The sequence below is a fragment of the Bos taurus genome, chromosome 15, assembly GCF_002263795.3.
Source record: "Bos taurus isolate L1 Dominette 01449 registration number 42190680 breed Hereford chromosome 15, ARS-UCD2.0, whole genome shotgun sequence".
Taxonomy (NCBI): domain Eukaryota; kingdom Metazoa; phylum Chordata; class Mammalia; order Artiodactyla; family Bovidae; genus Bos; species Bos taurus.
Genome location: NC_037342.1, coordinates 78,633,565 through 78,705,653, shown reverse-complemented (window position 1 = coordinate 78,705,653; position 72,089 = coordinate 78,633,565). Strand labels below are relative to the sequence as shown.

Sequence of the window (72,089 nt, the reverse complement as noted above, 5' to 3'; positions counted from 1 at the left end):
AACACACTACATGCTTGAGGGTACGAAAACACTGTCTTATTTTATAGGAAAAGAACCATTTTGGGGGTCAGTGTTGGTGCCAAAGAGAGATTTTCTACAATGGCCAACTCATTGATCTCCTGGGTACAAGATCACTTCTATATCATAACACGCATAGAGTCCATTGTGTCCCATTGAGTGAAAGTCCCTCGGCTGTGTCCAACTCTTTGTGACCCCATGGATGGTAGCCCACCTGGCTCCTCTCTCCATGGAATTCTCCAGGCAAGAATACTGGAGTGGGTAGCCTTTCCTTTCTGCAGGTTATCTTCCCAACCCAGGGATCAAACCCAGGTTTCTCACATTGCAGTTTCTTTATCATCTGGGTCACATGCATAGAAAACCTTCCCAAACTGGTTCCTTGGTTTTGACCACTTAAATCTTATTTTAAATGGGCATTTCTCTCTGAATATGCCTTTTAGCTCGCTATGTATTATTCTTCGCTTTCCAACATGCTTCCTAGTGTTAGTCACTCAGTCATGTCTGACTCTGCAATCCCATGAACTGTATCCCACCAGACTCTTCTGTCAGTGGAATTCTCCAAGCAAGAATACTGAAGTGGGTAGCTATTTCCTACTCCAGGGGGTCTTTCCAACCCAGGGATCTAACTGGTGTCTCCTGCACTGCAACAGTCTCTTTACCATCTGAGTCACTGGGGAAGCCCCTGGGATATCCTTATCCTTCCTCAAAAATCCAGGTCAGTACTGGCAAGTGAAGAGATCTGTTTTCCTCTGATATTAGAGGGAAAAGTTCAATGATGCTTTGTAAAAATAAGCTTACATGAAAAATATTATGAATATTAGAATGAAATTCCTTTACAAATGAGGACAAAATGTTTTACAAAGACTAACAGTTAACAAAGGAATTCAGAGCTTTTAATGAGTAGGTAAATTATAGGGCAGATTGTTTAGAAGTCAAGTACCACTATGAACATAGGGGTGCATATATCTTTTCCAACTATAATTTTGTTTGCATATATGCCCAGAAGTAAATTGCTTGATCATATGACAACTCTATTTTCAGTTTATAAAGGAACCTGCATACTCTTTGCTATAGTAGCTATATCAATTTGCATTCCCACCTATAATATAGAAGGGTTCCCTTTTCTTCACACCTCCAGCATTTACTATTTGTAGACTTTTTAATGGGCTTCCCTTGTTGCTCAGTTGGTAAAGAATCTGCCTGCAGTATGGGAGACCTGGGTTTGATCCCTGGGTTGGGAAGATCTCCTGGAGAAGTGAACAGCTACCCACTCCAGTATTCTGGCCTAGAGAATTCCGTAGATTATATAGTCCATGTGGCCACAAAGAGTCGGACACGAATGAGTGACTTTCACTTACTTACTTAGACTTTTATGTGGCCATTCTGACTTATACGAGGTGCCACTTAATTGTAGTCTTGATTTGCATTTCTCTAATAATTAAGAAAGTTGAGACTTTTTCATGTGCCTGTTAGCCATCTGTATGTCTTCCTTGTAGAAATGTCTATTTAGGCCATCTGTCCATTTTTGGATTGGGCTGTTTGTTGATGGTATTGTTATTGAGCCATATGAGCTGTTTGTATATTTTGGAAGTTAAGTGCTTGTTGGTTGCATTGTTTGTAAAAATTTTGACCCAGTTGGAAGATTGTCTTTTCATCTTGTTTATACTTTCCTTTCCTGTGGAAAAGCTTTTAAGTTTCATTAGGTCCCATTGGTTTATTTTTGCTTTTATTTCTATTGCTTTGAAAGAATGACAAAAGAAAATGTTCCTATAATTTATTTATTTCTGTAAATATTCTCTCCTTTCATATGGACACCCAATGTAATTTATTTCACCTGTGACTTGTATATTTGATATCAAAAATCTGTAGTTAATCCCCATGTAAGTTAAGAATCACAGACAATTTCAAAAAAATAAATGCATATGTGCTCTGAGGCATATAGTAATTCCCATTGGCTATCTATTTTACATATTGTAATATAAGTTTCCTTGTACACCTGTGGCTGATTCATGTTGACATTTTGCAGAAACCAAATGTAAAGCAATTATCCTTCAATTTAAAAAAATCAATAATTTTTTTTTTAAAATGAAAAAAGAAAAGAAAAAACAAATGCAATTTGTTTATATTTTCATATTATTGCCCTACTTGCTCAGGTAGAGTTTCTTCAATCAATGGATGTAGTTAGTGTCCCCTTCTCATTTATTTCACTCAAAAAATGAGCTGGATTAACACAATAATGGGATAAATTCCTTGCACTAAGGTTGAAAAGCAGAGACATTACTTTGCCAACAAAGGTCTGTCTAGTCAAGGCTATAGTTTTTCCAGTGGCCATGTATGGATGTGAGAATTGGACTGTGAAGAGGGCTGAATGCCAAAGAATAGATGCTTTTGAACTGTGGTGTTGGAGAAGACTCTTGAGAGTCCCTTGGACTGCAAGGAGAGCCAACCAGTCTGTTCTGAAGGAGATCAGCCCTGGGTGTTCTTTGGAGGGAATGATGCTAAAGATGAAGCTCCAGTACTTTGCCCACCTCATGAGAAAAGTTGACTCATTGGAAAAGACTCTGATGCTGGGAGGGATTGGGGGCAGGAGGAGAAGGGGACGACAGGATGAGATGGCTGGATGGCATCACTGACTTGATGGACGTGAGTCTGAGTGAACTCCAGGAGTTGGTGATGGACAGGGAGGCCTGGCGTGCTGTGATTCATGGGGTCGCAAAGAGTAGGACACGGCTGAGTGACTGAACTGAACTCAACTGAAGATAAAGTATAATAACTTTATTGGGGATGTGCACCATTTTGGAATAAGCTAAAACTACAGAGAAAAAGTATATTAAATAACCAATCAAAATTAATAATTTTTAAACTTTGACAAGAAACATTAAAGTAACAAAGAGATCTGTAACTACATCATGAGTCAAATTCCACATAGTGTTTTATTGTATCTACCTGCATGTGATCATATGTAATTACTTCTGATAATGGAGTTTCCACTTTAGAGGTTTGATTCTATAATTAAATCCTATTATCAGTCCCCATGGTTACCCTGCCCTCTTTAAGAAAAAACAGTATAAAAAGGCAGCAGTGAGCATGTATTCAAAAGTTGTCTCAAATTTTTACAAAGATATAATTCAAATTTTCTATGCTTATCATTTTATTTGAAGTGACAAATTTCCTATTTTTGTGCCTCAGCTGAGTTAATAGTTATTATAATACAAAAGGAAACAATAGACTAGAAAAGTTAGTACTAAGACAGATGCTATTAAGTGTGTGGTGCTGTCTCTGTCATTTACTACTGTGGACAGGTATATGGCATTAATTCGTTAGTGAGTTATGTAAAGAGAACAGTCGTCTGATTTAAAGTACTACAGATATTAAAAGACACTTACTCCTTGGAAGGAAAGTTATGACCAACCTAGACAGCATATCAAAAAACAGAGATGTTACTTTACCAACAAAGGTCCGTCTAGTCAAGGCTATGATTTTTCCTGTGGTCATGTATGGATGTGAGAGTTGGACTATAAAGAAAGCTGAGCACAAAAGAATTGATGCTTTTGAACTGTGGTGCTGGAGAAGACTCTTGAGAGTTCCTTGGACTTCAAGGAGATCCAACCATTCCATCCTAAGGGAAATCAGTCCTGGGTGTTCATTGGAAGGACTGATGTTGAAGCTGAAGCTTCAATACTTTGGCCACCTGATGAGAAAAGCTGACTCATTTGAAAAGACCCTGATGCCAGGAAAGATTGAAAGTGGGAGGAGAAGGGGATGACAGAGGATGAGATGGGTGGATGGCATCACCAACTCAATGACACAGGTTTGGGTAGACTCCAGTAGTTGGTGCTGGATAGGGAAGCCTGGCGTGCTGCAGTTCATGGGGTTGCAAAGAGTCAGACACAACTGAGTGACTGAACTGAACTGAGCTACAGAAATATTCTTATGAACATGAAAAATGTTAAAATAGCGGTTATTTAAAATGAGTTATTTTTGCTATTTGGAGAACACAGAAGTGATTTCAGAGTGGTGGTGCATGAATTTGGGGCTAAAGAATATAGAGAGCTATTTTTATGAAAAACAAAATAAATCCATTTGAGTTGATTCAAATACCTGTGACCATTTCAGCAAAGATAGTTCTGTACTTAGAATGTGGGCTAAGAGAGAAAGAATAGAACATAGATGTTGCATTTGTAAAAAGCAGAAGTGAAACATGGATTTAGATCAGTTATTTGAGAGTCATACAACCGAGATACAACACAGTAAATTGCTTAATCAATGTCAATGCTTATTCACTTGTACATCAATTTTCCTCTTGCTTTGGTTACTTTATTTAGTATGCTCTGTTGTCCTTAGTTTTTACTCATATTTTTTCTTATTTTGTTAATATTTATTAATAATTTATTAATATTATTTATTACTATTTCTATTATGTCCAGCAAACTTTTTAAAAGGAAATATTTATACCTAATGTAAGTTTAAGTAGAAATTAAAAGATGTTACTGTTGGAAGGAAAACTATGGTAAACCTAGACAGTATATTAGAAAGCAAAGACATCACTTTGCTGACAAAGGTCTATATAGTCAAAGCTATGGTTTCTCCAGTAATCATGCATGGATGTGAGAGCTGGACCATAAAGAAGGCTAACCGCTATAGAATTGATGCTTTTGAACTGTGGTGCTGGAGGAGACTTTTTTTTTTTTTAACTTTACAATATTGTATCAGTTTTGCCATACATCAACATACATCCGCCACAGGTGTACACGTGTTCCCCATCCTGAAGTCCCCTCCTACCTCCCTCCCCATGCCATCCCTCTGGGTCATCCCAGTGCACCATCCCCAAGCTTCCTGTATCCTGCGTTGAACCTGGACTGGCGATTCATTTCTTAAATGATATTATACATGTTTTAATGCCATTCTCCCAAATCATCCCCACTCCCTCTCCCAGAGTCCAAAAGACTGTTCTATACATCTGTGTCTCTTGAGAGTCCCTTAGACTGCAAGGAGATCAAACCAGTCATTTATAAGTAGATCAAACCAGTCAATTCCAAAGGAAATCAACCCTGAATATTCACTGAGAGGGTTGATGCTGAAGCTGCAATACTTTGGCCACCTGATGCAAAAAGCCAATTCGCTGGAAAAACAAAAAAAACCCTGATGCTGGGAAAGATAAAAGGCAAAAGGAGGAGGGTGGTGGAGGATGAGATGGTTAGACAGTATCACTGACTCAATGGACATGTATTTAAGCAAACTCCTGGAGATTGTGAAGGACAGGGAAGCCTGGCGTGCTGCAGTGCACATGGGGTCACAGAGAATCGGACACAACTTAGCAACTGAAAGCACACACACTAACTTATTTATAATAAATGGCCAGAAAAAAATATATTTCACTGACTGATTTCGTCTTTTCAGGATTGGCAGACACACTGGAGCAGCAGGTTATCTGCTTTTTGCTCTTTTCTGTGATTTACACACTTACAGTTGGGAATGTTAGGATGATCCTCTTAATCAGGACTGATTCCCGACTTTATACACCATGTACTTTTTCCTGGCTAACCTGTCCTTTGTGGGTGTCTGTTATTCATCCATCATCACTGCAAAGATGCTGGTAGATTTATGATCAGAGAATCCATCTCCTTTTGCTGGCTGCTTTCTGCAGATGTACTTCTTTTTAACCTTGGCCAAAAATGAATGTATCCTTTTGGGGTTAATGGCCCATGACCTCTATGTGGCCATATGCAGCCCTCTCCTTTACTCCTTGATCATGTCCAGGATGGTCTGCCTGAAAATGGCAGCAGGGGCTTTCACTGTAGGACTGCTGAACTCCAAGTTTCAAACAAGTTGAAGAAGCAGCTTCACATTCTGCAGTTCTAATGTTATCCATCACTTCTGTGACTTCCCTTCAATTATTAAGCTCTCATGTTCAGACACATATCTGTATGAAATCATCTTGTCTGTAGTGCCTGGTGTGAATACAGTCAGAAGTCTGTTGGTGAGCCTCACTTCCAACTCCTACATTCTCTTCTCCACCTTTTGTATGCATTCAGGGAGGAAAAGTGCAAAGAATTCTTCACATGTGCCTCTCACCTGACTGACATTATTCTGATTTATTCCACCTCCATCTACACTTATCTGAGACCTACTTCCAGCTACTCCCTGACTCAGGAGTAACTGGCTTCTGTGTTTTACACAGTGGTGATCCCCATGTTGAATCCTCTGATCTACAGCCTCAGAAATAAGGATATAAAAAAGGGTTTATGAAATATAATTACTAGGAAAAGGGTTCCTTTATTTTGTGAGTGGTTCAGGCCTAAATAGACTATGTCTTGAAATTTGAAATACTGGTCAAACTTATTTTCATTAGATCACTGTCTATGTAATCATGTTCTTTTAATACTCAATTCAGTTCAGTGGCTCAGTCGTGTCTGACTCTTTGCGACCCCATGGACTGCAGCATGCCAGGCTTCCCTGTTCATCACCAACTCCCAGAGTTAACTCAAACTCATGTCCATTGAGTCAGTAATGCCATCAAATCATCTCATCCTCTGTCGTCCCCTTTGCCTCCCACCTTCAATCTTTCCCACCATCAGGGTCTTTTCAAAGGAGTCAGTTCTTCACATCAGGTGGCCAAAGGATTGGAGTTTCAGCTTCAGCATTATTCCTTCCAATGGATATTCAGGACTTATTTCCTTTAGGATGGACTGGTTGGATCTCCTTGCAGTCCAAGGGACTTTCAAAACTTTTCTCCAACACCACAGTTCAAAAGCATCAATTCTTCAGCACCTAGCTTTCTTTATAGTTCAACTCTCACATCCATATATGACTACTGGAAAAACCATAGCTTTGACTAGAAGGTCCTTTGTCGGAAAAGTAATCTCTCTACTTTTTAATAGACTGTCCAGATTGTTCATAACTTTTCTTCCAAGGAGCAAACTTTTTTTTTTTTTAATTTTATGGCTGCAGTCAGCATCTGCAGTGATTTTGGAGATCCCCAAAATAGTTGGTTACTGTTTCTCCATTTATTTGCCATGAAGTGATGGGACCAGATACCATGATCTTAGTTTTCTGAATGTTGAGTTTTAAGCCAACTTTTTCACTCTCCTCTTTCACTTTCATCAAGAGGCTCTTTAGTTCTTCACTTTCTGCCATAAGGGTGGTGTCATCTGCATATCTGAGGTTATTGATATTTCTCCTGGTAATCTTGATTCCAGCTTATGCTTCTTCCATTCCTGCATTTCTCATGATGTACTCTGCATATAAGTTAATATTATACAGCATTTATTTGATGAATATAATTTATCCTATTAGGTAAGAGCATAGAGTTTTCTTCTAATCATTGCATATTTCACTAGCTCCTTAAAATAGGGCTTATTTATAAAGAAATTTAGATTAGGGAAATAAAGGACTAAGTATATAGAGACAAAAGTAACAAGGTCACATGAAACAAACCATTTAATGACTTTTCCTTTTTTTTGATGTGTTTGTTTTCACCATTTATGATTTGCAAGTGATATATATCACCAGTGGCAAAATATTTTAAATTCATTATATAGTTCCATTTTATTTTGCTGAATCATTTCCTGGTGATATGCTTAAATAAAATTCAAGAATGTTATTTTAAATGTCATAGTAAACTCTTCAACTTTTTTTCCTTTATTTCCACAAATGCATACATATTCATTAAGTATAAATATGAATTGTGTGGCAGTGTTCTATATAGAAAACAGCTGTTTGGTTAAAAAGTACAATTAGGCCAGTTTTTTTTTCTATTCCTTTCTTTTCTTCTTAAACATTTCCTATTCTTCTATGAGTCTCTCCTCCAGAATGATACATATACACAAAGCCACATGAACACACACTCAGTTATGTTTAATCAGGGCATAGTCCCAAAACAGGTATATCAGTGTTTAATGGGTGAAAATGACATATTCTGTATAATAGACTCATGGATTTCCTGCTTATGGTAATCTTCTGTCAACTACCAACAAAATCCTTTAAAGTTAATCTGACTATTAAAAGTAAGCCTTAATGTGAAAGTGGAATGGGAGTGACTTAATAGAACTCAGGAGGAAATTGAGAGGGGGTCCCACTCCAGTGTTCTTGCCTGGAAAATCCCATGGATGGAGGAGCCTGGTAGGCTGCAGTCCATGGGGTCACTAAGAGTCAGACACGACTGAGTGACTTCACTTTCACTTTTCACTTTCATGCATTGGAGAAGGAAATGGCAACCCACTCCAGTGTCCTTGCCTGGAGAATCCCAGGGATGGGGAGCCTGGTAGGCTGCCATCTATGGGGTCGCACAGAGTTGGACACGACTGAAGCGACTTAGCAGCAGCAGCAGCAGCTCTTGTTAAGATATTAACTTTATTGTATAGTTTTTGGAGAGAAATTCCCCGTGGCCCTTGCCTTGCACTTGCTGCTGAAGTGGCACCTGATAAAAGCTGTGGTGTTCAAGTGAACTGGGATGAGGTACAGCTGACCTCATGACCTGTCATTAAGTTGTCATCCAGCTCAGACATCTAGGTCCCTTTGTGGCCCACATAATTCCCGTTGGTCAGAAGAATATTCATGAACTTAGTAGTCAGCATCTCTTCAATTTATTTCACTCAAACAGCGGTGGATTTCAGGTTAAACTTACCCAGAAATGTGGTGAGTTACATATACACACATTTACACTCACACACACACTCAGACTTATGCATACATGGGGGGGGATTATAGTTTTGTAGTGGGTTATATACCCTTTTTGGAATAAGCTAAAATTATTAAAATATAGGCAAGTAAATAGCCATTTAAAAATTTTTTATCTTTGAAAAGCAACTTTCAAGTAACACAGAGATACATAATCAAGTTATGATGCAAATCCACAGTGTGTGATTCCATCTACCTGTGTGTGATCACATTTTAATTACTTTTGAGAATGGAGTTTCTGCCATTAGAGGATTGACTCACAATTAAAAGCTATAGTCTAGTCCCCATGGTTACCCAACCCTCTTTCAGGAAAAAAAAAAAATCCAGCTTGTTATATATTCAAGATGTGTCTCAAGTTTTTCACAGAAAGAATCCGTACTATCTCTGGTTTCATTTCACTTCAAACATGAAAATTGTCTCTTTATAATTTTTATGCCTCAACTGAGTTATTAGAGAAGATTCTGATAAGAAAGAAAACAATAGACCAGATGAATTAGTACTGGGAAGGATGTTATTGGGTACATGCTTCTGTCTCTATTGTTCCCTGCTGAGGACAGGTATAGTGACTGCTATTATAGGCCACTGATTTGATAATATGTTTTGTTAATGAGAACAGTTGTGTGGCTAACTTTTAAAATACTACATAATAATCTCAAGAATATAATAGGTGTCAAAGTAGTGGTTATTTTAAACAGACTATGTTTGCTGCTTGGAGAACACAAAAGTGATGTCTGGGTGGCAAGTCATAAATTTTGAAAATGAAGAATATAGAGAATCATCTTTGTGAGAATAAAAATGTATTTGAGTTAAACAAATACCTCCTCAGAAAATGAGAAAGACTTCAGCAAGATTAGTTCTGAAATGTATATTTTGGATATGGGCAATAAGAGAAAGAATGGAACAGGAATGTTGCATTTGCACAAAACTGAAGTGAAATAAGTTGACTTAGACCAAGGATTTGTGGACATTTAATATGGAGAACTGCTTAATAAACTCCAACGTATATTCATTTTTTCACTAATTTCTACATTATTTCAGTTGCTCTATTTACTATACTCTATTATCCAAAGCTTCCCCCTCATATGTCACTAACCTCATTAACATTCCTATTACTTCATGTAAGCATAGAGCAGTGAAATGTTTCCATCTAATGCAAGTTGACACATAATATATCTGTAATAAATGGCCAGAAAAAATTATACTTCATTGACAGAGTTCATTCTGTTGGGATTAGCAGACACACTGGAGCTACGGGTTATCCTCTTTTGCCTTTTTTCTATGATTTATATGCTTACAGTTGTGGGGAATGTTGGGATGATCCTCTTAATCAGAATGGATTCCCGACTTCACACACCCATGTATTTCTTCCTGGCTAACCTGTCCTTTGTGGATGTTTGTTATTCATCCACCATCACCCCAAAGATGCTGGTAGATCTATTATCAGAGAAGAAAACCATCTCCTTTGCTGGCTGCTTTCTGCAGATGTACTTCTTTATAGCCTTTGCTACAATTGAATGCATCCTTTTTGGGTTAATGGCCCATGACCGCTATGTGGCCATATGCAACCCTCTCCTTTACTCCTTGATCATGTCCAGGACGGTCTGCCTAAAAATGGCAGCAGGGGCTTTTACAGCAGGACTGTTGAACTCTGTGGTTCACACAGGTTATGTGAGCAGCTTGTCATTCTGCAGTTCCAACGTCATCCATCACTTCTTCTGTGACAGTCCTCCAATTTTTAAGCTCTCATGTTCTGACACACACCTGTACGAAAGCATCTTGTCCACATTCGCTGGTGTGAATATGGTTGGGGCTCTGCTGGTGATTCTCACCTCCTACTGCTACATTCTCTTCTCCATCTTCCATATGCATTCAAGGGAGGGGAGGCGCAAAGCATTCTCCACATGTGTGTCTCATCTGACAGCCATCATCCTGTTCTATTCCACTTCCATCTACACTTACCTGAGACCTACTTCCAGCTACTCTTTGAATCAGGACAAAGTGGCTTCTGTGTTCTACACAGTGGTGATCCCCATGTTGAATCCTCTGATCTACAGCCTCAGGAATAAGGAAGTAAAGAGGGCTTTATGGAATGCGATTACTAGGAAAATGGTCCCTTTATTTCTAGGATTGTTGCCTTAATTTTCTTGACTAAACAGAGCATGTTTTGAAGTTTTAAAGTGTGGATCAAGCTTACTATTTTTCATTAGAATATTTTTTAATTAATCGTGTTTTATTATTACTCAAGTACTTGTATCCAATTAGGTATAAACTAACTGATATAAAATGTGTATCAGACTGTTATAAAATTACAAAATTTTCACCTCATTATTTTATATTTCCATTGTATTATCAAAATTTGTGCTTATTCATAAAGTAATCTTAGTTAGGGAAATGAAGTTATTACATATTTAAAGACAAATATAACAGTATCACATGAAACTAGCCAAGTAAAGAACTTAGAATGTTCAGTTTATTTTTTCCAATGCCTCCTTTTTCACCATTTATATTTTGTAATAAATTGTTATATAGCACATATGCCATATTTTTAGTTTTGAAGAGATTCTCATTTTATTTCATGGAATAATTTCCTGGGGATATGCTTAAATCAAAATTCAGGAATATCATTTTAATAGTAGCAGTAAAAACATTGACTTTTATTTCTGCTATTCCTACAAACATATTCATTAAAAAAGAAATTATGAATTTGTATAAAAGAATGTAACTTAGAAAACTGTTCTCTGATTAGAGTGCACCACTTACAGTAGTTTTTCTTCTCTTGCCTTCTTTCCTTCTCAAAAATTTCCTATTCTTTTCTCACTTTCTGTCTTCCACATAATTTATACAATCAAAGCCACCTCACACACATTCAGCTACTCCAGAATTTAATTAGCTCTACCTGATAGATGTTGATATTGAATGGATGTAACATACATATTATGGAAATCTATCAATTAACAATAAGTAATCAAAATTAATCATAATATTAAAGCTAAACATTAATATTAAAGTGGAATGGGAATTGGCTTATTAGAACTCTGGATAAAGTTAGTGGGGTTCAGGGTTTGCTAAAAAGATCGACTCAGATATAATTTTTGAAGGGAAATTCTCCATGGCCTTCCTTTGCTCTTTCTGCAAAAGTTGAGCCTGATAGAAGCTGTGATGCTCAAGTCATCTGGGATGTGGCAGAACAGATCATGGTCTGTTGCAAAAGGTCATTGAGGTCAAGTGTCCACGGCCCTCTGTGGTCTGAAGAATATTCATACAATCATTTGTCTGTTCACCCTGGGCTGTACTCTCGGTCCATATTTTTTCTCTTCCTGGAAGCCCTGCAACAGGCTGATCTCAGCGAAGATTCACTCCTTCACTAAGTGACTCACCTGCATTCCACTGCACCAGCCAGCTGCTCTTTGGTTGGTCTCTTTCTACTTTCTCTATCATAGGTACTTCTGGGATCAAGATACTTCACTAACAAATACTAATATTCTACTCCTTCCACTAAATGCTTTACTTTCTAGTAAAACTTAGGAATAGAAACATTGTGTTCAGGATGAAATACAGTTATTCTGCTATTTGGGTGTTTTGACATATTGCATTCAGAACCATATTCACTGTTCTCTCATTCAGCCTTCTGCATTTAATTAATCTCATTTAATTAAGCTTGCAAGTATTTAAAACTTTGGGAGATTTTTTTAAATTATTGAATGTGTGCTCCTTATATACATTAGACTAATTTTTAACCTGTGTTTTTTGTAAAATGTGTTTTTAAAATTATTGTATGTTCTTTCTTTTTTATATTTTATTTTATTCTTTAACTTTACAATATTGTATTGGTTTTGTCATATATCAACATGAATCCACCACAGGTATACACGTGTTCCCCATCCTGAACCCTCTTCCCTCCTCCCTCTCTGTACCATCCCTCTGGGTTAGGCTTCCCTCATAGCTCAGTTGGTAAAGAATCTGCCTGCAATGCAGGAGTTCTGGGTTCAGTCCCTCGGTCTGGCAGATACCCTGGAGAAGGAAACAGCAACCCACTACAGTATTCTTGCCTGGAGAGCCCCAGCGACAGAGGAGCCTGGGGGGCTACAGTCCATGGGGTCACAAGAGTCAGACACGACTTAGAGACTAAACCAGCACCACTGCCTTTAAGCCTGTTTGTGCCTGTTTGCTATACACTACACTACTTCCTGTTTATCTAATTTTCCAAGTATTTTATCTCATTTGAATGTTTAATGTTACCACCTTTTCCAAATATATAGTTACCAATCCATGTTTTGCCTTATTCAAATCTTTATGAATAATTTATTCACTGAAAGTAGTGAAGTTTGAAACCTATGCTTTTGGCTTTGTTTTGCTCCATATTAATTAGTGTTTAGGACAGATAAATCAAGCTTATAATACCTGGGAATGTCACAGTTTGGAAAAGTTGGGAAAAAAGTAAGTAAACAAGTTGAAAGGAATGATATAATCCATATTCAATAATCATATGGATCCCAATAAATAACCAAAAAGGGGGATGTTACTAAGAAACAGAGCCCTGAATTTAGGCAAAGAATATGCAGAAAGTGTTTGATATTAATATATAATGATGATTTTTTAATTTAGTTTGTTAAACAGAAATTTCCCAACAAAATTTTTATGTGTCTACTGAAAACTGAAAATTATACATTTTGTAAGCAATAATTAGGTAAAGGTTAGTACTGATATTAAGTGAAGAAATAATCTTATTTCACTTCATACTGCTCAAATTAAATTAAATATAGTGTATTAATTAGTAATCACATTTCAATGGACAAAGATGAAAACATATGATGTCCAAAAGGTAATTTGTAAATGGGTAGGTGTACAGAAAATATTCTAATATGAATTAATTGAATTGATGTGAGAATATTCAATCTGTAGAGATTAATGTACACTATTCTATGCATCTGTGTCTCTTTTGCTGCCTCACATACAGGGTTATCGTTACCATCTTTCTAAATTCCATATATATGTGTTAGTATACTGTATTGGTGTTTTTCCTTCTGGCTTACTTCACTCTGTATAATAGGCTCCAGTTTCATCCACCTCATTAGAATGGATTCAAATATATTCTTTTTAATGGCTGAGTAATACTCCATTGTGTATATGTACCACAGCTTTTTTATCCATTCATCTGCTGATGGACATCTAGGTTGCTTCCAAGTCCTGGCTATTATAAACAGTGCTGCGATGAACAATGGGGTACATGTGTCTCCTTCAATTCTGGTTTCCTTGGTGTGTATGCCCAGCAGTGGGATTGCTGGATCATAAGGCAGTTCTATTTCCAGTTTTTTAAGGAATCTCCACACTGTTCTCCATAGTGGCTGTACTAGTTTGCATCCCCACCAACAGTGTAAGAGGGTCCCCTTTTCTCCATACCCTCTCCAGCATTTATTACTTGTAGACTTTTGGATCGCAGCCATTCTGACTGGAGTGAAATGGTACCTCATAGTGGTTTTGATTTTCATTTCTCTGATAATGAGTGATGTTGAACATCTTTACATGTGTCTGTTAGCCATCTGTATGTCTTCTTTGGTCACAGCAGGATCATCTATGACCCATCTCCCAGAATATTGGAAATAAAAGCAAAAATAAACAAATGGGACCTAATTAAAATTAAAAGCTTCTGCACAACAAAGGAAACTATAAGCAAGGTGAAGAGACATCCTTCAGAATGGGAGAAAATAATAGCAAATGAAGCAAATGACAAAGCTTGTATATCTCAAAAATATACAAGCAAGTCCTGCAACTCAATTCCAGAAAAATAAGTGACCCAATCAAAAAATGGGCGAAAGAACTAAACAGACATTTCTCCAAAGATATAAATTTTAAAAGTTCCCAGAAAAGTAGAAAGAAATGAGTGAAATTAATGAATATTTAGAAGAAAAAGTAAGCATAATTTGGTGACTGACAAATGTAGGTAAAATAGATGAAGAATTACAAACCCATCATATTTTCCCTTGTGGTTGATTTTATGTATGATAAAATTGAGAATGAAAACAGAGGAACATGTTTGGAGAGAAACTGTATGTAAATATTGTGGCCATTTCTCACAATATACATACCACATTAATCCTAATTTCCCGCATAGATTACTGCAACCACATCTTAAGTGGTGTCACTGCTTCCACTCCTATGTGCACTAAAGTGTATTGTGTTCTTCTATCATAACATCTCTCAGACATTTTCCTGACTACTAACAATGGAAGAGTACACATTATATGTGATTCAGTTCAGTTCAGTCGCTCAGTCGTGTCCAACTCTTTGCGACCCCATGAACCGCAGCACGCCAGGCCTCCCTGTCCATCACCAATTTACAGAGACCACCCAAACTCATGTACATTGTGTTGGTGATGCCATTCAACCATCGCATCCTCTGACATCTTCTTTGACACCTGCCTTTAAGCTTTCCCAGCATTAGGGTCTTTTCAAATGAGTCAGCTCTTCGCATCAGGTGGACAAAATACTAGAGCTTCAGCTTCAACATCAGTCTATCCAAAGAACACCCAGGACTGATTTCTTCAGGATGGACTGGTTGGATCTCCTTGCAGTCCAAGTGACTCTCAAGAGTCTTCTCCAACACCATAGTTCAAAAGCATCAATTCTTCTGTGCTCAGCTTTGTTTATAGTCCAACTGTCACATCTATACATGACTACTGGAAAAACAATAGCCTGACTAGATGGACCTTTGTTGGCAAAGTAATGTCTCTGTTTTTCAATATGCTGTCTAGGTTTGTCATAATTTTCCTTCCAAGGAGTAAGCGTCTTTTAATTTCATGTCTGCAATCACCATCTGCAGTGATTTTGGAGCGCAGAAAAACAAAGTCAGCCACTGTTTCCCATCTATTTGCCATGAAGTGATGGGACCAGATGCCATTATCTTTGTTTTCTGAATGTTGAGCTTTAAGCCAACTTTTTCACTCTCCACTTTCACTTTCATCAAGAGGCTTTTTAGTTCTTCTTCACTTTCTGCCATAAGGGTGGTGTCATCTGCATATCTGAGGTTATTCATATTTCTCCCAGAAATCTTGATTCAAGCCTGTGCTTCCTCCAGCCCAGAGTTTCTCATGATGTACTCTGCATATAATTTAAATAATCAGGGTGACAATATACAGCCTTGACGAACTCCTTTTCCTATTTGGAACCAGTCTGTTGTTCCATGTCCATTTCTAACTGCTGCTCCCTGACCTGTATATAGGTTTCTCAAGAGGCAGGTCAGGTGGTCTGGTATTCCCATCTCTTTCAGAATTTTCCACAGCTTATTGTGATCCACACAGCCAAAGGCTTTGGCATACTCAGTAAAGCAGAAATAGATGTTTTCCTGGAACTCTCTGGCTTTTTTGATGATCCAGCCAATGGTGGCAATTTGATCTCTGGTTCCTCTGCCTTTTCTAAAACCAGCTTGAACATCAGGAAGTTCATGGTTCACGTATTGTTGAAGCCTGGCTTGGAGAATTTTGATCATTACTTTACTAGCATGTGAGATTAGTGCAATTGTGCGGTAGTTTGAGCATTCTTTGGCATTGCCTTTCTTTGGGATTGGAATGAAAACTGACCTTTTCCAGTCCTGTGGTCACTCCTGAGTTTTCCACATTTGCTGACATATTGAGTGCAGAACTTTCACAGCAGGATCTCCTAGGATTTCAAATAGCTCAACTGGAATTTCATCACCTTCACTAGCTTTGTTCATAGTGATACTTCCTAAGGCCCACTTGACTTCACATTCCAGGATGTCTGGCTCTAGGTGAGTGATCACACCATCGTGATTATCTGGGTTGTGGAGATCTTTTTTGCATAGTTCTTCTGTGTATTCTTGCCAGTTCTTCTTAATATCTTCTCCTTCTGTTAGGTATTCCATACCATTTCTGTCCTTTATTGAGCCCATCTCTGCATGAAATGTTCCCTTGGTATCTCTAATTTTCTTCAAGAGATCTCTAGTCTTTCCTATTCTATTGTTTTCCTTTACTTCTTTGCATTAATCACTGAGGAAGGCTTTCTTATCTCTCCTTGCTATTCTTTGGAACTCTGCATTCAGATGGGTATATCTTTCCTTTTCTCCTTTGCTTTTCACTTATCTTCTTTTCACAGCTATTTGTAAGGCCTCCTCAGACAGCCATTTTGCTTTTTTGCATTTCTTTTTCTTGGGGATGGTCTTTCTCCCTGTCTCATGTACAATATCATGAACCTCCATCCATCGCTCATCAGACACTCTATCAGATCTAGCCCCTAAATATATTTCTCACTTCCACTATATAATCATAAGGGATTTGATTTAGATCATTCCTGAATTGTGTAGTAGTTTTCCCCACTTTCTTCAATTTAAGTCTGAATTTGCCAATAAGTTCATGATCTGAGCCACAGCTACACAAGCTCCGGAACTTGTTTTTGCTGACTGTATAGAGCTTCTCCATCTTTGGCCGCAAAGAATATAATCAATCTGATTTTGGTGTTGACCATCTGGTGATGTCCATGTGTAGAGTCTTCTTTTGTGTTGTTGGAAGAGGGTGTTTTCTATGAACAGTGTGTTCTCTTGGCAAAACTCTATTAGCTTTTTCCTGCTTCATTCTGTACTCCAAGGCCAAATCTGTTACTCCAGGTGTTTCTTGACTTCCTACTTTTACATTCCTGTCCCCTATAATGAAAAGGATATCTTTTTTCAGTATTAGTTCTAGAAGATCTTGTAGGTCTTCATAGAACCATTCAGCTTCTTCAGAATTACTGCTCAGGCCACAGACTTGGATTACTGTGATATTGAATGGTTTGCTTGGAAACCAACAGAGATCATTCTGTCGTTTTTGAGACTGCATCCAAATACTGCATTTTTTGGACTTTTTTGTTGACTGTGATGGCTACTCCATCTTCTAAGGGATTCTTGCCCAGTGTAGTAGATATAATGGTCATCTGAGTTAAATTCACCCATTCAAGTCCATTTTATTTTGCTGATTCATAAAATGTCATCATTCACTGTTATCATCTCCTGTTTGACCACCTCCAATTTGCCTTGATTCACACACTTAACATTACTGGTTCCTATGCCATATGGCTCTTTATAGCATTGAACCTTGCTTCCATCACCAGTCACATCCACAGCTGGGTGTTGTATTTGCTTTGGCTCCATCTCTTCATTCTTCTGAAGTCATTTCTTCACTGATCTCTGGTAGCATGTTGAGCACCTACCATCCTGGGGAGTTCATCTTTCAGTGTCCTCTCTTTTTTGCCTTTTCCTACTGTTCATTGGGTTCTCCAGACAAGAATACCAAAGTTGTTTGCCATTCCCTTCTCCAGTGGACCACATTTTGTCAGAACTCTCCACCATGACCCGTGCAACTTGAGTGGCCATACAAAGCATTGCTCATAGTTTCATTGAGTTAGACAAGGCTGTGGTCCATCATTGAGTTGCAGTTAATCTGACCTTAAGGTTAGGTTTTACTGAATGCTTCAATAAATAAAGGCTGAATGTGTGAATTATTTTACATAGTTTAGCCTCATATTGCAAAAAATTAACACTACAATCTCTCTTATGTATGTAACTTTCAACTAATTATAAATTATATATATATATATATATATATATATATATATATATATATATATGGTGACCTTAACTCATAAACAAACTAGATGAAGGGTGAATTCTAGACAATTTCCAAATTCCATTCTGTGGGGTTAAGGAATGGTATTTTAATGAATTTAAAATTTTTATGCACTGATTGCATAAATAGATACTGCCCAAGTTTAAGACTGTGAATATTTTAAACAGGCTTTCCTAGGACAATAATCCTACTCTCCAAAGATGTAGAGCACTTGGAGACACATAAAGGGGCATAGGGAGGTAGCTAGTGCTCCCCAGACCATATGTCATAGAGAGAGAAACTGGTGCAGCACTAATTGACCCAGAGGAGGCTGTGATTATTTCTTAAGTTGTCTCAATAAACAGTTTATTGAGGTTAAAAATGTAGTTTGTCATGAAGAGATGTATCCACAATAAAAACAGACAATTTCTATTTAAGTTCACTGATAGATTTAAGGTATGAGCTTCAAGGGAAAATAGTAAGGATTGAATTAGTTACTTGAATAAAACCAGACATGTATATTACATAGGGCAATATAAATTATAAAAGAGAAAGGCATAGTGACTTCTTCACAATATAAAAAAAGAAAAAGTAAGGAGCAAGTATTTTAACCAGCTTATTTTATAGTAGTGTATTCTTTAAAATAAAGAATGAAAAAAAAAAAGTTCCTTTCAGTCAAATTCATTAATGAGATAAATCTCCTGAACTTGAAATATGCAGGCTATAAACACAAGAAATCAAACTCTCATTTTTAAGACAGTGAGTGAGATACGGCATTTGGCACTTGCTTTCTGATAATTATTCAGACAGAGATATTTTAAATCGATATTACATGACTTTCACATGTCTATAATATGTTTTACATATTCACAATATCTATGTATTTTCATAATTACCCATGCATATTCATAAATATATATCTGGAGATAGAAAAATATGCAAAAGCTGACTTTGCATTTGTCTGTTGTCAGGTCTGTGACTGCTATGATCAAATTTTTATACCCATTTTTTCCCTTTTTCTTATTTAATTGCTGCTAAAGACCTCATGAGAAACACTGGACTGGAAGAAACACAAGCTGGAATTAAGATTGCCAGGAGAAATATCAATAACCTCAGATATGCAGATGACACCACCCTTATGGCACAAAGTGAAGAGGAACTAAAAAGCCTCTTGATGAAAGTGAAAGTGGAGAGTGAAAAAGTTGGCTTAAAGCTCAACATGCAGAAAACGAAGATCATGGCATCTGGTCCCATCACTTCATGGGAAATAGATGGGGAAACAGTGGAAACAGTGTCAGACTTTATTTTTCTGGGCTCCAAAATCACTGCAGATGGTGACTGCAGCCATGAAATTAAAAGACGCTTACTCCTTGGAAGGAAAGTTATGACCAACCTAGATAGCATATTCAGAAGCAGAGACATTACTTTGCCAACAAAGGTTCATCTAGTCAAGGCTATGGTTTTTCCTGTGGTCATGTATGGATGTGAGAGTTGGACTGTGAAGAAGGCTGAGTGCCAAAGAATTGATGCTTTTGAACTGTGGTGTTGGAGAAGACTCTTGAGAGTCTCGAGAGTCCTTTGGATCCTTTGAGAGAGTCTCTCAAGTTGGATCAAGGAGATCCAACCAGTCCATTCTGAAGGAGATCAGCCCTGGGATTTCTTTGGAAGGAATGATGCTAAAGCTGAAACTCCAGTATTTTGGCCACCTCATGCGAAGAGCTGACTCATTGGAAAAGACTCTGATGCTGGGAGGGATTGGGGGCAGGAGGAGAAGGGGACAACAGAGGATGAGATGGCTGGATGGCATCACTGACTCGATAGACGTGAGTCTGAGTGAACTCCGGGAGTTGGTGATGGACAGGGAGGCCTGGCGTGCTGCGGTTCATGGGATCACAAAGAGTTGGACACGACTGAGTGACTGAACTGAACTGAACTGAACCGAAAGACCTCAAAATTATCTAATTACCTTTCAAGGCCCAACATGTAAAATATAAGTAGAGTTGCTAAGTTTGCTGGGGACCAGCCATAATGAGGTTGAAGACATGTTACAGCAAATTCTTATTTATTTCATATTCTAAACTTCAAGTGAACATATGACTTGCTATGATGTTTTATTTATACTATAGACTTCTGTGGTATATCACATGGAATTTGCATGTTGATGGCAAGAACATATTTCTTGTTTTTCTGATGAAAGTTTGAGTCTCTTTCTTACAGAGTGGTCTGGAGCATGGTGGTGGTGGGAGAGGGTGGTACTGAACTGGGCCTGGCAGTGGAGTCTTAGTGATCACAGTGTCCTTTGATTACCTGAGATGCAACTCACAAGAGAAACACCAAAGAAAACATGAAAAAAAACATATAAAAATTGAAAATTAAGACGCTCAAGGCAGAAAAATACAAATAAAAAGCTAATAGAAACCAAACTGATCAGGAAAGAGAAGCATTTTTCAGAAGAAAATGCCCCCATTTCCTACAGCAATTCTTATCCTGAAAATAGGCTACATAACATATTTTTTTTTTGCTTTTGTTATTGTCTATTTTACTGTTACTCATAAACCCATAATCTTTATTGTGAGCCAAAAGAAAGAGTCTAAGATTATTTTCTACTTTACATTGTGGTATTTTAGGATGCTGCATTTGATTTATTAACAAAAATATAAAAAAGGGGGGGTAGCTATCATGTGAATTAATTTGAAATCATCAAATTATTTTGTCCAGTTTTTGCTGGACACTGTGCATCTGAGTGACTTTAAGCATTTTATTCACAGATGGAATTCAGAGGGTAAAATCCACCAGAGTGGAACCAGACTACATTGATGGAATTCATCTTGCTTGGCTTTTCTGATATTCCTGACCTACAAGGATTCTTTTTGGGGTGTTTTTGATCATGTATATGATTATTCTGATGGGAAATAGTCTCATTATCATAATAAACAAGATGGATCCTTCCTTCCAGACGTGCATATATTTTTTCCTAGGGAATTTTTCTTCCTTGGAAATATGTTATGTATCAGTCATTGTCCCCAGGTTATTAACAGATCTTAGTAGACAAACTAGAAATATAGCCTTTCTAGCCTGTGCTGCTCAAATGTATTTCTTTCTGGTGTTTGGAGCCACTGAGTGCCTTCTTCTGACTTCAATGGCTTATGACAGCTATGTCGTCATTTGCAACCCACTGCTCTACCCTCTCCTCATGAACAGTAGGCTGTGTGTCCAACTGGCCACAGGCTGTTGGGTCAGTGGAGTTCCAGTGCATAGTGTTAACCTACCAGATCTTTTCTCTACCCTTCTGTGGCTCTAACCAGTCTAATTACTTCTGTGATGTACATCCAGTGCTTAAGCTTGCCCTTGGGGACACTTTTATGTTTGAGATATTGTTTTATGTAATTGCTATTCTAGTTGTCACTATTCCATTTATGTTAATTCTTGGATCTTACGTGAGAATAATTGAGACCATCTTGAAGCTGCCTTCAGCCACTGGGCGAGCCAAGGCCTCTCCACTCATTCTTCCTATCTCATGGTTGTGGCTTTATTCTTTGGATCAGGACTCATTACATATTTAAGACCAAAGTCCAGTCATTTTATAGGAATGGACAAATTTCTCTCTCTTTTTTATACCATTGTCACACCAACATTTAACCCAGTGATATATTGTTTGAGAAATAAGGATGTTATGGAGGCTTTGAGAGAATTCTTACTGAAATTGATTGTACTGTGATTTAAAAATATTAATTCATAAAATTTGTTTCTTATTCATTACAGTCTCCACTCAATAATTTCTGTTACTTTATCATTAGCTGTCACTTAATATTTTAGATAAATGATTTATAATGTTTATATTACATAATATGATGTTATTTTAAACAGAAAATTAATCCCAAACTCTATTAAGGATATTGATAACTCTGATATAACACATAGCATTTATTAATGGGTCTTGTTACTGTTGTTGCTTTTTAATTTTGCAGAATATTGCCTATGTTTCTCTTTCCAATGAAATTATTCAGCTTTCTTTTTCTAATCCCAGCGTATAGCCTGAAAACTAATAGGCATCAAATTAGCTTTATTAGATTAAAAAACTAAAAGCATGATATAGCAGGCCTGGTATTTTTTTTTTTAAGGGGATTATACCTGTTTTTTATTTTTTTTTTAATTTTATTTTTAAACTTTACAAATTGTATTCGTTTTGCCAAATACCAAAATGAATCTGCCACAGGTATACATGTGTTTCCCATCCTGAACCCTCCTCCCTCCTCCCTCCCCATACCATCCCTCTGGGTCGTCCCAGTGCTCTAGCCCCAAGCATCCAGTATCATGCATCAAACCTGGACTGGCAACTCGTTTCATACATGATATTATACATGTTTCAATGCAATTTTCCCAAATCTTCCCACCCTCTCCCTCTGCAACAGAGTCCATAAGACTGTTCTATACATCAGTGTCTCTTTTGCTGTCTCGTGCACAGGGTTATTGTTACCATCTTTCTAAATTCCATATATATACATTAGTATACTGTATTGGTGTTTTTCTTTCTGGCTTACTTCACTCTGTATAATAGGCTCCAGTTTCATCCACCTCATTAGAATGGATTCAAATGTATTCTTTTTAATGGCTGAGTAATACTCCATTGTGTATATGTACCACTGCTTTCTTATCCATTCATCTGCTGACGGACATCTAGGTTGCTTCCATGTCCTGGCAATTATAAACAGTGCTGCAATGAACATTGGGGTACACGTGTCTCTTTCCCTTCTGGTTTCCTCAGTGTGTATGCCCAGCAGTGGGATTGCTGGATCATAAGGCAGTTCTATTTCCAGTTTTTTAAGGAATCTCCACACTGTTCTCCAATAGTGGCTGTACTAGTTTGCATTCCCACCAACAGTGTAAGGGGGTTCCCTTTTCTCCACATCCTCTCCACCATTTATTGCTTGTAGACTTTTGGATCACACCCATTCTGAAGTCTGTCTTTTCACCTTGCTAATAGTTTCCTTTGATGTGTAGAAGCTTTTAAGTTTAATTAGGTCCCATTTGTTTATTTTTGCTTTTATTTCCAATATTCTGGGAGGTGGGTCATAGAGGATCCTGCTGTGATGTATGTCAGAGAGTGTTTTGCCTATGTTCTCCTCTAGGAGTTTTATAGTTTCTGGTCTTATGTTTAGATCTTTAATCCATTTTGAGCTTATTTTTGTGTATGGTGTTAGAAAGTGTTCTAGTTTCATTCTTTTACAAGTGGTTGACCAGATTTCCCAGCACCACTTGTTAAAGAGATTGTCTTTAACCCATTGTATATTCTTGCCTCCTTTGTCAAAGATAAGGTGTCCATATGTGCGTGGATTTATCTCTGGGCTTTCTATTTTGTTCCATTGATCTATATTTCTGTCTTTGTGCCAGTACCATACTGTCTTGATAACTGTGGCTTTGTAATAGAGCCTGAAGTCAGGTAGATTGATTCCTCCAGTTCCGTTCTTCTTTCTCAAGACAGCCTTGGCTATTCGAGGTTTTTTGTGTTTACATACAAATTGTGAAATTATTTGTTCTAGCTCTGTGAAGAATACTGTTGGTAGCTTGATAGGGATTGCATTGAATCTATAAATTGCTTTGGGTAATATACTCATTTTCACTTTATTGATTCTTCCAATCCATGAACATGGTATATTTCTTCATCTATTAGTGTCCTCTTTGATTTCTTTCACCAGTGTTTTATAGTTTTCTATGTATAGGTCTTTAGTTTCTCTAGGTAGATATATTCCTAAGTATTTTATTCTTTCCGTTGCAATGGTGAATGGAATTGTTTCCTTAATTTCTCTTTCTGTTTTCTCATTATTAGTGTATAGGAATGTAAGGGATTTCTGTGTGTTGATTTTATATCCTGCAACTTTACTATAATCATTGATTAGTTCTAGTAATTTTTTGGTGGAGTCTTTAGGGTTTTCTATGTAGAGGATCATGTCTTCTGCAAATAGTGAGATTTTTACTTCTTCTTTTCCAATTTGGATTCCTTGTATTTCTTTTTCTGCTCTGATTGCCGTGGCCAAAACTTCCAAAACTATGTTGAATAGTAATGGTGAAAGTGGGCACCCTTGTCTTGTTCCTGACTTTAGAGGAAATGCTTTCAATTTTTCACCATTGAGGATAATGTTTGCTGTGGGTTTGTCATATATAGCTTTTATTATGTTGAGGTATGTTCCTTCTATTCCTGCTTTCTGGAGAGTTTTTATCATAAATGGATGTTGAATTTTGTCAAAGGCTTTCTCTGTGTCTATTGAGATAATCATATGGTTTTTATTTTTCAATTAGTTAATGTGGTGTATTACACTGATTGATTTGTGGATATTGAAGAATCCTTGCATCCCTGGGATAAAGCCCACTTGGTCATGGTGTATGATCTTTTTAATGTGTTGTTGGATTCTGATTGCTAGAATTTTGTTAAGGATTTTTGCATCTATGTTCATCAGTGATATTGGCCTGTAGTTTTCTTTTTTTTGTGGGATCTTTGTCAGGTTTTGGTATTAAGGTGATGGTGGCCTCATAGAATGAGTTTGGAAGTTTAACTTCCTCTGCAATTTTCTGGAAGAGTTTGAGTAGGATAGGTGTTAGCTCTTCTCTAAATTTTTGGTAGAATTCAGCTGTGAAGCCGTCTGGACCTGGGCTTTTGTTTGCTGGAAGATTTTTTATTACAGTTTCAATTTCCGTGCTTGTGATGGGTCTGTTAAGATTTTCTATTTCTTCCTGGTCGAGTTTTGGAAAGTTGTACTTTTCTAAGAATTTGTCCATTTCTTCCACGTTGTCCATTTTATTGGCATATAATTGTTGATAGTAGTCTCTTATGATCCTTTGTATTTCTGTGTTGTCTGTTGTGATCTCTCCATTTTCATTTCTAATTTTATTGATTTGATTTTTCTCCCTTTGTTTCTTTGTGAGTCTGGCTAATGGCTTGTCAATTTTATTTATCCTTTCAAAGAACCAGCTTTTGGCTTTGTTGATTTTTGCTATGGTCTCTTTTGTTTCTTTTGCATTTATTTCTGTCCTAATTTTTAAGATTTCTTTCCTTCTACTAACCCTGGGGGTCTTCATTATTCCTTTTCTAGTTGCTTTAGGGGTAGAGTTAGGTTATTTATTTGACTTTTTTCTTGTTTCTTGAGGTATGCCTGTATTGCTATGAACTTTCCCCTTAGGACTGCTTTTACAGTGTCCCACAGGTTTTGGGTTGTTGTGTTTTCATTTTCATTCATTTCTATGCAAATTTTGATTTCTTTTTTGATTTCTTCTGTGATTTGTTGGTTATTCAGCAGCATGTTGTTCAGCCTCCATATGTTGGCATTTTTAATAGTTTTTCTCCTGTAATTGAGATCTAATCTTACTGCATTGTGGTCAGAAAAGATGCTTGGAATGATTTCTATTTTTTGAATTTACCAAGGCTAGATTTATGGCCCAGGATGTGATCTATCCTGGAGAAGGTTCCATGTGCACCTGAGAAAAAGGTGAAATTCATTGTTTTGGGATGAAATGTCCTATAGATATCAATTAGGTCTAACTGGTCTATTGTATCACTTAAAGTTTGTGTTTCCTTGTTAATTTTCTGTTTAGTTGATCTATCCATAGGTGTGAGTGGAGTATTAAAGTCTCCCACTATTGTTGTGTTATTGTTAATTTCTCCTTTCATACTTGTTAGCATTTGTCTTACATACTGTGGTGCTCCCATGTTGGGTGCATATATATTTATAATTGTTATATCTTCTTCTTGGATTGATCCTTTGATCATTATGTAGTGACTATCTTTGTCTCTTTTCACAGCCTTTGTTTTAAAGTCTATTTTATCTGATATGAGTATTGCTACTCCTGCTTTCCTTTGGTCCCTATTTGCATGGAAAATCTTTTTCAAGCCCTTCACTTTGAGTCTGTATGAGTCCCCTGTTTTGAATTGGGTCTCTTGTAGACAACATAAGTAGAGGTCTTGTTTTTGTATCCATTCAGCCAGTCTTTGTCTTTTGGTTGGGGCATTCAACCCATTTACGTTTAAGGTAATTACTGATAAGTATGATCCCATTGCCATTTACTTTATTGTTTTGGGTTTGAATTTGTACACAATTTTTGTGTTTCCTGTCTAGAGAGTATCCTTTAGTATTTGTTGGAGAGCTGGTTTGGTGGTGCAGAATTCTCTCAGCTTTTGCTTGTCTGAAAAGCTTTTGATTTCTCCTTCATACTTGAATGAGATCCTTGCTGAGTACAATAATCTGGGCTGTAGGTTATTTTCTTTCATGTCTTGCCATTCCCTCCTGGCTTGAAGAGTTTCTATTGAAAGATCAGCTGTTATCCTTATGGGAATTCCCTTGTTTGTTATTTGTTGTTCTTCCTTTGCTGCTTTTAATATTTGTTCTTTGTGTTTGATCTTTGTTAATTTGATTAATATGTGTCTTGGGGTGTTTCGCCTTGGGTTTATCCTGTTTGGGACTCTCTGGGTTTCTTGGGCTTGGGTGATTATTTCCTTCCCCATTTTAGGGAAGTTTTCAACTATTATCTCCTCAAGTATTTTCTCATGGTCTTTCTTTTTGTCTTCTTCTGGGACCCCTATGATTCGAATGTTGTAGCCTTTAATATTGTCCTGGAGGTCTCTGAGATTGTCCTCATTTCTTTTAATTTTTTTTTTCTTTTATCCTCTCTGATTCATTTATTTCTGCCATTCTATCTTCTAATTCACTAATCCTATCTTGTGCCTCTGTTATTCTACTATTTGTTGCCTCCAGAGTTGAGCACCATTTGTTCAGCACCATTAATAAAACATCTATGTTAAAGATGAAAAGTTTCTCTACCATGAGGATCACCCAGAGAGATTCACAACATTACATGGAGAAGAGAAGAGGGAGGAGGGAGTTAGAGGTGACCCGAATGAGATGAGGTGGAATCAATAGTGGAGAGAGTGGGCTAGCCAGTAGTCACTTCCTTATGTGCACTCCACAACTGGACCGCTCAGAGATGTTCACGGAGTTATACAGAGAAGAGAAGAAGGAGGAAGGAGACAGAGGTGGCCAGAAGGATAAAAGGGGGGGGGGGGAATGAAAAGGAGGGAGACAGATCCAGCCAGTAATCAGTTCCCTAAGTGTTCTCCACCGTCTGGAACATACAGAAATTCACAGAGTTGGGTAGAGTAGAGAGGGGTTAGGGAGGAGACACAGGCGACCTGGTGGAGAAAAAGGAGAGTCTAAAGGGAGAGAGAACAGTTAAGCCAGTAATCTCGTTTCCTAGTGAAAAATGGGTACTGAAGATTGGGTTCTTAAAGGTATAAAATTGGTAACAAATACATAAAAGCAAAAATTAAAAATCTAGAGTAGAGTTTGGAATTTTAAAAATACGATGTTAAAGAAAAGAAGAAGGAAAAGAAAGAGAGAAAAAACGAGCAAACAAAAACAAACAAGGTCGCGAAAATTATAAAGAAAATATAGGTACAAAATTGATAACTAATACTAAAAAGCAAAAGTTAAAAGTCTAGAGTAGAGTTTGGAATTTCAAAAATACAATGTTAAAAAAAAGAAGAAGAAAAATAAAGAGAGAAAAAAAATGTTGCAAAAATTATAAAGAAAATACACGTACAAAATTGATATCAAATACCAAAAGACATAAATTAAAAATCTAGAGTAGAGTTTGGAATTTCAGATATACAATGTTATATAAAAGAAGAAGAGAAAGAAACAGAGAAAAAAAAAGTCACAGAAATTATAAAAAAACTATAGGTACAAAATTGATAACAAATATCAAAAAGATAAAATTAAAAATCTAGAGTAGAGTTTGGAATTTCAAAACTACAATGTTAAAGAAAAGAAGAAAAAAAAACAAGGTCAAAAAATTATAAAATATATATATGAAGTTTGCTGAGGAAAACAAAATAAAGTCTTTTTTTTTTTTTTTCAAAGTAATAGGTTATAAAAGTGAAAATTAAAGGAATAATAGAGGACTTAAATTTTTTTTTTACATTAAAAAAAAAAGAAAGAAAGAATGATCGTAAAAATAGTAAAAATATATCGAGGACTTTCTCTGGTTTTGTTGTGAGTATTGTGGGTTCAGCTCATTTTTGGCTAGTTCCTTGGTCCGACTTTTATTTCTCAAGATCTCTAGGCCCCTTCCTATGTAATCGGTAGTAACAACAGGGTTTTAATCTATTGCCTGTAGCTTCCAAGGCGGTTCCCTCTGTTATAGCTTCTTCTGTTTGCTGGACTCTTCAGTGTCTGGTTTCCGCCCTGACACAAAGGGGATGGTGGAGGACACTTTTTTTTTTTTTGCTTTCTTTCTTTTTAGGCTCACTTTTTCAGTTGTGCTGTGGGGAGGGAGGGAGGGATGCTGCAAACAAGTAACACTGGCGTGTGCTCACAGTGCCTCAGCCACATTGGGTCTGCCCCCAGTCACAGCGCGTGTAGCCTCCCTGCCCACACTGCTCAGGCCTTAGGTTGTTCTGCCAGGAACCATCCGTGGCTGGCCCTGGGCTGCCTGCACCTCCCAGGTCCAAGCTGCTCAGGTTCAGGCACTCAGGTAGTCCTCAGAGGCACAGACTTGGTTGGGCCTGCGTTTTGTGCCCTTCCCAGGTCCAAGCAGCTCAGGTGATGAGGTGTTTAGTGAGCACGATTGCTGCAACTTATCACCTCCCCCGCCACTCAGTTATCTAGGTGTACAACGGGCGCACCTTCTCAGGCAGATGTTGACCATCCAGACCCCCAAGAACTTTTAGGTAGCAAAGAAGCCTGCTTACAGTTTTATAGATAATGTCTCTCTGGGGCTGCAATTGCCCCCCTTCCGGCTCTGGCTGTGTGTCACCGGAGGGGGAAGGTCTGCAGCCGGCTATCTCTGTTCAGTCCTTTGCACTGGCCTGGTGGTGTCTTAGGTTAGGGCTGGCTTTTCATGTGATAGATATCCCACAGTCTGGTTTGCTAGCCCAGATTATTTCACTCAGATAGCGCTCAGGGTATTCAGGCCAGGTCCTTACTCTAAGCGATGCAGCCCGTGCCGTGCCTCCCTGCCCAGCCCCCGCTTGCTAATGGCATGTGCAGGTGTCTGCACTGCTTCTCCGCTGGGGGAGTAACCGTAGGGCTCACAATCTGTGAGTTTTAATTGTTTATTTATTTTTTCTCCCTGTTATGTTGCCCTCTGTGCTTCCAAAGCTAGGCACAGATTCAGCAGTGAGAAGGTTTCCTGATGTTTGGAAACTTCTTTCTTTTTAAGACTCCCTTCCTGGGACAGAACTCCGTCCCTTCCTCTTTTGTCTCTTTTTTTGTCTTTTATATTTTTTCCTACCTCCTTTCGAAGACTTGGGTTGCTTTTCTGGGAGCCTGATGTCCTCTGCCGGCATTCAGAAGTTGTTTTGTGGAATTTACTTGGCTTTTAAATGCTCTTTTGATGAATTTGTGGGGGAGAAAGTGTTCTCCCCGTCCTACTCCTCTGCTATCTTGGCTCCTCCCCCCCAGGCCTGGTATTGATAGTCTCATTAAAAGATGTGTGTCTGAGCAAAAATTATGACATCATATTCGACACATAAAATGTTAACTCATTGGCAGTTGTACCTCTGCTGACTGTACAGAACAACAGAAAGAAGCAAAGATCATTTGTTGCATTTATTTCTGAGAAAGGTTTTCCAAATTTTCCATATATACTGGTAGGGCATCTTCAGATACTGGTTTCTGAATATAACTTTCATGTCAGAACATAGTACCTGCATAAGAAGAATATAGTTTTCTAGGAGAACCATTATTCTGATTGATAGAGGGTAGAAAAGAGAGATTTTCCAGCCATGGCTGGCTCGTCGACCTCTTGAATATAAGATCATTCCAGGAAAGATTTCCTTCAACATAACGTGAAAAGGAAGCCTTCCCAAATTTGATTCCCTGGTTTTGACCACTTATTCAGGCTCAAAAATCTTACTTTTAACTGGGTGACTTGCTCTGAACATGCTTTTTAACATTCTGTCTTTTATTATTTGCTTTGAGATATCCTTATTTTCCTCACTGAGGCTGGTGACTGAAGCCATGAAATTGAAAGATGCTTGCTCCTTGGAAAGAAAGCTATAACAAACCTAGTTCAGTTCAGTTCAGTCGCTCAGTCGTGTCCGACTCTTTGTGACCCCATGAATCACAGCATGCCAGGCCTCCCTGTCCATCACCAACTGCCAGAGTTCACTGAGACTCACATCCATTGAGTCAGTGATGCCATCCAGCCATCAAATCCTCTGTCGTCCCCTTCTCCTCTACCCCCAATCCCTCGCAGCATCAGAGTCTTTTCCAATGAGTCAACTCTTCGCATGAGGTGGCCAAAGTACTGGAATTTCAGCTTTAGCATCATTCCTTCCAAAGAAATCCCAGGGCTGATCTCCTTCAGAATGGACTGGTTGGATCTCCTTGCAGTCCAAGAGACTCTCAAGAGTCTTCTCCAACACCACATTTCAAAAGCATCAATTCTTCGGCACTCAGCCTTCTTCACAGTCCAACTCTCACATCCATACATGACCATAGGAAAAACCATAGCCTTGACTAGACGAACCTTTGTTGGCAAAGTAATATCTCTGTTTTTAATATGCTATCTAGGTTTGTCATAACTTTTCTTCCAAGGAGTAAGCATCTTTTAATTTCATGGCTGCAATCACCATCTGTAGTGATTTTGGAGCCCCCAAAAATAAAGTCTGACACTGTTTCCACTGTTTCCCCATCTATTTCCCATGAAGTGGTGGGACCGGATGCTATGATCTTCATTTTCTGAATGTTGAGCTTTAAGCAAACTTTTTCACTCTCCACTTTCATCAAGAGGCTTTTTAGTTCCTCTTCAATTTCTGCCATAAGGGTGGTGTCATCTGCATATCTGAGGTTATTGATATTTCTCCCGACATCTTGATTCCAGCTTGGGTTTCTTCCAGTCCAGAGTTTCTCATGAGGTACTCTGCATAGAAGTTAAATAAGCAGGTGACAATATACAGCCTTGACATACTCCTTTTCCTATTTGGAACTAGTCTGTTGTTCCATCTCCAATTCTAACTGTTGCTTCCTGACCTGCATACAAAGTTCTCAAGAGGCAGATCAGGTGATCTGGTATTCCCATCTCTTTCAGAATTTCCCACAGTTTATTGTGATCCACACAGTCAAAGGCTTTGGCATAGTCAATAAAGCAGAAATAGATGTTTTTCTGGAACTCTCTTGTTTTTTCCATGATCCAGCGGATGTTGGCAATTTGATCTCTGGTTCCTCTGCCTTTTCTAAAACTAGCTTGAACATCAGGAAGTTCATGGTTCACATATTGCTGAAGCCTGGCTTGGAGAATTTTGAGCACTACTTTACTAGCGTGTGAGATGAGTGCAATTGTGCGGTAGTTTGAGCATTCTTTGGCATTGCCTTTCTTTGAGATTGGAATCAAAACTGACCTTTTCCAGTCCTGTGGCCACTGCTGAGTTTTCCAAATTTGCTGGCATATTGAGTTCAGTGCTTTCACAGCATCATCTTTCAGGATTTGAAATAGCTCAACTGGAATTCCATCACCTCTACTAGCTTTGTTCATAGTGATGCTTTCTAAGGCCCACTTGACTTCACATTCCAGGATGTCTGGCTCTAGGTCAGTGATCACACCATCGTGATTATCTGGGTCGTGAAGATCTTTTTTGTACAGTTCTTCTGTGTATTCTTGCCATCTCTTCTTAATATCTTCTGCTTCTGTTAAGTCCATATCATTTCTGTCCTTTATTGAGCCCATCTTTGCATGAAATGTTCCCGTGGTATCTCTAATTTTCTTGAAGAGATCTCTAGTCTTTCCCATTCTGTTGTTTTGCTCTATTTCTTTGCATTGATCACTGAAGAAGGCTTTCTTTTCTCTTCTTGCTATTCTTTGGAACTCTGCATTCAGATGTTTATATCTTTCCTTTTCTCCTTTGCTTTTCGCTTCCCTTCTTTTCGCAGCTATGTGTAAGGCCTCCCCAGACAGCCATTTTGCATTTTTGCATTTCTTTTCTATGAGAATGGTCTTGATCCCTGTCTCCTGTACAATGTCACGGACCTCATTCCATAGTTCATCAGGCGCTCTATCTATCAGATCTAGGCCCTTAAATCTATTTCTCACTTCCACTGTATAATCATAAGGGATTTGATTTAGGTCATACCTGAATGGTCTAGTGGTTTTCCCTACTTTCTTAAATTTAAGCCTGAATTTGGCAATAAGGAGTTCATGATCTGAGCCACAGTCAGCTCCTGTCCTTGTTTTTGCTGACTGTATAGAGCTTCTCCATCTTTGGCTGCAAAGAATATAATCAATCTGATTTTGGTGTTGACCATCTGGTGATGTCCATGTATAGAATCTTCTCTTGTGTTGTTGGAAGAGGGTGTTTGTTATGACCAGTGCATTTTCTTGGAAAAACTCTATTAGTCTTTGCCCTGCTTCATTCCGTATTCCAAGGCCAAATTTGCCTGTTACTCCAGGTGTTTCTTGACTTCCTACTTTTGCATTCCAGTCCCCTATAATGAAAAGGACATCTTTTTTGGGTGTTAGTTCTAAAAAGTCTTGTAGGTCTTCGTACAACCATTCAACTTCAGCTTCTTCAGCATTACTGGTTGGGGCATAGACTTGGATTACTGTGATATTGAATGGTTTGCCTTGTAAATGAACAGAGATCATTCTGTCATTTTTGAGATTGCATCCAAGTACTGCATTTTGGACTCTTTTGTTGACCATGATGGCTACTCCATTTCTTCTGAGGGATTCCTGTCCACAGTAGTAGATATAATGACAAACCTAGAGAAGTATTAAAAAGCAAAGACATCACTGTATTGACTGAGGTACATATAGTCAAAGCTATGGTTTTTCCAGCAGTCATGTATGGATGTGAGAGTTAGACCATAAAGAAGGCTAGGTGCTGAAGAGTTGATACCTTCTAATTGTTGTGCTCAAGAAGACTCTTGAGAGTCCTTTGGCCTGCAAAGAGAGCAAACCAGTCAATTCTAAAGGAAGTCAATGCTGAATATTCATTAGAAGAACTGATGATGAAGCTGAAGTTACAATACTTTGGCCACCTAATGAGAAGAAACTCATTGGAAAAATCCCTGATGCTGGGAATTATTGCGTTTAGGAGGAGAAGGGGGCAAGAGAGGATTAGATGGTTGGATGGCATCACAGACTCAACAGACATGAGTTTAAACAAACTCTGGGAGATAGTAAAGGATGGGGAAACCTGGCATGCTGCAGTCCATGGGTTGCAGAGTCGGTCACAGCTGTGTGACTGAACAACAACGTAGGATATTAAATATAGCTCCTTGTGTGTATATACGCATGCACATGTGCACACACATGCGTGCACACACACACATACTAGGACCTTGCTGGTCATCTATTTTGCAAATAATAGTTTGTATCTGCTAATCCTAAACTCCAAATTTGCCCCCCTACCCTTTTTCTCCTTGTGTAACTATACATTTGTTTTCTATGTTTGTGAGTCTCTCTGTTTTGTAAATAAGTTCATTTGTGTCATTTTTTTAGATTCCACATATAAATGATATCATACCATATTTGGATATTTGTCTTTCTCTTTATGACTTGCTTCATTTAATATGATAATCTCTAGGTCAGTCCATGTTGCTGTGAATGGTATTATTTTATTCTTTTTTATGGCTAATATTCCATTGTATATATGTACCATTATTTTTATCCATTCATCTGTCAACAGACATTAAGATTGCTTTCATGACTTCGCTATTGTAAATAGTACTACTAAGAACATAAGGGAGCATATATCTTTTCTAATTATAGTTTTATTCAGATATATATCCAGGATTGTGATTGCTGGATTATATGGCAATTCTATTTTTGATTTTTAAGGAACCTCAATAAGTTTTCCACAGTGGCTGCACCAGTTTGCATTCCCACCAGCAATGTACTAGGATCACCTTTTATCCATAAGATCTCTAGCATTTATTATTTGTAGATTTTTTTTAATGATGGCTATTTGATTGGTGTGAGGTGATACTTCATTGTAGCTTTGATTTACCTTTCACTAACGACTATTGTTATTGAGCATCTTTTCATGTGCCTGTTGGCCATCTGTATGTTTTCTTTGTAGAAATGTCTAATCAGGTCTTCTGTCAATTTTTTCTTGGATTGTTTACTGTTTTGTTGTGTTGTTGTGATTGAGTTATATGGGCTGTTTGTAGACTTTGGAAATTAAGCCCTGGTCATTTGCATGGTTTGCATAAGTTTTTACCCAGTCCTAGGTTGTCTTTTCATTTTGCTTATGGTTTCTTATGCTGGCAAAAATTTACATGTTTCATTAGATCCTATTTATTTACTTTGATTTTTAGTTCTATTACCTTGGAGATTGAACAAAGAATATGTTGCCATGATTTATTATTTCTCAATACAAATAGACTCTCTCTTCATATGTACACATAGTGTGATTCATTTCTCTTTGTGATATGTGTTTTTGGTATGGAATACTTGTAGTTTAAATTCTTTGTAAGATCAGAATCACAGACAATTTCAACCAACAAATGTAATTACAGAATCTTAAAAATATATTTTATTTAAATATATTGTCTTATTTAATCAGAGTAGAGTATTTAAAGGGGGTTTTAAAAATAGTTGAAGTGAGTGTCATTTTCTTATTTATTTCACTCAATTACTGAGCTGGAATAAAGGTTAAACTCACTGAGACAAAGAGAGGGGTGAACACATACATGAACACACACAAACTCAAACAGAAAAGGAAAAATAATTACTTGGTAGTGGGAAATGCACCCTTTTGGAATATGCTAAATCTACAATGAAGCAATTAAACATCCAATTTAAATTAATATTTTATAAACATTGGGGAAACATTAATGTAACAAAGAAATCAATAATCACATGAGGATGCAGGATCTATATCCCGTTTGACTGTATCTAGCTGCACGTGATCTTATTTTAACTGCCTCTGAGATTAGAGTTTACACCTTTAGAGGACTGATGCCACAACCAAAACCTGTAATACCGTCCTCATGGTTACCCAACCCTCCTCAAAAAAAAAAAACAAATAAAAGGCAGCCGTGTGTATATGTTCAGAACGTGTCTCAGATTTTTACAAAAAGGTAATTCAAATTTTCCCTGCTTTTCATTTAATTTAGAAAATGAAAATCTCCTTTTCATTTTTGTGCCTCAACTGAGTTATTTGGCTTTCTAATAAAAAAAGAAAACAGTAAACTAGAAAAGTTAGTAATGGGAAGGATGCTGCTAAGTACTTGGTGCTGCCATTGAATAATGTGGACAGGTACAGTGTGTGCTAATATTAATTCATGGCATTAATTTGATAGTGTGCTGTGTATTGAAAGAGTCATTTGGTTTAATTTAAAACATGACAAAATCATGTTTATGAATATGGTAAATGTCAAAATGATGATTATTTGAAATGGAATTTTTTTACTGCATGGGGAATACAGAAGCAATTTTCAAGTATTGATGCATAGATTTTATTTTATTTTTTTAATTTGTTTATTTTAATTGGAGGATAATTACTTTACATAGATTTTAGAGTTGCAGAATATGCAGAGTGGTCCTGAGGAGAAAAAAATTGCATTGAGTTAAACTCACATACCTGTTCAGACCATGGGAGAGACTTCAGCTAGAATAGTTTGGTACTTTGCATTTTGGATATAGGCTAGAAGACAAAGTATAGAATATATATATTGCATTTGCAGAAACTGAAGTGAAATATGTGTACTTGGCCCAATAATTTGAGAATCCTTCAACCCAGGTGTATTTAACACAGAGAATTGCTTAATAAATGCCAATGCTTATTCTTGGAGAAGGAAATGGCAATCCACTCCAGTATTCTTGCTTGCAAAAATCCCATGGACAGAGGAGCCTGGCGGGCTACAGTCCATGGCGTCACAAAGAGTCGGACATGACTGAGCAACAATGCATGATGCTTATTCATTTGTCCACTAATTTTCCTCTTGCTTCACTTGTTCTATATATTATGCTCTGTTATCCTAGATTTTTTTCATGTGTGATTAATTTTATAGGACCTACTACTTCCTTTAAACTTTTGAGAGGAAAATATTTAGAGTGAATTCAAGTTTAAGCATAAAATTTCTGTAATAAATGGCCAGAAAAAATTATACTTTGCTCACTGAGTTCATCCTGTTGGGTTTAGCAGACTCACTGGAGTTACAGATTACCCTGTTTTGCCTTTTTTCTGTGATTTATACACTTACAGTTGTGGGGAATGTTGGGATGATCCTCTTAATCAGAGCTGATTCCCGACTTCACACACCCATGTATTTCTTCCTGGCTAACCTGTCCTTTGTGGATGTTTGTTATTCATCCACCATCACCCCAAAGATGCTGGTAGATCTATTATCAGAGAAGAAGTCCATCTCCTTTGCTGGCTGCTTTCTGCAGATGTATTTCTTTTTACCCTTGGCCACAACTGAATGCATCCTTTTTGGGTTAATGGCCCATGACCGCTATGTGGCCATATGCAACCCTCTCCTTTACTCCTTGATCATGTCCAGGACGGTCTGCCTAAAAATGGCAGCAGGGGCTTTTACAGCAGGACTGTTGAACTCCATGGTTCTCACAAGTTGTATAAGCAGCTTTAATTTCTGCAGTTCCATTGTCATTCATCACTTCTTCTGTGATAGCCCCCCACTTTTTAAGCTCTCCTGTTCTGACACACACCTGTATGAAAGTATCTTGTCCATTTTTGCTGGTGTGAATATCGCTGGAAGTCTGCTGGTGATCCTCACCTCCTACTGCTACATTCTCTTCTCCATCTTCCATATGCATGCAGGGGAGGGGAGGCGCAAAGCATTCTCCACATGTGCTTCTCACCTGACAGCCATCATCCTGTTCTATTCCACCTCCATCTACACTTATCTGAGACCTACTTCCAGCTACTCCCTGACTCAGGACAAAGTAGCTTCCGTGTTCTACACTGTGGTGATCCCCATGTTGAATCCTCTGATCTACAGTCTCCGGAACAGGGAAGTGAAGAAGGCTTTATGGAATGTAGTTACTAGGAAAAGGATTTCTTCATTTCTGTGATTGATTAATTTTCTGAACTAAGTAGAATATACAATTTAATTTTCAGAAACTGGATCAAGCTTATTTTCATTACAACTTAATCTGTATAATCACGTTCTGGTAATGTTCATGGACATGAGTCCTGTTAGATATAACTTATCAAACTTATGTAAGATCATGAAACTTTTTTCTAATCATTGTATGTTTTCCTATAGATTTCTAAAATGTGATTTATTCATAAAGCTGTCTTGGTTATGGAAATAAAGTGTTAAGTATATAGAGATAATTTTTGCAATGTTACATGAATCTAGTTGTGTATTATATTTGTAATTGTCAGCTTTTTTAATGTATTTTTTCAACATTTGTGATTTGTAAAGGATTGTATATATCACATGTGTGAAAATGTTTTCAATGTAGATTTCCACTTTATTGAATTAGGGTGGTAATCCTTAAATCAAAAATCAGTAATATCATTTAACTGCTATAGTAAACATGTGTACTTTCATTTCTTTATCCCCATAAACACATACTTATTCATTAAAGAATATATAGGAATTTGTTTAAATGTGTTTTGTTTAGAAAACTGCTGTCTGGTTAGAAAGCACCAATTGCAACAGCTTTTCTTCTGTTCCCATCTTTTCTTCTCAAAAGTTTCCTGTTCTCTCACATTTCCTCTCCCAGACTGATGCGCATATTATACACAAAGCCACATGCACAATCAGTCAGCTAGAGCAGAGTGTAATCAACATATAGTTCAAAGTGGGTAGATTGATCTTTGAAGGATAAAATAGACCCATATCCTTTAAAACAGTCTCAGGGATTTCCTGATTATGGAAATATTCTACCAGTCACCAATGAATCCATTAATCTGTATATTATATTAAAGGTAAGCAATAATATATAGGTGGAATGGAGTGGCATAGTAGAATTCTGGAGGAAACTGAGGGGGATTCAGGACTTGCTAAGATGCTAACCACACTTAGAACTTTTGGAGGGATATTCCCCTGGCTCTTCCCTTGTCCTTGCTGCTGAAACTGCTCCTGATAGAAGTTACAATATTCAAGTCATCTGGGATATAACAAAGCAGATCCCATGACCTGTCACACCATCCAGTGCCCTCTGCTGTCCATATAGTCCAGCTGGGTCTGATGAACATTCATGTAGGCATGTTAGAAGTTAGTGTCTCCTTCTAATTTATTTCACTTAAAAACAGAGCTTCCATGTTGGCTCAATTGTTAAAGAATTTTCCTGCAGTGCAGGAGACCTGGGTTCAGTCCCTGGGTTGGGAAGGTCCCTGGAGAAGGAAATGGCAACCAGTTCCAGTATTCTTGCCTGGAGAACTCCATGGACAAGGGAGTTCAGCAGGCTACAGACCAAGGGGTCCCAAAGAGTCAGACACAACTGAGTGACTAACACACTCACTTTCAAGAACAGATCTAGACTGAAGATTAAATTCAGCCAGACAAGTGTAGGGGTACACACACACACACAAAGGGAAGAATCATAATTTGGTAGAGGATTATGTAACCATTGGAATAAGCTTAAACTTCAAAGAAAGAGAAAATTACATAGATCTTTTTTTTTTTTAATTTGACAAATAAATAACTTTGAAATAGCAGAGAAATCAGAAGTTTCCATATAGTGTTTAATCACATCTACTTGCACGTGATCATATTTAAATACTTCTGAGACTGCAGTTTCTGCCTTTAGAGGATTCCTGACACAATTAAAACCTATAATCAAGTCCCCATGGTTACCTAACCCTCTTTGAGGAGAACAAAATTAAAGGATAGCAATATGCATATACTCAGAATGTGTCTCAAATGTTTACAAAATGGTAACTCAAAATGTCACTGCTTTACATTTCACTTAAAACATGAAAATTGCATTTTTTATGTTTTTTTTATGCCTCACCTGAGTTATTAGGGATTCTAGTAAAAACAGAAATAATAGACTAGACAAGTTAGTACTGAGAAAAATGCTGTTAAGTACTTGGTGCAGTCTCTGTCATTCACCGCCATAAATAGTTATAGTGTGTGCTACCACACGGCATTAATCTGATAGTGCACTTTGAAAGGAGAACATTTATTTGTGTGCCTTAATACACTACAATATCCACTACAATATCATCATTAAGAATATGATAGATGTCAAAATATCAGTTATCTAATTGGGCTACTTTTTGCTTCCTGGAGAACACACAAATGATTTCCAAGTGACCATACATAAATTTTGGAGTTGAAGAATATAGAGAGCAGACTTAGGGAGGAAAAAAAATGATTTCAGTTAAATCCAAATACCTGCTCAGAGAATGGAAAAAAACTTCAGCAAGAACAATTCTGTACTTTGCATTTGGATATGGACTAGAGGGGCAAGAATAGAACATAGATGCTGCATTCGAAAAGGAACCTTAGGTGATGTATGTGTATTTAGATGAGTCATTTGGGGATCCCTCAGTCCAGAATTAATAGAGCCAATTACTTAGTAAAATCCAATGCTTATTCATTTGTCTACTAATTGTCCTCTGACTCTGTTTACAGGGCTCTGTTGTCCCAGGTTTCTTTTCCCTATATGCTTTACTTTATCAATATTTCTATTTCTGGTAAATTGTGCAATGGGAAATATGCACACCCAGTTTAAGTTTAAGCATACTGTATCTGTAATCAATGGGCAGAAAAAATTGCACTTCACTCACAGAGTTCATCCTGTTGGGATTAGCAGATACATTGGAGCTACAGGTTATCCCCTTTTGCCTTTTCTTGGTGATTTACATGTTTACGGTTGTGGGAAATGTTGGGATGATCCTCTTAATCAGGACTGATTCCAAACTTTCCACACCCATGTATTTCTTCCTGGCTAACCTGTCCTTTGTGGGTGTTTGTTATTCCTCTACCATCACTCCAACAATGTTGGTAGATTTATTCTCCAGGAAGAGGACAATCTCTTTTGTTGGCTGCTTTTTGCAGATGTACTTCTTTATAGCCTTTGCCACACTAAATGCATCCTTTTTGGGTTAATGGCCTATGACCGCTATGTGGCCATAAGCAGCCCTCTCCTTTACTCCTTGATCATGTCCAGGATGTTCTGCATAGAAATGGCAGCAGGGGCTTTTACAGCATGTTGAACTCCATGGTAAACACCAGTTATGTAAGCAGCTTACCATTCTGCAGTTCAAATGTCATTCATCACTTCTTCTGTGACAGCACCCCCCACACACTTTTTAAGCTCTCCTGTTCTGACACACGCCTGCATGAAAGCATCTTTTCCACATTTACTGGTGTGACTATGGTCAGAACTCTGCTGGTGACCCTCACCTCCTACTCCTACATTCTCTCTCATAAAGTTGTCATCCTCCTCAACCCTCTGTGGTCCATGTTGCTCATCTCGGTCAATAAATATTCATGTAGGCATGAGGTTAGTAGTTATTTTCTCCTTCTGATTATTTTCACTCAAGAACAAATGTGGAATAAAAGTTAAAATTACTCTGCTAAGGGGGGATGGGGGATACACACAAACCCACACAGGGAAGGACAGTAGTATGGTAGTAGGTTATATACCCATTTGGACCAAGCTGCTAACACCACAAAGAAAGAGGCAATTAAATAACCATTTTTAAATAAAGCAAAATCTTTAAAAAGACAGAGATCAGGAACCGTGTTATGATGATCGCACTAGTGTTTGATTCCATCTCTCTGGGTGTGATCACATTTTAATTATTTTTGAGACTGCAGCTTCTGCCTTTAGAGGATTGATTTCACAACCAAAATCTATAAACCAGTCCCCAAGTGCACCCAACTCTGTTTAAGGAGAACAAAATAAAGAAGCAGCAATGTGTATATACTCAGAAGCTGTCTCAATTTTTTACAAAGAGCTAATTCAAATTTTCACTGATTTTCATTTCATTTAAAACATGAAAACTATCTTCTTTCTATTTTTGTGCCTTAACTGATTTATTAGGGATTTTGACAAAAAAGAAAATACTTGACTAAATAAGATAGTACTGCAAAGAATGCAATAAGAGCTTGGTACTGCCATTCATTGCCGTGGACAGGTATAGTGTCTGCTACTATATGGTATTCATTTGATAGTGTGGTTTGTGATGAGAATGGTTATTAGTTTACTACAAAATCATTCTTAACAATATGCTGTGCTGTGCTTAGTCACTTAGTCATGTCTGACTCTTTGTGAACCCATGGACTGTAGCCCACCAGGCTCCTCTGTCCATGGAATTCTCCAGGCAGGCATACTGGAGTGGGTTGCCTTGCTCTCCTCTTCTAAACAATATAATACATGCCCAAATTTTGGTTATTTGAAACGGGCTGCTTTTGCTGCTTGGAGAAAACAAAAGCAATTTCCAGTTGGTGATGCATGAATTATTGAGTTTAAGAACATACAGAGTGATCTTGAGGAGAAGAAAAAAAATGTATTTGAGTTAAAATTAAGTGTCTGTTCATAAGATATGGGAGAAACTTCAGCAAGGACACATCTATATTCTATATTTTGTATGTGGGCTAGAAGAGAAAGAATACAACATAGATGCTGGATTTGCAAAAAAAAAATAAAATTAATCTGAAATAAAATATGTGGACCTTGACCAGTCATTTTTTAATCCCTCAACCCAAATGTGATACAACTGCTTAATAAATTCCAACAGTTATTCATTTTTTCTATTAACTTAACTATTATGTCAGTTTCAGTATTTACTACGCTCTATTATCCTAGGCATTATGTTTTCTATAAGCCAACCACTAAAACTCATTTATATTTGTGCTATTTCCTGTAAACTTTGGGCCTAATGCAAATTTAAGCATTATATATATATATACCTGTGACACCTAGTGTAAATTTAAGCATACTATACCTGTGACAAATGGCCAGAAAAAATTATACTCTGCTAACTGAGTTCATCCTGTTGGGCTTAGCAGACACATGGGAGCAGCAGCTTGTCCTCTTTTTCGTTTTTTCTGTGATTTACACTGTGACAGTTGTGGGGAATGCTGGGATGATCCTCTTAATCAGAGCTGATTCCCGACTTCACACACCCATGTACTTCTTCCTGGCTAACCTGTCCTTTGTGGATGTTTGTTATTCATCCACCATCACCCCCAGATGCTGGTAGATCTATTATCAGAGAAGAAGTCCATCTCCTTTGCTGGCTGCTTTCTGCAGATATACTTCTTTATCCTTTTTGCCACAACTGAATGCATCCTTTTTGGGTTAATGGCCTATGACCGCTATGTGGCCATATGCAACCCTCTTCTTTACTCCTTGATCATGTCCAGGACGGTCTGCCTGAAAATGGCAGCAGGGCTTTTACAGCAGGACTGTTGAACTCTGTGGTGAACACCAGTTATGTAAGCAGCTTGCCATTCTGCAGTTCCAATATCTTCCATCACTTTTTCTGTGACAGCCCCCCACTTTTTAAGCGCTCCTGTTCTGACACATGCCTGTATGAAAGCATCTTTTCCACATTTGCTGGTGTGAATATGGTTGGAACTCTGCTGGTGACCCTCACCTCCTACTGCTACATTCTCTTCTCCATCTTCCGTATGCATTCAGGGGAGAGGAGGCACAAAGCGTTTTCCACATGTGCGTCTCACCTGACAGCCATCATCCTGTTCTATTCCACCTCCATCTACACTTATTTCAGACCTTCCTCCAGCTACTCCTCCAGGCACTCAGGACAAAGTGGCTTCTGTGTTCTACACAGTGGTCATCCCCATGTTGAATCCTTTGATCTACAGCCTCAGGAATAAGGAAGTAAAGACAGCTTTATGGAATGTAATTACTAGGAAAATAGTCCCTTCACTTCTGGGATTTTTTGGTGAATTTTCTGCATTAAACAGAATATGTTGAAATTTGAAAAGCTAGACTCAAATTAGTTTTTCATTAGAATATTTTCTAATTAATCAAATCCATTCATATTCACATACATGTATCCAATTAGATATAAGCAAAGTTACCAAAGTTATATATAAAACTATGGAAGTGTCATCTAATCATTCTATATTTCTTTTGGGTTCTCAGAAATAGGGATAACTTGTAAAGAAATTTGGGTTATGAAAATAAGCAATTCAGTGTTTAGAGTCAAAATCGACAATATCACATGAAACTAGCTATGTAGAGTATTTGCAACTGTCAATTTATTTTTTCCTGATGCATGTTTTTTTCACTATATATAGTTTGTGACAGAGTGTTATATACAACATATATCAAACTTTTTAAACTTTAAAATAGATTCCAGTTTTATTTGTGGAATTATTTCCTGCAGAGTTGCTTAAGTCTAAATTCAGGATTATACTTTTAATAGCAACAGTAAACACGCCAACTATCATTTCCTTTATCCCTGGAAAAACACACATATCTGTTGAAGAAAAAAATATGAATTGGTGTAAAAGAGTATTATTTAAAAAACTGCTGTCTGACTTGAACGCACAAATTTATGATAGTTTTTCTTCTATTCTTTGTTTTCTTCTCAAAAGTTCCCTACCCTTCTCTCACTTACTCTGTTCCAGATGACATTAGTACATAAACACAAAGACACATGCACACATACTCAGCTAATCACGTTTCAAAGGAAAATAAACAGTATCCTGTCAAGAAGGTAAAATTCAAATGCTTAAGTGTAGAAGAATAAAAACTCCAATATAAAGTAGCTGAATTTATGTGAAAATATGTAAGCTGTATAGAGTAATGTGCACATAACTTCACTGCAAATATGTAGTAGTGGTGGTAGCGTTAGTTGCTTCAGTTCAGTTCAGTCGCTCAGTCGTGTCCGAACCTTTGCGACCCCATGAATCGCAGCACACCAGGCCTCCCTGTCCATCACCAACTCCCGGAGTTCACCCAGACTTACATCCATCGAGTCAGTGATGACATCCAGCCATCTCATCCTCTGTCGTCCCCTTCTCCTCCTGCCCCCAATCCCTCCCAGCATCAGAGTCTTTTCCAATGAGTCAACTCTTTGCATGAGGTGGCCAAAGTACTGGAGTTTCAGCTTCAGCATCATTTCTTCCAAGAACACCCAGGACTGATCTCCTTTAGAATGGACTGGTTGGATCTCCTTGCAGTCCAAGGGACTCTCAAGAGTCTTCTCCAACATCACAGTTCAAAAGCATCAATTCTTCGGCACTCAGCTTTCTTCACAGTCCAACTCTCACATCCATACATGACTACTGGAAAAACCATAGCCTTGACTTGGCAAATCAATGTCTCTGCTTTTGAATATGCTATCTAAGTTGAAGTTTCACCCAATTCTTTGACACCCCATGCACTGTAGCCCATCAGGCTCCTCTCTCCAAGGGATTCTTCAGGCAAGAATACAGGAGTAGGTTGAAAATATATAATTTATTGCCACTAGATAGCTTTGTTGCCAATCTGTAGCCTTATAGAAATAATTTTAAAACAAATAGCTTTATTGAAACTATATGGGATGTAGGTCAAATGGAAAGTGTGGCACTAGAAAACAGAAATGTGGTCAGTTTTTGCTAACCTGAGATATAATTTACTACCTTGGATGGGAAATTGATGTGTACTTATGTTAGCGTTCTCTTTAAACTTTGTGATGCTAGCCCTTCTGTAGACACATTGCTATGTCTAAAACTCTGAATTTGTGAATCGGGCTCAAAGTGTTAAATCTCCTGAAATTGCGTTATCATGTTTCCCTTTGTTATAAAACAAATAAGATGTAAAAACACAATTTGTTAGTCATGGTTGCATTGTGTGTGTCAGTCATTAACTCATGGGTAAAGGAAAATAGAAAGATGAAAAATGCATACATACTTTTTATACATCTGTTTGATTATCCTCTATCTCCCTGATTTCTGACTTTAAATTTTCTCCAGTCAATAGTGAGGAAGATATGGAAAACAATTCCCAGTCAAAAAAAAAAAAATACAACTACAGAAAAAAAGAGATAAATACTTTCTCTTGGTTCTTAAATAGCTGCAATAAATAGTTTGGGTGAACCCTCTTTGTATAACAGGCACTGTGGACTCAGTCACCTGTGGCCAGGTGAGTGCATTCACATGTTAGTGCAATGGCTATGTGGAATGTGGGAGATGAGTGTGAAGAATGTTCTTAGATAATTTATACAGAAGGAGAGCAGAAAAAAAAGTAGTGCATCTGTGCTAACTTGGTTAAACTCTGATAAAGATAGGAAACTCCTGTATTTTTAAGATCTGAGTGTTCTAAAGCAGAGTATTTGCAAAGAGTTGGATGCTACTGAGTGATAAACACACACACACATCCTAATTTAAGGTGAAGCTTCATTGTAAACAGTCATTCAGGGACAGGTGGCTCTGCTATTTTTCCACTGATGACTTCCATGGCTTCTGGTGTCATTTTGTGGTTTTGCAGCCAAAATAGGGAGGAGTGGAATTCTAGGAGATGTCCTCTTGTTACTGAGTCCGAGTTCGCTCTGCTCTCCACACGACAGGCCAATGAATGAATCTGAGAGACAAGGTGTTGAGGCAAGGAAAACGACTTTATTTAGAAAGCAGCTGACCCTGAATATTCACTGGAAGGACTGATGCTGAAGCTGAAGCTCCAATACTCAGCCTGATGTGAAGAGCTGACGCATTGTAAAAGACCTTGATGCTGGGAAAGACTGAGGGCAGGAGAGGAGGGGTGACAGAGGACGAGATGGTTGGACGGCATCACTCGATTGTCACGAGTTTGAGTAAACTCAGGGAAACAGGGAAGGACAGGGGCGCCTGACGTGCTGCAGTCCATGGGGTCGCAGAGTCAGACATGACTGTGACCGAACCGTAATTGTCACATATGGTTGATTGTTCTCTCGAGGCCAGCTGTTTCCATGACATTTTCTTCAGCCATTTATTTTGGCCCTCTGGTCCTGGTCAAAATTCTCCTCCTTTGATAATTCTTGCTTTGCTGACTTTATGGCTTTGGGTTTCTGTGGTCAAGTCAGGAGGAAGGAGCAGGAAAGTTGCAGGAAGGGGAACTCCTTCCAGAGCTCAAAAAGGGACTCTCGTCTAACACTTCAGAAATGAATTGTCCAAATGAATTGTCCAATTGTCACTTGCTGACCAAGCAAGAGACTTTATTGGGAAGGAATGCCCAGGCAGACGCCTGGATGGTGAGGGAGCCCGGGAGGACCACCCTGCCTTGTGACTCACAATCTAGGGTTTTATGTTGGTGGAATTGATTTCCAGGTTGTCTTTGGCTGATCATTCTGACTCAGTGTCCTTCCTGGTGATGCACGCATTGCTCAGCCAAGGTGGATGTCAACGAGAAGGCTTCTGGGACATGGTAGGACACATGGAGTCTCTATTTGACTTTTCCCAGATTGTGGAAAATCTGACTTTTCCCAGATTGTTGATGGTGTCTTGTTAGTTTCTTACCAGGACTTCCTGTGGTAAAATAATTCATGCAAATATGTACTAAGATTTCTAGTCAGGGTGGGCAGTTGCAGTCAGTGTGTTTCCCCTAAGAGAAGCAATGAGAAGGCCATGCACATGAATCAGCAACAAAGAATGCATATTAACAAATAATGCAAATTTTATTTCTCAGCAATGATAGGAGAACACAGTCAGGGGGGACATGGGAAACAGAATCACTCATCAAACAGTTTTAATTTTGAGAGTCCTCTTGCTGATAAGTCACTTCAGTCGTGTCCGACTCTGTGCGACCCCATAGACGGCAGCCCACTAGGCTCCCCATCCCTGGGATTCTCAGGCAAGAACACTGGGGTGGGTTGCAATTTCTTTCTCAAGAGGGTCCTATTACATAACCATAAAGATAAAAGAGAAAAAGGTTAGATATTACTGTACTCAGGAATCAGACTTCAGAGTTAAAAGATTGTGATACCTTGAAATGTACATTAATTTTTTATTGTCACGTAATACATTATCAAAATTTTAGTTTAAACACACACAGACACAGATACATATACAAAGACACACAGTAATTATTTCCAAGTTCTGTGGACCAGGAGTCTTATCACTGAGTTGCATATTCTGTGAAGGGTCTCACAAGATTGCAATCAGGGTATTATCCAGGGTTGTAGGATCAGCTGAGGATTAACTGGAGAAAGACCCAGTTGTGTTGGCATAATTCAATTGCTTGCAGTTGTTAGACTGAAGGTGTCACTACTGGCTAGATACTGGCTACAGGCTCTCTGCTCCTTGCTGCATGGTCCTCCTCATAAGCAACAACTAATATGACAGATTGCTTCTTTAAGGCAGCGTGGGCAATAGAACCTCCTACCAAGATGGATGTTACAGGCTTCCGTAGTGGATTCTTACTTACATAATCATAGGCATCCTATCGTACTTCCCTGCCTGGACTAGTAGCAGCGGACGTGACCAACTACACTCAGTTGGAAGGTATTGATCGAAAGTATGGCTATCAGGAGGCAGGGACCACAGAATGCACCTTGAGTCTGTCCATCATGGAAGGAAATTCACAGTGTCAGTCTCATGACCATGCTGGTTTTATGCCTGGAGACAATTTCCTGATCAAACTATGGATAAATAGAAATGAGAGAATAGCACAGATGTATCACTGAACTGACGGGGCAGAGATCAGAACTCAACAAAAGATCCTAAGATCTGCCCCGAGGCACAAAACGTAAGGGAGGTGTGTTGGTGGCTGGGGCTGGGGACTGACCCATAGACCTGTATTAAATTTTCCTGAGAGTCTCTGGGAGAACAATGGGATATGCATACCCCATAGAAGGTTGCAGGAGGCTTCTAAGAAAATGACTACCATATGGTTGCAGAAGGAATGGAGATACTAGAGATAAAGCATAGCTCAGAGTCATAGGAGTTGCCTCCCAACCAGAACAGTCAACATCTGGGTATATCCGTGAGATGGGCGACAGTGGGCCTCTGGGCCAGATACCTGGTGTTGTCAAGTGGAGTAGAATTGAGCCTTTGTTCTCACCCCGATACTCCAAGGACAAAGCCAGTGGTAAAAACAGCCCTGCTAAAGCCAAGAGACAGGTAGGTGCCCACTCCTGAGGTCAAGGAAGACGTCCCTGTCTGCACATGTGCAAGAAATTCTTGGAGGTTGAAAAGGGAGGGGGCCCCACCCTGTAATAAGTGGGCACCTCTGTGGTGGGATCCATCTTAGAAAAAAAATGTGCACTCCTCTTGAGGAGGATCCAGGGACCAGTCAGGTTGAAGGAAGAAACAAGACAATCGGCCAAAGATAAAAAAGCCCCAGAAGGACTGTCCTATATGTGTGATTTACACACCTCCACAGTGCACTCTTCCTCACTCAGGACACCCCTCCTTCCTTTCAGGGTGTGTGTCTCTGCCTAGTTTCTGATGTACTGCACTCCTCCTCATTAGAGATGATGCCCATACCCTTTCTTTCTGGGGGTGCCTCTCTGCCCTGCTTCTGAGTTGGATAAACAAACTGTTTTCCTGCGTGATCTCCCATGCACTGAGCTGTATCTCTAATAGTAAAATTTGCACCTTTTTTTACAGTTTTTCTCTTCTTGAAACATTCTTGTTTTCAGCTAGGGGCAAGAGTCAGAGCCGCTTTAACTCTAGCCCCTGGTGGTCTCGTGACTAGGACGCTTGGTTTTCATTCCATGCACCATCAGTTCACTTCAGTTCAATCGCTCAGTCATGTCCAACTCTATTTAAATTACCTAGAATATGGAAAGCTCAGGAAGACTAACCTCCTGTCCATAAAATAAAAAAAAAAAAGGATCAATTGAAAATGACTGCAAGATGTCTCAAGTGATGGATTTAGCAATGCCTCCCATAATCTCTTAATAGGATAGCCAAGGACTTGAAATAAAATATAGCTAAACAAAATTTGAGTTAAATACAGAGCTTCAGGGCTTCCCTGGTGGTTCATTTGGTAAAGAATCATCCTGCAAAGGGAGATCTGGATTTGATCCCTGTCTTGGGAAGATTCCCTGGTGAAGGGAATGGCTACCCTCTCCAGTGTTCTGGCCTGGAGAGTTCCATGGACAGAGGAGCCTGGCATTCTGCAGTCCATGAGGTAACAAGAGTCAGACACGACTGCATGACTTTTACTTTCACACACAGAGAGTTGCAACAAATACATAAAACCTGTAAAAAGCACACTGAAATTCTAGAGTGATAGGTAAAAAGAAAGGAAATGAAACATAAGCAAAAAGTAAGTAAAATGAAAAATTAATAGGATTAGATTTACAGTAATTTGGACATAGTCAAAAAAATGTCAGTGAACTTGAATTCAAATTCTGGAAAAAATAAAACCCATCAAGAGTATTTAAAAAATTATATAAAAAAAGTCACAGCCTCAGGAACAGGCAGATTGTCTAAAATTGTCTAAAATATGAATAACTGAAGGCCAAGTGTAAAGCACTAATTATAGTGACAGAATAATTTTCAAACTTGTTGGAAATCATGAATGTATGTATTACAGTGAGCCCCTTTAGAATGAATAAGAGTAAAATCTATCACACCATCGTGAGACGGTTACAGGATGCAAGGTTGTGTCCCTGATGCACAGTGAAGCCAAACACAGCTGAAACATCCCAGTTTGGAGCAGAGAAAGCTTGACTTCAGGGCCATGAAAGAACAGGTGCCTCATACTCCAAAAGCATTTGGAACTCCGACAAGCATTTTAACAAAACATGTTTAAAGACCAGATGAGGGAGGGGTCCCAGTATACATGATCAGCTCATGTACAATTATGTATTTGATTGATTCTGAGGGAGCAGAGCAGCTAACATTATCAATCATTAGGTGTCAGTAGGTCTGGAAATCAAGCAGTTAATTTCTTCCACTTGGTAGTGGTCACTAACATTTGAGGACTTCCCTGGTGGCTCAGATGGTAAAGAATCTGACTGTACAGCAGGAGACCTGGGTTTGATCCTTGGGTCAGGAAGATTCCCTGGAAAAGGGAATGGAAACTCACTCCAGTGTTCTTGCCTGGAAAATCCCATGGACAGAGGAGCCTCGTGGGCTACAGTCCCAAAGAGTAGGACATGACCGAACAACTAACACTTGACTTCTTCAGCATCTGAAAAACCCAGGAAATAAGTATGAAATACTATTATCTGGGTACTTCACAGAGGAGCTAGACAGAGGATTTCAGGGAGGTGCAATAGGAATCCTGATCTGTTAGACAAATGATGACTTAAAGCTAAAATATTGACAGATAATTTGGGATTATAATATAAATACAAGTATAATATATGACATCAATAACACAAAGAATGCAATCTGAGGAACTGGCAGAACACTGTTACAAGATTATGATGTTTGTGAAATGTCAGGTGTGACGTGCTTGATGTGAGACATGAAGTGGAATGTGGAAAGTTGTAAGCAAAAATCAAAGTGGAACAATTTTAACTGTAGGCAAACATTGATATCTTGCGCATTTTAAATTGTAAATGCCGAAGCAATCATTGAAATAATAATAAAAAGTCAGAGCAATATATCAAATGTAAAATATAAAATAATTAATTCCAAAATTGGCAGAAGAGCAGCAAAACAAAAGAATAAATGGAAACAAATAGGAATTTATAATAAAAAAAATGTTAAACAAATATGGACTAAGCAGTCCAAGTGAAAGGTAAACATAAAGATTTAAAAAAGCTATATGTTCAATACCTGCCACATTGAACTGCATTTTGAATATAGAGATTAAAAGTGATTGAAAGTAAAAGAAATGAAAAAGTGAGATAATTTCCATATAATAAATTGTTAATAAATATTTTTGCATGTGCAAAAATGGAGAGAAGAAAAAAATGAGATAGGGTATAAAGAAGAAAGAAAGAAAGTGAAGTCGCTTAGTCATGTCCGAATCTTTGAGATCTCATGGACTGTAGCCCACCAGGATCCTCAGTCCGTGGAATTTTCCAGGCAAGAGTACTGGAGTGGGTTGCCATTTCCTCCTCCAGGGGATCTTCTAGACCCAGGGATTGAACCCGGGTCTCCCGCATTGCAGGCAGACGCTTTACCGTCTGAGCCACCAGGGAAGCGAGGTATAAAAAAAACATATTTATATATTAGATATTAAAGAGGTCATCGTGCAAGTATGTTCAGCATGGGGTGTGTGTGTGTGCATGTGTGTGTTCTAAATTGCTTCAATCACGTTGGATTATTTGCGACCCTATGGATTACAGCTCTCCAGGTTCCTACGTCCGAGATTTCTCAGGCAATAAAACTGGAGTGGGTTTCCATGCCCTCCTCCAGGGCATCTTTCCAACCCAGGGATTGAACCCTGTGTCTCGTGTCCCCTGCACTGGCAGGTGGCGTCTTTAGCACTCGCGCCTCCTAGAGTCTGTTCTGAGTATAAAGCAAATCTGTCAAAATCAGAAGTAAACACAGCTCTCAAAGAACACTTTTGAAATAGGAAAGCATTTCCTATTTAAGCAGCAGTACGATGGGAAAAAATGAATCAGACATTTGCTTGTACTGTATGTAGTTTATCTTGTTTCCCTGCTTCATCCATAAACTTCCATAAACAAATACAGCTTGTGTGTGTGTGTGTGTGGATTACATTTATTTTGTTAATTTATTATTTTATTTTTGGAGGCTAATTACTCTACAATATTGTATTGGCTTTGCCATACATTGACATGAATCCACCATGGGTGTGCATGTGTTCCCCATTCTGAACCTCCCTCCCCATCCCATCCCTCAGGGTCATCCCAGGGCACCAGCCCTGAGCACCCTGTCTCATGCATCAACCTGGACTGGCGATCCGTCTCACATGTGATGATACACATGTTTCAATGCCATTCTCCCAAACCATTCAGCTTTTGTTGGTGATAAGAATATTTTCCAGCTTCAGGAAGGAGATTTTTGTAGGAATTCCTCCCAGCGATGAGAGGTGTGTGTGTGTACAGGGGGCGAGGTTGGCGGGATGGAAGACGCATCTTCTCTTTTCTGGCTGCAGGGAGCTCGTGTCAGAGCCTGGTATGATTCTCAAGTTCTCAGTGTGTGCACACTGGGCATATAGGGATCCTTTTCCTAGGAATAGCGTGGTTTCAGGCACAGGGTTCCTGGTCAAAATCCCGTGTATAACACGGTCATAAGGTTCCTGCTGCCGTATGCTGTGTGGTAAGTGTTTGCCCTAAAACCTGTGGGGTTGGGTGGGGCACAAGATTTGGTCAGAAAACGTAGACTTTATTCTTTTACTTACAGTCTATTTCTACATTTTTGGCAGTGAAAGTGGGATCCAGCCGATAGACGTCACTGTTAGGTACTATTTGAAACTACCTAACATCCCCAGTTGGAGAAGGCAATGGCACCCCACTCCAGTACTCTTGCCTGGAAAATCCCATGGACGGAGGAGCCTGGTGTGCTGCAGTCCACGGGGTCGCTAAGAGTCGGACACGACTAAGCGACTTCACTTTCACTTTTCACTTTCATGAATTGGAGAAGGAAATGGCAACCCACTCCAGTGTTCTTGCCTGGAGAATCCCAGGGACGGGGGAGCCTGGTGGGCTGTCATCTCTGGGGTCGCACAGAGTCGGACATGACTGAAGCGACTTAGCAGCAGCAGCAGCAACATCCCCAATAGAAGTGTGGTAAAATAATTGCAAGGGAGTATAACCTGCTGACTAAGGAAAAACACTGAGGCTCGAAATTCGAAGAAATAGTCTCCTAATACAGTGTAGATGAGCAGAAATCCAGGCCTGGAAAATGACTCTGTTACAGGAACAATGGCAAAACTTAGTCTGTAAATATTAGATTCACGCTTGAAGTGCTTCTCTCCACAAAATATATGCATGTGGGTTGAAACTTAGAAATGTAAATTACTAAATATTTCAACAAGAAAGAGGAGTGTTTAATTTAGAAAATTTTATCAATAATTGTTGTTCTTGGGACTTCCCTGGCAGTCCAGTGGTTAAGACTTCACCTTCAAGTGCAGGGGACACAGGGTTCATCCCTGGTCAAAAAACCAAAAAACATGAAACAGAAGCAATATTGAAACAAATTTAATAAGACTTTAAAAATGATCCACCTTAAAAAAAAAAAACTTCAAATATAATTGTTCTTAATCTTTGTTTATAGATTTCATTAATGAGCTGTATATTCAGGGATTCCCAAGGTGTCTGAGAGATAATCATACTTTGAATAAAATAACCTTAGTTTCGCTTAAAGTTGAGAGAATAAGTAGAGCATGTTCACATGATAATTATGCATTGTTTTCGAAAAAAGACTATTCAGAGGAATTATAGAGAATAAAATAACACAGGTAAGAAATCAGTTGATAAAGAATTTGAACATTTTCCTGCAAGTACTGTTGGACCATTCAAAGTGTTGCTTCTTCTAGAACATCTTTACCTGCTGACTGCATTTAGTAAATGGAGAAGGCATGAAATTATGTTCTGTGGAAGGCCTGAAGGAAAGTCTGGTCTGCCATGGAAGAATTGTTTGCAAAAACACACCAACTTAATTGGCAACAGGAGCATTTAACTAGCAATTTAGATGTATAGAGGGAAAAGAAATATTCCCTTGAGGAAGTGAGGATTTCCTCTATAAAAAGCCTTGCTTTATAAAAGCAAGTTAAGTCCCTGTTTAAAAATCTTACAGATCTTAAACAGTGTAACATTTTAAAATATATTTTAAAAATTCATCAAGAGGAATAAAGTAACCAGAAAAATTTGAAAAAGGTAAATATAAACTATTATGTATTAATATTCTATTTTAATTCAAGATAGTTTCTAAATTTCAGGATCAAGATTTAATAAATAATATCAAACAACTATGGGCTTTCCCTTGTGGCTCAGATAATAAAGAGTCTGTCTGCAATGCAGGAGAACCATATTTGATCCCTGCATTGGGAAGATCCCCTGGAAAAGGGAATAACTACCCATTTCAGTATTTTTCCCTGGAAAATTTCACAGAGTAGGTAAGCTATCCTTCATGGTATCACAAAGAGTCTGACATGACTGAATGACTAACACACATTCCAAACAACTAAAATCATGAGTATATATGGATTGAACACCTATTTATTCTTTAAGATATCCTTATTTAAGTTAGATTTATTACTTTCTGCATTAAAAAGTTAAATAATGTGTTTGAAGCATTTGAAATATATGCTTCTAATGTGTCTATTCTGGAACATGAGCATGCTACAAACAAAAGACGCCATGAAGTCTGTCCAGGCCGCAATAGAGAAGAAGGATCTGAAGACCATCACCTTCTCCAAGCTCTGAGAGGCCTGTCATCCCAGGTCTTGACACAGGGGTCTGGCTTTGCCCTGCCTCCTGCCTGCATGTTCTCATTCACAGGAGGGGAAGGATTCATAAAGATGGTCCAGCTTGCTATCTTCTCAAGTCTTCCAGTTTTTATCTTTATGACACATTTCTTCCTGCCTTATCTTTGCCCCCGGAGAAGGCAATGGCACCCTACTCCAGTACTCTTGCCTGGAAAATCCCATTGATGAAGGACCCTGGTAGGCTGCAGTCCATGGGGTCACTAAGAGTCGGACACAACTGATCGATTTCACTTTAACTTTTCACTTTCATGCATTGGAGAAGGAAATGGCAACCCACTCCAGTGTTCTTGCCTGGAGAATCCCAGGGACCGGGGAGCCTGGTGGGTTGCCTATGGGGTTGCACAGAGTCAGACACGACTGAAGGGACTTAGCAGCAGCAGTAGCAGCAGCAGCAATGTGTCTATTGCTAACATAATACTAACATTAATATTATTCATTTCTAGAAAAATCTATTAATAAAACTGTAATCAAAGAATGCTATATTGCATTCAAATTACTCAAACATATTTTGCTAAACTGACAATAAAGAAAATGTTGCCATTACAACTAAAATACTTTCAATGAGAAAGAATCACATTTTATTAGTGAATTTCCTTCTATAGAGCGTCCTGAGTGGCACTAGTGGTAAAGAATTTGCCTGCCAGTGCAGGAGACATAAGAAACACGGGTTCAATCCCCGGGTCAGGAAGATCCTTTGGATGAGGGTATGGCGATCCACTCCAGTATTCTTGCCTAGAGAATCCCATGAACAGAGGAGCATGCCAGGCTACAGGGTCGCAAAGAGTTGGACACGACTGAATATCTGAGCACTTCCCTCTATAAGAGAATATATGAAGCATTTTTTCGCATCCAAATTATAATTTCCTGAAAAAGAATATTTAACTTAACCTTTTGGTTGATTTTTATTATTGTTTATGTTACGCAATCAAATCAGACCACAAACCAGGAAGGAATTGGACACAATATCTGACCACATTTGTGAAACTTTTATATGTATTGATCTTTCTTTTCCTTCAGTTCAATTCAGTTCAGTTGCTCAGTCGTGTCTGACTCTTTGCCAACCCATGAATTGCAACATGCTAGGCCTTCCTGTCCATCACCAACTCCCAGAGTTCACTCAGACTCATGTCCATTGAGTCAGGGATGCCATCCAGCCATCTCATCCTCTGTCGTCCCCTTTTCCTCCTGCCCCCAAACCCTCCCAGCATCAGATTCTTTTCCAATGAGTCAACTCTTTGCATGAGGTGGCCAAAGTACTGGAGTTTAAGCTTTAGCATCATTCCTTCCAAAGAAATCCCAGGGCTGATCTCCTTCAGAATGGACTGGTTGGATCTCCTTGCAATCCAAGGGACTCTCAAGAGTCTTCTCCAATATCACAGTTCAAAAGCATCAATTCTTCGGTGCTCAGCTTTCTTCACAGTCCAAGTCTCACATCCATACATGACCACTGGAAAAACTATAGCCTTGACTAGACGGACCTTTGTTGGCAAAGTAATGTCTCTGCTTTTGAATATGCTATCTCGGTTGGTCATAACTTTCCTTCCAAGGAGTAAGCATCTTTTAATTTCATGGCTGCAATCACCATCTGCAGTGATTTTGGAGCCCAAAAAAATAAAGCCTGACACTGTTTCCACTGTTTCCCCATCTATTTCCCATGAAGTGATGGGACCAGATGCCATGATCTTAGTTTTCTTTCTCTTTTTTTTTTTAATTTTTAAATTTTATTTTATTTTTAAACTTTACAATATTGTATTAGTTTTGCCAAATATCGAAATGAATCCGCCACAGGGATCTTAGTTTTCTGAATGTTGAGCTTTAAGCCAACTTTTTCACTCTCCACTTTGACTTTCATCAAGAGGCTTTTTAGTTCCTCTTCACTTTCTGCCATAAGGGTGGTGTCATCTGCATATCTGAGGTTATTGATATTTCTCCCTGCAATCTTGATTCCATCTTGTAGTTCTTCCAGCTCAGCATTTCTCATGATGTACTAATTTTGGCGGAAGAGTATTTAAATATCTTAAATTACTGCTGCTGCTGCTGCTAAGAGGCTTCAGTCTTGTTCGACTCTGTGCGACCCCATACATGGCAGCCCACCAGGCTCCTCCATCCCTGGGATTCTCCAGGCAAGAATAGTGGAGTAGGTTGCTATTTCCTTCTACACCAAAATTACTAGGGTTAAAAATAGTTAAATGTCAAAAAGTTGTGTTTTTAAGCAATGAGATGTATTTTGATTCAGTAATTTGGAATTCTAATCGGTGGAACCTTATGATCTTGAATATAAAAGCTTTGTCTCTTACATTCTTACAGTTTTAACTTTCTCACTCCTTAGAAAATAACCACTTCTGATAATAATTTCTACTTTTAAGTTAATTCAGAAGCATTTATGGAGCAGTAAATTAGGGCAGATCTTTATGCCATATCTTTATAAAATGAGTTATTAGATATAATGTTAAGGGTAAAAAGGATATATAAATAGTCAATAGCACATTGTGTTAGATGTTTTAGACCAGATATTATATTATAGATGAGATTGATTGGGGAATAAAAATCATGGAATTTAAACAATTAATTGATGTTTTGACTGTAAGAAGTAGTTTATCTGCTTTCTCCATTCTCATGGCATAATTTAAATTAAAATGACGAGACATATAGATTTTATTAGAATGTAGATGTAACATTATAAATCATTTAAGATTTTTTTTCCTGCAGATGAGTTTATAGCTCCTGATTTCAAATCAAACCTCCCCAAATCACAAAACACAAGTGTGTAAGAAAGTAACTGAGAACTGATTAAAACTAAAGCCCATGTCCTAGTCCAATTGTACAAAAAGAAAATGCAGTCAAGAAATGTAAATTTAGAGAGAGAAGATCATTTGAAAATTACAGAAACAAATCTCACTATCATGATGGAATTTGTCCTCTTGGGCTTCACTGATATTCCCCAATTTCAATGGTTTCTTTTTGGGATATTCTTAGTCATCTACATGATTATCCTGTTGGGGAATGGCGTCATAATTCTAATAACCAGAGTAGATGCCATTCTTCAGACACCCATGTATTTTTTCCTCCGCAATTTTTCCTTCCTAGAAATCTGTTATGTATCCATCACTCTTCCCAGGATGCTCATGGACCTTTGGACCCAAAAAGGAACCATTTCTCTTTTTACTTGTGCTACACAAATGTGCTTCTTCCTTATCCTTGGAACCACTGAGTGCTTCCTCCTGGCTGTGATGGCCTATGACCGCTGTGTGGCCATCTGTGACCCTCTGCACTATCCCCTGGTCATGTGCCCTGAGGTCCGCATCAGGCTGGTGGTTGCCTCCTGGATCAGTGCTGTTCCAGTCCAGATAGGCCAAACATGCCAGATTTTCTCTCTGCCTTTCTGTGGCTCCAACACAATCAATCATTTCTTCTGTGACATTCCACCATTATTAAAACTGGCTTGTGGAGACATCTTTGTGAATGAGATGGTGGTCTATATATTTGGTATATTGTTTGTCACTGTTCCCTTTTTGCTGATACTTGGATTCTACATCAGAATTATCTCCACCATCCTGAAGTTGCCAGCAAACACAGGATGGACCAAAGCTTTCTCCACTTGCTCTTCCCACATCACTGTTGTACTTTTATTCTACGGATCAGCCACTGTCACCTACTTAAAGCCTAAATCGAACCAGCATGAAGGAATAGACAAAATGATATCTCTTTTCTACACCATTTTGACTCCAATGGTCAATCCTATCATATATAGTCTGCGGAACAAAGACGTTAGAAAGGCAATGAGAAAATTTCTTCCCTAATTATCAGGATTATGAGACATTTGAAATAATACAGAAATTATGCTGCATTTATGTATGTAATTTGTTCACTGACTTGATTGAAATTTACTGTTTAATATTGTCCTAAATTTTTAAATACAGCTCATACTGTAATTTCCTTTTAGTAGAGAGTTATGTCCTCAAGTTTATGTCAATTTTGTTCATTTACTTAGCAATGTTTTACTTTTAAAGATCAGTTTTCTCCTTACTGTAAACTAATATGTGCTGCTGCTGCTGCGTCACTTCAGCTGTGTCCAACTCTGTGTGACCCCAGACATGGCAGCTCACCAGGTTCCCCTGTCCCTGGTATTCTCCAGGCAAGAACACTGGACTGGGTTGCCATTTCCTTCTCCAAAACTAATATGTAGAGGTGTCTAAATAAACAAGAAGGTATGATATTCAGGATGTGCTATAATTGAAAGTATGTCATTTTCCCTTTTTTTATGCCTTTCTATACTCCATCTGGGATTTCTTTGGAAGGAATGATGCTAAAGCTGAAACTCCAGTACTTTGGCCACCTCATGCGAGGAGTTGATTCATTGGAAAAGACCCTGATGCTGGGAGGGATTAGTGGCAGGAGGAGAAGGGGACGACAGAGGATGAGATGGCTGGATGGCATCACTGACTCAATGGATGTGAGTCTCAGTGGACTCTGGGGGTTGGTGATGGACAGGAAGGCCTGGGATGTTGCGATTCATGGGGTCGCAAAGAGTCGGACATGACTGAGCGACTGATCTGATCTGATCTGATACTCCATCACTTCATGGGAAATAGATAGGGAAACAGTGGAAACAGTGTCAGACTTGATTTTTGGGGGGCTTCAAAATCACTGCAGATGGTCATTGCAGCCATGAAATTAAAATACGCTTACTCCTTGGAAGGAAAGTTATGGCCAACCTAGATAGCATATTCAAAAGCAAAGACATTACTTTGCCAACAAAGGTCCATCTAGTCAAGGCTATGGTTTTTCCAGTGGTCATGTACAGAAGTGAGAGTTGGACTGTGAAGAAAGCTGAGCACTGAAGAATTGGTGCTTTTGAACTGTGGTGTTGGAGAATACTCTTGAGAGTCCCTTGAACTGCAAGGAGATTCAACCAGTCCATCCTAAAGGAGATCAGTCCTGGGTGTTCATTGGAAGGACTTATGCTGAAGCTGAAACTCCAGTACTTTGGCCACCTCATGCGAAGAGTTGACTCGTTGGAAAAGACCCTGATGCTGGGAGGGATTGAGGGCACGAGGGGAAAGGGATGACAGAGGATGACATGGCTGGATGCCATCACTGACTCGATGGACATGAGTTTGGGTAAACTACCAGAGATGGTGATGGATAGGGAAGCCTGGCGTGCTGTGATTCATGGGGTCGCAAAGAGTTGGACACGACCGAGCAACTGAACTGAACTGAACTGATACTCTACTTTTATATTCTCTATTAAATAAATAAAACTGCTATAGAATCATTACTAACTGATTTCCTCATAGGGAAAAAAAAAACACCCTAAATATCTAAGGGTATACGTATGAGAACTACTTATAAAACAATAATGTGTAGTGTAATGTTTATTGCAGCACTATTTTTCTAAGCAAAAAAAAAAGAAAATGAATGTTCATATTGAGAAAAGTTTTAATAAATATTGTGCATAAATATAATAGACAAATATGGAGTCATTAATAAAACACATTACATCAATATGGTAAGGGCCCTTAATAAATCATTTATTCTTGTATCCATGTTTTTCTGTCATTCCTTCCTAGACTGACCCTTTGTTTAGCTATACAATTACCTTTGACAAGGAAACTTTAGTAAATATGAATCAGATCAGATCAGATCATCACTCAGTCGTGTCCGACTCTTTGCAACCCCATGAATCGCAGTACGCCAGGCCTCCCTATGCATCACCAACTCCTGGAGTTCACTGAGACTCACGTCCATCAAGTCAGTGATGCCATCCGGCCATCTCATCCTCTGTCATCCCCTTCTCCTCCTGCCCCCAATCCCTCCCAGCATCAGGGTCTTTTCCAATGAGTCAACTCTTCGCATGAGGTGGCCAAAGTACTGGAGTTTCAGCTTTAGCATCATTCCTTCCAAAGAAATCCCAGGGCTGATCTCCTTCAGAATGGACTGGTTGGATCTCCTTGCAGTCCAAGGGACTCTCAAGAGTCTTCTTCAACACCACAGTTCAAAAGCATCAATTCTTTGGCGCTCAGCCTTCTTCAAAGTCCAAGTTTCACATCCATACATGACCACAGGAAAAACCATAGCCTTGACTAGACGAACCTTTGTTGGCAAAGTAATGTCTCTGCTTTTGAATATTCTATCTAGGTTGGTCATAACTTTCCTTCCAAGGAGTAAGCGTCTTTTGATTTCATGGCTGCAGTCACCATCTGTAGTGATTTTGGAGCCCAGAAAAATGAAGTCTGACACTGTTTCCACTGTTTCCTCATCTATTTCCCATGAAGTGGTGGGACCGGATGCCATGATTTTCGTTTTCAGAATGTTGAGCTTTAAGCCAACTTTTTCACTCTCCACTTTCACTTTCGTCAAAAGGCTTTTGAGTTCCTCTTCACTTTCTGCCAGAAGGGTGGTGTCATCTGAATATCTGAGGTTATTGATATTTCTCCTGGCAATCTTGATTCCAGCTTGTGTTTCTTCCAGTCCAGTGTTTCTCATGATGTACTCTGCATAAAAGTTAAATAAACAGGGTGGCAATATACAGCCTTGACGAACTCCTTTTCCTATTTGGAACCAGTCTGTTGTTCCATGTCCAGTTCTAACTGTTGCTTCCTGACCTGCATACAAATTTCTCAAGAGGCAAGTCAGGTGGTCTGGTATTCCCATCTCTTTCAGAATTTTCCACAGTTTATTGTGATCCACACAGTCAAAGGCTTTGGCATAGTCAATAAAGCAGAAATAGATGTTTTTCTGGAACTCTCTTGCTTTTTCTATGATCCAGCGGATGTTGACAATTTGATCTCTGGTTCCTCTGCCTTTTCTAAAACCAGCTTAAACATCAGGAAGTTCACGGTTCACATATTGCAGAAGCCTGGCTTGGAGAATTTTGAGTATTACTTTACTAGCATGTGAGATGAGTGCAACTGTGTGGTAGTTTGAGAATTCTTTGGCATTGCCTTTCTTTGGGACTGGAATGAAAACTGACCTTTTCCAGTACTGTGGCCACTGCTGAGCTTTCCAAATTTGCTGGCATATTGAGTGTAGCACTTTAACAGCATCATCTTTTAGTAAATATGAATAGCACTTTGATATTCGAATTTGTGCTCTCTAACAATGGAAATCTTTTCATCACTGTGTTAAAAAGCTCAGTCTAGACTCCTGGACAATTAAAGAGCACTTAGACAGAAGCTACAGCTCATGTATAAATGATATAAAGATCAAATCAATTTCAACAGACTTGCAATAAGCTACTTTAAGGGTTTTTGTATCAATTACCCAACATTCTGTACATGTTCTTTCAAGCGTATATTATTCATTGTTGTTAAAAATTTCTCACTCTCTTTCTATACTTAAATATGCATTTTAATTGTTGTTTTGGAATACTCATATATGGTAAATTTTTCTAAGTACTTTCATGTCTGAAAATTTACTTCACAAAGTTAATATCTCTGGTCTAAAATAAATGTCTCTCTGCTGAGTACTGCAGATCAAAATTTGAATGACCTTCAGCATTACTACAAAGGAATAAGTTACACACACTGTTAGATATTGGGAGTGAGGATAAAAATTTCACAACCTAATTTTTTTAAGTCTACAGTTCTCAACACAATGGTACATGTATCTTTACTTTTATAAGGGGAAAAAAAGACCAAAAAAGACTTAAAAATGTAAAACTAAACTAACAAACAAAACCCAAACAAACAAACAAGTCAGATTATGTTCATATGTTCTATGGGCACAATGGAATTAAATGTAAATGATATTTTGTGAGTGGTGGGGAATGGTGAAGGGAGGGAGCATGAGAAAATTTCTGCATATGACAGACATATTCCTTATCTTGGTTGAGATGGTGGTTTCACTGGTGTACACACGTGAAAATATGTCTAATTATAAGTTTTCAATATTCAATGTTTATTACACTTCATGCATTAGGGCTTCCCAGGTAGCTCAGCTGGTAAAAAATCCACCTGCAATACAGAAGACTCTGGTTCGATTTCTGAGTCGGGAAGATCCACTGGTAAAGGGACAGGCTACCCACTTCAGTATTCTTGGGCTTCCCTTGTGGCTCAGCTGGAAAAGAATCCACCTGAAATCAGGAGATCTGAGTTTGATACCTGGGTTGGGAAGATCCTCTGAAAAAGGGAACGACTACCCATTCCATTATTCTGTCCTGGATAAGTCCATTGACTGTATGGTCCATAGGGTCCCAAAGAGTCAGATATGACTGAGAGACTTTCACTTTCACACATTAGCAAAATGTTAAAAAGAAATTTTAAAAAGATTGGAATTAAAAGTAGAAACTTTCAGTAAAAGAAAACAAAGCAGAATTGTTACTATCAGTCTTGATCTATCAGCAATGTCAAACAAATATTTAGCCTGTAGTAACATGAACTGTTGGTAATTTCATTTCAGAAATAAACTAAAAAAAAATGTGGTAAATACAAGAATAAACATCACACATGATGTTTCTATTTTATTTTCAATACATATGTGTCTTTAAAACAAGCTTTTTAATATTATAATTATATAACACTAGTTCATAAAAGGTATCATAGGTCTTACGGTAATTTGGTAGGTAATGATCAAGTGTTCAGTTTCTACTAATGCCCTGTAGCAAGTCAAGAGCTCAATATTAAAAAGAAGAGTACTTTGAAGAGAATGAAAGACTCTTACTCAAAAATCCTTAAGGCTTGAGCTATAATTCACTTTTGGGGACCTGTCAAAGGCTTCAAGCAGCATCACTATCTGCCATGGACACTTCAAACACCATTGGATCTGCTGAAACACATGGACCAAGTGATAGACAGGCTTAGATAATAGCTTGGACCTATTGCAGAGCCTTCTGTTGTTCTAGGCTTCATTCAAAACTAGCAGATTTTTGGGTCACTTGGGAAATGGGCCACAGGAACATACTTAAAAAAGGAATATGTTGCCTCCCAAATCTAAAAAGGCCCAGTATATCTGATCTTTCTTTCTTTGCTCTAGGAGACAAGAGATGCAACAATGACTATTCATCTGAGAAGAGCCATCCCAGCATGCTCCACTTCACTGGCCCCCTAGAAATTTCACTGAGTCAGAAAACCCTTGAAATTTAGTCATGTTTATTTCTTACCCAGTGGTAGGAAAGTACTTTACCAACAAGCCGGAGCATTTGCTGCTTCTTGTTCCCTCAGTCCAGTCAGCATCATTCCATCAGTGTTAGGACCAGTGTTATGTTCTTTGGAAGAGAAAGATGATGAAGAGCTCTACAAACTAAATTATGACAGATGGAGAGCCTCAGTTCAGTTCAGTCGCTCAGTCATGTCCGACTCTTTGCTGCCCCATGGACTGCAGCACACCAGGCTTCCCTGTCGATGACCAATTCCTAGAATTTACTCAAACTCATTTTCATTGAGTCAGTCATGCTATCCACTGTCTCATCCTCTGTCAACCCCTTCTCCTCCCACCTTCACTCTTTCCCAGCATCAAGGTCTTTTCAAATGAGTCAGTTCTTCTCATCAGGTGGTCAGAGTATTGGAGTTTCAGATTCAGCATCAGTTCTTCCAATGAATATTCAGGACTGATCTCCTTTAGGATGGACTGGTTGGATCTCCTTTTAATCCAAGGGACTGTCAAGAGTCTTCTCCAACACCACAGTTCAAAAGCATCAATTATTTGGTGCTCAGCTTTCTTTATAGTCCAATTCTCATATCCATACAGGACTACTGGAAAAACCACAGCCTTGACTAGATGGACCTTTGTTGGCAAAGTAATGTCTTTGCTTTTTAACATGCTGTCTAGGTTTGTCATATCTTTTCTTCCAAGGCACAAGCATCTTTTATTTTCATGGCTGCAGTCACCATCTGCAGTGATTGTGGACCCCCCAAAATAAAGTGTCCAGTAGTTACAGAAAATTATGATTATTTCCTTTTCCCCAGTGCATTTACCTTGACAAAATCTTTGAGTCCCTTTGGGGAGGGTGGGATAAATATTAGAAATAAAAATTCTGGCTATTGTACCAAGCCCTTCTTTAGAGGATCCAGAATCCCCTTCATTGAATGGTTCCTGGGGCTGTAAAATGGCTCAATTTTGGGAATTAATGAAGAGCCATGACTATCTATTTTAATAATTTTAGTTAGATTTTGGTTCCCTTGAATTAAATCTTTTCTCCTTACAGAGATCGAGTAAGAATTTAATAAGCATTTATTTTACTTCTAGGGAAACCATGAATACCTAGCCAATGCCATAGGTCTATGTGAATCATACTATTCTGATGCTGCTGTTCGTTACAGTAACTAGGACCACTGTACCTTTGGTGATTGATTGTTGCCAGTTGGCACCTGCCACCCTGGAATCCAATAAATATCAGAGCATTTTTCAATTTAGTGACTGTAGTTCCCTTTGTAAGATTTGGTCTTAGAGAAGGCCACATATGGAGATCTTCAAGAGCTAGAGCTCCCTTCACAAATATATTTCTCATTTTGTTGGTGAAAAGGATGCCTTTTGCACAGTCCAAGTGTGAATTAATAGATCTTAAGTGACAAATACACTTTAATATTCCAACCCCTCCCTAAGACTGCGAGTCGCTTTCCCTACATCAAACAAAGCAGATTGGCCATTACCATATATCTCACTGTTGGCCACCTTTTTCTCCATGTTTTAGCCAACTCACCAATCAAACCTGTTACAGTCCTTTTTAACTCCCAAAACTGTGGCCTAAAATAAAATCTCTGCTAAGTTGGTCCATACCAATGTTTGGCTTAATCTAACATTACGTTCCTTCCACCATTACTCCTCACTCTTAATAACCAAACATGTTCCCCATATGACTATCTGTAAAAATCAGAGACTCAGTTAGTACTGACAGAGTATGGCATACCTACACATGGGTCACAGTTCATGGGTCACTCCACTTGGGTCTCACCTTTTGGGGCCTTCTGGGACTCATGTATACAGGTCTAGAAGCAAAGAGAGGCAGTTAGGGTGGGTCCTGATGAGCATCTGCAGTGAAGCAGACGATGGCAGCCTCAGAAGAGGCCATAACACTTCCCTCAGGCAATGCTGGGTTATCTACATTGTCTGCATGGTCATCTCCAATGGGAAGATCAGAGTGGTAACACCATTTCTCTTGGTCATATAGATTTACTGTTTTAATTTTTAGATCCCCTTTTTTTAAATTTATTTTCCCCAGTCAATTCCCTCTAATTAAACAGTAGGTACTATACAAGGCCAGCTGATATTTGTTGTGTTTTTAGCAAACTCATCTCTGTAGGTATAGGAGATAAGGGCAGACACAGAAAATTTGAAGTCATGTATATAGCACTCAAGTTGGGAATTTGAATCCTTTATTAGTAGAAGGTAGTGGTGTCAAGGGGAAACTGAGCCAAAGCTGAGTCAGGACCAGGAATGGAGAGAAACCCATATAGATGTTCTGCAGCTTAGTGGGGTAAGGGAAATATTTAGCAGGTACTTGTATGTTATTCTTGAGTTGTGGTTTTTTTTTTTTTATTCTTTAGTTCATGAACATTATTGATAAATGCTAACACCAAGACTCTGTATTTTGTGAGAAAATAATGGTTTATACATGCTTCTGTGTGTATATGTGTGGGTATAAGTAAAATGGCACCCCACTCCAGTACTCTTGCCTGGAAAATCCCATGGACAGAGGAGCCTGGTCGGCTGTAGACCATGGGTCGCTAAAAGTCAGACACGACTGAGTGACTTCATTTTCACTTTTCACTTTCCTGCATTGGAGAAGGAAATGGCAACCAACTCCAGTGTTCTTGCCTGGAGAATCCCAGGGACAGGGTAGCCTGGTGGGCTGCCGTCTATGGGATCGCACAGAGCTGGACACGACTGAGGTGATTTAGCAGTAGCAGTATAAGTAAATCCAACATTTGCCTGTTGAAGTCCTAAACTTCTTACCTCAGTCTGTCACTGAATTTAGAAATAGGGTCTTTGAGGGGGCAACTATAGGGTGGGACCTTAATTCAATATGATTGTGTATGTTGATGAGAGAGGCCTCAGAAGAAAACAACCCTGGATACACCTTGATTTCAAACACAAAGCATCCAGGACAGTGAGAAAATACATTTGTGTTGTTCAGCCACAGTGTTATGTAGTTTGCTATGGCAGCCTTGGCAAAAGTGTATCACCAGTTATCAGCATGTATATGTATATATGTTGGTATATATGTGTATATTGGGGTGTGCATATATTTACAAACTCATTAAGAAACCAAAGGATGATCATTATCCACATCTGCAAAAACCACACAGTTGGCTGTTGACCATAATCTTTATTTATGAAATATCCAAGAAGAAATAAAAGGCATAAACGTAAAAATAAAAAACTTGTATCTTGGCTTTTTATATGGAGACAATAACATAAGTCTTAATTTCTTCAACTCAGTGTTTAGTGTGAAAATGTACTTTATGAACAAACTGATTTTTTCCCAAACACTCTTTTGATTGCCTCTTTGACATCCTTGTTCCTTAAACTGTAAATGACAGGATTTAGCATGGGAATGATAATGCTGTAAAATACTGACACAATCATGTCATGGTCTAAAGCATAGCTGGAACTTGGTCTCATGTACATAAAGAGGATGGTCCCATGGTAAATGGACACTCCAGTTAGGTGAGAGCCACATGTTGAAAAGACTTTCCTTCTCCCTTCAGCAGAATGCATCCTCAGAATGGCCAACAGAATGAAACCATAGGAGATCAGGACAATCAGGACAGTGACTATCTCAATGGAGCCCACAAGGTAGAAGAGCAGAAGCTGGTTTGTGTGAGTGTCAGAGCAAGAAATAGCGAGGAGGGGAGGGATGTCACAGAACACATGTCTGATTTCATTGGAGGCACAGAAGGAGAGGCTGAAAGTAGCCACTGTGTGTACAGTAGCATGCACGATGCCACCAACATAGGAAGCAATGATGAGTGGCATGTAGACTCTGGGTGCCATGCTGACTGAATACAGGAGGGGGTTGTAGATAGCCACGTAGCGATCATATGCCATTGCAGCCAGAAGAAAGCATTCTGTGGTCCCAAAAGTAACTAAAAGAAGTGTCTGTGTTATACACTCAAGATATGAAATAGTTTTATTTTCCACCAGGAAATTGACTATCATTTTTGGAGTGACGACTGAAGAACAGCAGGCATCCAAGGATGATAACACACTCAGAAAATGGTACATAGGTTTGTGGAGCCTGGAATCCACAATGACCAAGAAAACCAACCCCAAATTCCCTATCAGTGTAAAAAGATAGATTGCTAGAAATAGTAAAAATAGAAAAACTTGAACCTCAAAATCATCTGTAAACCCCATCAATATAAACATGGTGATTTCAGTCACATTTCTTACCTGAACCCTGTATAAATCTAAATGTGATCGTGACCCTGACATTTCAGCTTTTATTTTTCTGTTCTAAAGGCAGTATATAGTGAATATAGAGTCCATGCAATTATACCCTCCTATTTGCTTCTTAGAAGGGTATATTGAATCCTAAAATTATTTGCAATGAGGGAATAAGCAGGGATTAAACGCTGAATTCAAGTGGATGTATCACCCTGTAAAAATAAATAAATTAATTATTGTTGGTTAAATTTGTTCCATTAAAAATTTTGCCAATTTAGTTTATTTTCTGTTAAACTTACTGCTTACTGTTTTAGCATTACATCATTTTAAAAATCACAAATACAAATATAGGAAGTTTTAAATTAACAAATAATGGAAACTACACATCTGAGTGCTAATCCTAGATTTCATTAGTGATTATACCTTTCTTTAATTTTGCAACTTATAAAATGGGAGAAAACACACATCATAAAATTGTGTTGAATTTAAATGATAAAAACCAATGTGGAAATTATTAAGCTTTAAAGAATGTCCAGATGACTAAATGGGATAAGTTAGACTTACTTTACAACTAGCTCACGAGGCAGCTTTTCCAAGCCGAATCATTTTATGTCCTCTTTTCTGACTACTTTCCCTGTTTAACTAGTACTGCTGGAGGAACAGTGGTGAACAGAACAGAATACATTATTCTGCAGTTAAATGCAGTATGCCAAAAAAACATCAAGTTGTTGGTTTGTGGTTTTGCATTTCAGCTTTCATTCTTTGAAAAACATAACATTCAGTTTGTTCATTTTCTCCCCCACAATTTATTATACTGCTAATGTTTTCTTGACTACCAACTAAAATTTTCCTATACATACATTCTATCTCTGCAAAGTCCTTGCATGTGTGTTTGAGACACATTCGTAGCAAAAATAAACTATGAGACGTTCATTCCATATATTATAGTTGCACATGGAGTTTGTACAAATTCTATAAACTAAATGTCACCTGATGATATATAATAAAGTTCTTTCTATAATGCATTGCTAAAAACATAATATCCAGATTAAATCCCAATGTAGCAAGAATAATGGACTGGGTTGCCGTTTCCTTCTTTCAAATAACCACGTAGAGTAGTGCTATTCACTAACTGAGCATTGATCATATGGGGAAGAGGAAGATCTAGAAAGAAGATAAGTTCCATTCTAGACGCAAGAGTTTTAAATATCTTTGGAATATCCAAGTACTAATGATGCCCAAAAGCAGAGACATTACTTTACCAACAAAGGTCCATATAGTCAAAGCTGTGGTTTTTCCAGTAGTCATATATGGATATGAGAGTTGAACCATAAGGCTAGTGCCAAAGAATTGATACTTTTCAACTGGAGAAGACTCTTGAGTGTCCCTTGCACTGCAAGGAGACCAAACTAGTCAGTCCTAAAGGAAATAATAAGTCCTGAATATTCCTTGAAAGGAATGATGCTGAAGCTGAAGCTCCAATGCTTTGGCCAGCTGATGCCAAGAGCCAACTCATTGGAAAAGACCCTGATCCTGAGAAAGAAGAAGGCAAGAGATGGTGACAACAGAGGATGAGATGGTGGGATGGCATCACCGACTCGATGGACATGAGTTTGAGCAAGCTCGGGAGTTCATGATGGACAGAGAAGCCTGGCATGCTGCAGTCCATGGGATTGTAAAGAGTTGGACACAACTGAAAATTGAACTGAACGGAACTGAATGATGCCCAATTAATGGTAGATTTATGCGTTTTTATGTATATCTCCCTAATTTGTTTCAAGTCAAGACCATGTATCATTTTATTAATCAAGAGAAAAATAAATGTTATATGGATTTTAAAAAAAAATCCCAATGTAGTGTTTTATCACTGCTATATTTCCCTATGCTGGCAGTGTTGCTTATTCAAAGGAATATGAAAACAAAGAAAATGTGTAATACATAATCAAAATGTTAAAGAATCACCAGTATCTGGTCCTACAGCTTCCATTTTTGAAACATAATTAAGTATTGCATCTATATTATAGGAGCAAGATTTCAGCCTGCTAACTTTTGTTCTTCCTCGGCGTTCCATAGACCAATATGCATTAAGGGTGTACGAAATCTGTAGTGCAAAGGACTGGGTTGAATTCAATGACTTACAAATGATTTATATTCTTAACATGAAACATTGTATTTTTTGTTTTGTTTCAGGTCAGATCACACCAGATCAGTCGCTCAGTCATGTCTGACTCTTTGCGACCCCATGAATCACAACACGCCAGGCCTCCCTGTCCATCACCAACTCCCGGAATTCACTCAAACTCACATCCATCGAGTCAGTGATGCCATCCAGCCATCTCATCCTCTGTCATCCCCTTCTCCTCTTGCCCCCAATCCCTCCCAGCATCAGAGTCTTTTCCAATGAGTCAGCTCTTCACATGAGGTGGCCAAAGTACTGGAGTTTCAGCTTTAGCATCATTCCTTCCAAAGAAATCCCAGGGCTGATCTCCTTCAGAATGGACTGGTTGGATCTCCTTGCAGTCCAAGGGACTCTCAAGAGTCTTCTCCAACACCACAGTTCAAAAGCATCAATTCTTCAGCGCTCAGCCTTCTTCACAGTCCAACTCTCACATCCATACATGACCACAGGAAAAACCATAGCCTTGACTAGACAGACCTTTGTTGGCAAAGCAATGTCTCTGCTTTTGAATATGCTATCTAGGCTGGTCATAACTTTCTTTCCAAGGAGTAAGCATCTTTTAATTTCATGGCTGCAGTCACCATCTGTAGTGATTTTGGAGCCCAGAAAAATAAAGTCTGACACTGTTTCCCCATCTATTTCCCATGAAGTGATGGGACCGGATGCCATGATCTTTGTTTTCTGAATGTTGAGTTTTAAGCCAACTTTTTCACTCTCCTCTTTCACTTTCATCAAGAGGCTCTTTAGTTCCTCTTCACTTTCTGCCATAAGGGTGGTGTCATCTGCATATCTGAGGTTATTGATATTTCTCCTAGCAATCTTGATTCCAGCTTGTGTTTCTTCCAGTCCAGCATTTCTCATGATGTACTCTGCATATAAGTTAAATAAACAGGGTGATAATATACAACCTTGACGAACTCCTTTTAGACTTCCTTATATCAAGAGGAGAAGCAAACGATTATTAGAAGAAAAAGAAAAAATGAAAAAACAAAAATTCTACGTCTTTGCTTTCCCAGAAACTTCCCTCTAACACACATAACAAGTAATCATAATGGCATAATGTATGTGCTAAGTCATTTCAGTCTTGTCCAACTTTGCAACCCTATGGGCCATAGTCTGCCTGGCTCCGCTGTCTGTGGATTTTCCAGGCAAACATACTGGAGTATGCCGCCATGCCCTCTTTCAGGGAATCTTCTTGACCCAGGCTGTTCTATCCTGATCACTGCAGGAACCCACAGCTCTTATGTCTCCAGTATTGGTAGGTGGGTTCTTTATCACTAATGCTACCTGGGAAGCCCCGACAATAGCATAATACATGAAAGTATTAGAATAAACTAGTTAAGTTTGAAAGATACATTAATAAAATAACATAAAACCACAACAATAATATGAAATAGATTAATATATAAATTATCACAAAAATATATTTATGTTTTAAATTTTTCTCATTTTCTTTAACCTTCATCTATTTCTGTCTCTCACTCTTCTCTCTCTCTTTTCTCTCTTTCAAGAAAGTAAGTATAGAGTACAAAAGTGTTTACCAGAGAGTGCCAGATACAAAACAGGAATTAGACAAATAAGAAAACACACAGTGTAAAGCAAAAAAGATCATGCAAGCAAAATTTGAAAAATGTACCAATAGCTCCTCTACCAACCCTTGACCAACATGAGTTGAACTATGTAAATACACTTAAACATGGGTGTTTTTCAATATATATGCTGAGAAAAAATTTGGAGACTTGCAGCAATTTGAAAAAATTTGTAGAACTATGTAGCCTAAAAATATTTAAAAAATTAAAGATTATTTGGGTATGTCATGAATGCATAAAACATATATAGATACCAGCCCATCTTTACATAGGCATGCTAGAATCAAGATTGCCAGGAGAAATATCAGTAACCTCAGATATGCAGATGACACCACCCTTATGGCACAAAGTGAAGAGGAACTAAAAAGCCTCTTGATGAAAGTGAAAGAGGAGAGTGAAAAAGTTTCCTTAAAGCTCAACATTCAGAAACTAAGATCATGGCATCTGGTCCCATCACTTCATGGGAAATAGATGGAGAAACAGTGGAAACAG

The 72,089-nt window shown here is 38.4% G+C and overlaps 4 protein-coding genes and 4 pseudogenes across 4 annotated transcripts; 7 read left to right on the top strand and 1 right to left on the bottom strand.

The window, feature by feature from the left end:
* On the top strand, positions 5,373-6,324 carry OR5F7P (olfactory receptor family 5 subfamily F member 7, pseudogene; annotated as a pseudogene).
* On the top strand, positions 9,880-10,836 carry OR5F2 (olfactory receptor family 5 subfamily F member 2). Its single transcript, NM_001390602.1, has one exon. The coding sequence runs from the start codon at positions 9,880-9,882 to the stop codon at positions 10,834-10,836; it is 957 nt and encodes a 318-aa protein (NP_001377531.1).
* On the top strand, positions 21,107-22,008 carry OR10AG71P (olfactory receptor family 10 subfamily AG member 71, pseudogene; annotated as a pseudogene).
* Positions 36,375-37,319, top strand: OR5F2C (olfactory receptor family 5 subfamily F member 2C). The gene has a single exon (NM_001390481.1). It carries the CDS (start codon positions 36,375-36,377, stop codon positions 37,317-37,319), a length of 945 nt encoding a protein of 314 aa, NP_001377410.1.
* OR5F10P (olfactory receptor family 5 subfamily F member 10, pseudogene) lies at positions 39,965-40,754 on the top strand (annotated as a pseudogene).
* On the top strand, positions 42,169-43,121 carry OR5F2DP (olfactory receptor family 5 subfamily F member 2D, pseudogene; annotated as a pseudogene).
* Positions 57,338-58,303, top strand: OR10AG75 (olfactory receptor family 10 subfamily AG member 75). The gene has a single exon (NM_001390486.1). The coding sequence runs from the start codon at positions 57,338-57,340 to the stop codon at positions 58,301-58,303; it is 966 nt and encodes a 321-aa protein (NP_001377415.1).
* Positions 58,304-66,902: 8,599 nt separating this feature from the next.
* OR5T1 (olfactory receptor family 5 subfamily T member 1) lies at positions 66,903-67,931 on the bottom strand. Its single transcript, XM_059875055.1, has one exon. The coding sequence runs from the start codon at positions 67,875-67,877 to the stop codon at positions 66,903-66,905; it is 975 nt and encodes a 324-aa protein (XP_059731038.1). The 5' UTR covers positions 67,878-67,931.
* Between the last annotated feature and the right edge of the window lie 4,158 nt (positions 67,932-72,089).

Excerpts from the sequence above, each read along its gene's own strand:
- OR5F2 (NM_001390602.1), top strand. The coding sequence starts at position 9,880 with ATGGCCAGAAAAAATTATACTTCATTGACAGAGTTCATTCTGTTGGGA.
- OR5F2C (NM_001390481.1), top strand. The coding sequence starts at position 36,375 with ATGGCCAGAAAAAATTATACTTTGCTCACTGAGTTCATCCTGTTGGGT.
- OR10AG75 (NM_001390486.1), top strand. The coding sequence starts at position 57,338 with ATGCAGTCAAGAAATGTAAATTTAGAGAGAGAAGATCATTTGAAAATT.
- OR5T1 (XM_059875055.1), bottom strand. The coding sequence starts at position 67,877 with ATGTCAGGGTCACGATCACATTTAGATTTATACAGGGTTCAGGTAAGA.